This window comes from Acomys russatus, chromosome 8 (genome assembly GCF_903995435.1).
Source record: "Acomys russatus chromosome 8, mAcoRus1.1, whole genome shotgun sequence".
NCBI classification, from domain to species: Eukaryota; Metazoa; Chordata; class Mammalia; order Rodentia; family Muridae; genus Acomys; species Acomys russatus.
In genome coordinates, this window is record NC_067144.1 from 74,801,324 (window position 1) to 74,872,320 (window position 70,997).

The window sequence follows — 70,997 nt, forward strand, 5'->3', positions numbered from 1 at the left end:
CTGGTCCCTTCGGACCTTTCCTGACAGTGACCAGCAGGCAAAGCAAGAGGCACCATCATCGGCAGTGGCTGCGAGCTCTCAGGGTCAGTGGGCCTGTAGTCAGTGGGCTGTGTTCCTGAGGTGAGGCTGGGTCCCCGGAGCTCATCTGGGCATTCTCTCTATGCTCCTGAGATTGGTGACAATGGCAGTGGCACAATCACAGCAACTGTGACCCGATGAAAGCAAGAGAAGCGAAAGCCCAGACCTTCAGAGAGGGAGGCCTGTGCTTAGACCACCATGACACCAAGGGGCACAAGGGACAACTGCGACGAGTGGTCAGCACCTGGACCACTGTGAGCACTGTAGGGGGCACAAGGACATCGGGAAAGGAGTGTTGAGGGGGGAGGCAGCCTGTCCAGCCACAGGTGGCCTGCTCGCTGATGGTTCATTTTGTTTACTGTCTTGATTGGTTAAGAAATGCCCAGGGGCGTGGTGGCGCACGCCTTTAATCCCAGCACTCGGGAGGCAGAGGCAGGCGGATCGCTGTGAGTTCGAGGCCAGCCTGGTCTACAAAGCGAGTCCATGATGGCCAAGGCTACACAGAGAAACCCTGTCTCGAAAAACCAAAAAAAAAAAAAAAAAAAGAAATGCCCAGGGGAACAATAAAGCACCCCTCTGGGTGTGTCTGTGATGGCTCTTCCATTTCCTGAGAAGACCAGAACCTCAGGGCTCTGACCTAATGTGTGCATTTGTCCCTCAGCACATTGATAACAAAATGTCATCATTAGGAAGAAAGCAGCCAGGGGATGTGTCCTGGAGATGTATGTCATTTGTTGCTATGGCCTCTTCCTGTGTTCTCTTCTGTTGTGTGGACTTTTTCCTTTTCTCCTGGAGAGAAACAAGACACAAACATCTGCTGACCCCAGGTAAGGAACCTACAGCGGACTAAAGTGATGGCTGCGTCAAAATCTAACTTGTCTGTTGTGGGACCACTTGGGATGACCGCTCAGAAGCTGTGGGGGCCACTCGAGATGACCGCTCAGACGCAGTTCACAGGCTACTGAATCTTTATTTCATCTGGCTGGGACTACACTCAGGTGTTTGGGACCCACATGTAGCCCAGAGCATTTACCCTTAGACCTTTGGAGAGCGCTGAGGCTGAGTGTGTGAGCACCCCTCCTGCCTTTCAAGGGGAGAAGGTTCTGGAGCATCTTACGTACTTCCTAGGAGGCCTGAACATTAAGCTCCATCATCCATGGCAGTTTCCTTGGCAACACAGTCTCTTCTCTATTTTCTGCCTCATTATTAGTGGTTGCAGCTGTGGATCTGAGCTTGTTTAGAAATAAGGACTTTGCAGAGTTGAGCTAGTGAGGGTGAGGCCATGGTACAGGAGGGAAGGCTGCCTGTTAATCCTGCCTACCTGTGCCAGAGGAGGGAAGGCTGCCTGTTAATCCCATCTACCTGGCGCCCTGATATAAAGAGGACAGGAAGATCTATGAGAAGCCGTAGGATTGCAGAGGCAGGGTCTGCAGTGAGGTCGCTACAAGCCAAGGTACAGGAATATGGTGGGTTCAATGGAAAACCATGTACACACTCAGGTATGTGAACACATGGTCCCTGTTTGCTGTTTTGGGAAGTTGTGGAGCTCTTAGGAGGGGGAGCCCCCACTGAGGGACGTATGTCGCTGGGAATGGGCGTAGGGAGTTTACATCCGCACTCCCTTTCTGGTTTGACCAGTTGCGGTTGCTCTCTCAGCTTCTGGCTCTGGCCATCTGCTGCCATGCCTCCCACCAAGGACTCTGCCCTCTGGAACCACAAGCCAAAACAAACCCTCTCTTCCACGAGTTGCTTTTATTCGCAGTGTTTATTCAAGCAACAACAAAAAAGCAACCAATACACCAAGTGTAGTGACTGCTTGTTAACATGGTGGGGTCTGGAGTGGAGGAGTAGTTCCAGGCATGGGTCTGAGGACATTTACAGGGAGGACTAGTTGAGGTGCGAAGGCGACCCTCAGACCAGGCGTACTTTCCAGCCAGCAGCCGTAACCAAGAGACATAACCCAGCGGTTTGAACAGAGAAAATGCGTCCCGAGGAGGCTGCAAGTCAGAGATCCAGGTGTGAGCAGCCTGGACCCGAACCTGCGGAGGAAGGGTTGCTCCCCACGTCGTCGGGCTTTTGGTAACCACAGACCTGCTTTATAATGTAGCGTCTTTACTGTGGTCTCTGCTGGCCAGAGCCTGGCTTTTTCTGGGGTCTCCCTACATGGTCTTGCCCCCTGTATCTCTGAGGCTTGCTCTGATAACCTTGCCTGAACTCAGTCAGTGAGGAATGATTGCCCCAAATAAGGAGACACCCGCAGGTGCCGGAGGTGAAGCCACAGGCACGTGTGATTTGAGGAGTTGTGGTTGAACTCACAATAGTTTCCTTGATGGGTGCTCCTACCTGAAGCCAAAGTAAATTCAGTTCTCCTCCCCGGAAACAAGAAGAGGCCCCCCGAAGCTAACAAAAACATCAGGGAGTTTTGTTTCCTCAGCAACTGGCAGCTCTGGTGCAAGTGCCTGTGGCCATAAAAGGACGCCATGCCTATGTCTCGGTGTGCGTGCATGTGCACCCTTGCTGTGGCAGTCATCGGGTCATGCCGGAGGCAAGATTTTTCTGTAAAAATAGAAGGGAATAAGCTAGGCTGGGACGTCCCAAAGGCAATCTGTGCTTCTCTCCTTTGTTTTCAAAACATACTTTGCCTCTGAGAGTCTAAGATTATTCTCAAGGCCAACTCTCTTTTTACTTTTCGCCAATTGTTCGTGTAAGGACTGTGTGGCTCTCGGTACAATTACCTAATATGGGGACTCCTGGCACAGGGCCTGGGGACCAGTAGAAGTCCTTACATGCAATATGTTATTTTAGAAGACCTGGGACAAAACAGCACTGTTGCTTGTGTGTTCTGTGGGGACACAAACACAAATACTTCCTCCCAAGGCACCAGTGATGAAACAGGTATGACTGCACCGAGGTCCAGACTGTGGAGCAAATGAGGTTACTGTGCTTGTGGAGTGGGCACAGGGCTGTCTACACACGGGGTGGCCCCCAAGCATCTCACAGCCTGAAAGGCTCACCCAGCTGCACAGCTGGGGCCCCATCATTCAACCTTCCCCAGTCTGTATGTTCTAGCAGCTGCTGAGACTGCAAGGTCATATGTGATTAGGGCAGAGCAGGTGTGTGTATAAGTGCGCGTGTGTGTTTTATATATGTGTGATTCTGTGTGTGTGAGTGTGTATATGTGTGTGTATTGTATATGTATGAGTCTGTGTGTGTGAGTATTTATATGTGTGGATGTGTGTGGTGTGTGTATGTGTGAGTGTGTGTATGAGTGTGTGTCTGTGGAATGTGAGTATGTGAGTGTGAGTATGTGTGATGTGTGTGAGTATGTATTTGTGTATGTGTGAGTCTGTGTGGTGTGTGTGTGAGTCTGTGTGGTGTGTGTGTGAGTATGTGTGGTGTGTCTGTGTGTGAGTCTGTGGTGTGTGTGTGTGAATCTGTGTTGTGTGTGTGAGTCTGTGGTGTGTGTGTGTGTGAATCTGTGTTGTGTGTGTGAGTCTGTGGTGTGTGTGTGTGTGTGAATCTGGGTTGTGTGTGTGAGTCTATGGTGTGTGTGTGTGTGTGTGTGAATCTGGGTTGTGTGTGTGAGTCTGTGGTGTGTGTGTGTGTGTGTGTGTGTGTGAATCTGGGTTGTGTGTGTGAGTCTGTGGTGTATGTGTGTGAATCTGTGTTGTGTGTGTGAGTCTGTGGTGTGTGTGTGTGTGTGTGAATCTGGGTTGTGTGTGTGAGTCTATGGTGTGTGTGTGTGTGTGTGTGAGTATGTGTGTGGTGCAGGAGGGAGTGGCTGAGAGCTCAGGTCAGTTTCTGATGCGGCTCTCCACCCTTCTCTGCTGGGAATGTCAACGGGTCCCGTCAGCAGCCACAGCCACTCCTGCTGAAGATGTTACAATCTGTTGTGTTTGGAGGACACGGCTCTGCAACATTCACAGATGCTTGTCAACTGCTCAGGCTGTCCTCATAGGCTACTTGTCACCAGGGGGACAGTTGAGCTTTGTGGACTCAGGTACAGGTCTGGGAAGCCACCGGCCCAACGCTGTGGTTCTGGTGTGATCTCATCCAGGGCCTGTGTTTCGGGGTGTGGAGATGTGAGGGAATTTCTCAGGTCAGTTAGGCCACATGCTATCGGGTGGGTGGTCTATCTGTTTTGAGATATTTCACTCACATGGGATTTTGGGCATACCCTGCGTTCATAGGGCCACACGGAGGCCAGTCAGACCCTTGAGCCTTTCTGTGGCTTGGGTCAGAAGCAACCCACAACCCAAAGACCCAAGAATTACAGGCTTGGCTATCAGCCTGTGCAGATACGGGGTGGGGTGGGAAGTGGGGCCTCTGGGAGGGATAGTCAGGCCCTAGCCCCTCCTCCTCCTCCTTCCTTTGTTTCTCGGCTTCTCTTTGGTCAACAGGCCAACCCTATCTACCACACACTCCCAGCCATGACACTCAGCCTGACCACAGGCCGGAAGCCATGGGAGCCAAGCGACCATGAGCGGAAACCTCTGGGCCAAGCCCGCTCCTCCTTTCAGTTGGTTTCCTCAGGTGCTTATTCTTGCTGATAAGAAGCTAACACAAAGCTCCAGAACTGTGAGGGAACTCCGCTCTTTCTAAACTTAGCCCGCCTCAACACTTTCACTGTGGCAGCAACAACAAGAGGAGGAGAGGGTGAATAGACCTGGGATGTTGTCAACACAGGCTGCATCTCCTCACAGGTGGAAAGACTGAACCATCTCCCACAGCCCACAGGTTCTTCAGCTCTCCCCTGTTGGCAAGGGGCGGGTTCTACGTCTTCTCTCCCTCAGGGTCGACTGTGAGCCTTGACAGAGCATCCTGGCTCTGAAGGTGGTAGGCGAGGTCATAGTTGTCGCCCACGAGGCACATCCCCTGGGGTCCCCTTCCCTTTGAAGGAGATTGCTTGTGAGTATGGTGTCATCGCAGGACAGATGACAGAGTTCCATGGGTGTGAATGTAGTAAGTCCCCTGTTGAGCCATATCCTCCCCAGCAGCTTTTCCTTTGAGTGAGATTGAATGTGGTGGCATCACAGGACAGAAGAGGGATTGATGTGACAGGTGTCCTTGGAAGTTTCTTTGCAGCTGGCAGCAGAACAGGACGCTAGACGTGGGCATAGGACCAGGGCGTTCTGTGTTGTCCAGCTTGGAAGATGGAGAATAGAGACAAGCTCAGCCTGGATAAGATCTTGCGGGACCCTGAGCAGAGAATCAAGCCACAGCAGCCTGGACTTCTTCCCCCAGGACCGCAAGGCATGCCCTGCCACAGCCCACCACATCTGTGGTAGTTTATCACCTGGCAACAGAAAACGGATAGAGGGACATCACTGTGAAAGTCCAACTGTTTTTATTTCACGGAGTTCAAAAGTAGTGGCCTTGAAAGCCCCGCTGCCTTCCATTGAGGAAGCTGCTGCAACCCCATGGAAGTGCCCACATGGACAGGAGCCAGGACCCTCAGCTCACCCTAACCAGGCTTCTTGGCTGCAGCCAGGCCAGCTGTGGTGCTTTGAATGAGACTGGTTCCCATGGGCACATGTATTTGAATATTCCAGGGCTTTTTTCTAATGGACTGAAAGCCAGAGACTCTGCCAAGGCACCAGCTTCCTGGAGTGAGCCGCTATGGGCCGGTGGGGCGGGGGGGGGGGGGGGGGGGGGGCGGGTCTCAGCCTCCTCTGGATGCAGTTGGCTGTTGCTGGACTACTCGACTCCTACTGTGTATGCCAGTTCAATAAAATCCCAGACATATGTGTTCTGTTGGTCCACTCTAGAGACCTCTGCTTAGTGCACCTTCCTAGGCTACAGAACCACAGCGTACTCTTTTCTGAAGCCACTAAGATCCGTGGTGGTGGAGCAGACTGAGTTTTCTGCCGGTTGCCACCCATAATGCTGACTACGCGTCTGGTGACATGGTTGACGCTAAAGATGGAACATCTGTTAAAGACCAAGTTTCCCGAGAGAAGATGATGCAGCTTTTGCAATCCCAAAGCCACGATGCCCTGGTCCACTGCCCTCTTAGGAGTGGACAGAAAGCATTTGGCCAACTCTTGGCTATTGGAGGATTTATGAGCCTGGTACCTAGGTATGCCACACTCAGAAACAATAAACGCCAGTAGTTCTGTCAAGGTTGCATTGGGATGAGCCATCTCAGACACGTGCTGAGGAGAGCTAGCTGAGGACTAGCTGAGAACTAACTCTATCCGTGGTTTTAAAGCGAGCTGTGTTTTGACATATGGTTCTCATTAAAAGAGCCAGATGCAAAATAAAAGAGAAACAAAGGCCCTTTGTGGTTACTTTCATTCGTCTCAGGATTATTTCCAGTTTTGGGAACCTGGGTCCAGCATAATGCTGAACCAGATGGGTGTTTCTGTAGCTGCTGTGATATATTAGTAATGATTCTGTGACCATAACATAACACATTATTATGCGCCATTAAAACAGTGTTCCTGAGTGGCTTTTAATGATATGGAACCATGGTTTTAATAGAGCCTTAAATTAAAAAGGCTGTAAAAATTGTATATTCAACCACCATATCCTTCAGCACAGCATATGGAAATGTATAGCTGTGGAATTAAAATATTTCTGATAGTTAAGATGTAGGCACAATTCAAGGCCTTAGAATAAACGATTTTTAAATAACTTCTGGTACAGCTATAAAACATAATGTTGTGTAGATGCGTAAAGAACCCTACAGAGGCCTATACAGAACGTCTGGCTACATGGGCATGCTAGTGGCCTGGGACTGCTGGCAGCAAACAGAAGTGTCAGCCGTAAGGCAGCAGTGACATGTTGGACAGTATCTGCTGGAGACCAGGCCTTTTGCTAACACCACAGACTTCTGTAGTGATTCATGAAACAAAACAAAACAAAACAAACCCCCACAACTTTAGAGCCGTGGCTCGGTTGGTAGAGTGCTTACTAGCGTGCATGAAGCTTGTGTTCAAACTGCACAGAGGCTGCGTGGGGAGATGGAGCAGCGAGGTCAGAAGTTCAAGGTCAAAGTTAGTTTGAGGCTAGCCTGGGCTACGGTATGAGACCCTGTCTAAGATAACCAAACTAGTAACGATAATGGCAGTGAACTACCTTTCAGAGCAGCTTTAGGTTCGCAGTCACAGTGAGCAGGGGGCTCTGGGAATGAGCACACATCTGGGTCCCCTCCATGCACCTCTGTTCTGACCAGTGGGCCTGCACCGGCTCTCAGCCTCACCAGGTTCACTGCAGGCCTCACTGCAGACACTCTGGCTTTGGGCAGACACCTGTATTGTGACACGCACCCTCCCATGGAACAGGAAGCCCCAGTCCTTACACAGACAGACAGACAGACACACACACACACACACACACACACACACACACACACACACACACACACACACACACACACACACGCGCCGATGCTTTGCCGATTCAGCTCCCTCCCTGGGCTCCTGCCAACCACTGAGCTTTCTATTAACCTTATAGCATTGGCCGCATTTTCCCCCAGAATTGACCCTGCAGAAATCACTACTCACTCCGTGCACCTTCCTCTCTGATCCACTTCTTACAGTGCTCATCGCTTACAGGAATGAAAAGTGCAAGCAAGCTGGGTGTAGTGAGTGGTAGAACTCCCTGTGACTTCAGCACGGAGGGAGCAGGAAGAAAGGCCAGCAGCTGGAACTACTCTTACTCCGCACACATCAGCCTTGCTGCCTCTAGAGGTCAGGGTATGCTTTATTGATAGGGATCTCTTGGTTGAGCCTCCCTGGGTACAGACCTGTAATTCCAGTTACTCAGCTGGCAGAGGCAGGCAGAATCCAAGTCCAAGTCCTGGCCTGGACTACAGGATGAGTTTAAACTAGTCTTAGAATTCATCTTAAAATAAAAGTAAACAGGGGTGGCCGTGAGCTTCTGGGAATTGAATCTGGGTCCCTGGGTCCTCTGGAGGAGCAGCCAGTGCTGACTGCTGAGTACACATTAAAGAATTAGGGTCTGGCTACCAGGCCACTATACCTTAACATTTTAAAACACATGCATGCTGGGCTATTCCTAGTGCTTGTCATGATATGATGGCCTCAGCCACAATCTGTTTTAAAAATTTCCTCCTTTTTCAGCCAGTCACGTGGCTCAGTGGGTAAAGGGGATTCTGCTAAACCTGAGGACTTAAATTCAAGCCGTAAGACCCACATGGTAAAAACAGAGACACGGCCTTTGCAAGTTGTCTTCTGACCTACACACACACACACACACACACACACACACACACACACACACACACACACACTCAACAATAAATGTAAAAAAAATAACTTAAAAAAACTTCTACAGTAAAGGTGTATTATCTCTTTAATAAGAAAAATGATTAAAGTTTCTCATTAAAAATTCATAATGCTGAGATTATAGAGGATTTTCATTTTCTTCTTTGTGTGATGTTAAACCTAATATAAAATTGCTATTTCTGGAGACTGGAGAGGCATCTCAGTGGTTAGGGATACTTGTTGTTTTTGAAGAGTAACTGGTTGGGTTCTCAGCATCTCAATGCAGTTTGCAACCACCCATCATTCCGGGCCAGGGGATCTGGTGCCTTTTTTGGGCCTCGTTGGTTACTGCAGGCATGTAGCACACATACAAACATGTAGGGAAACCTTCATATACATAGAATAAGAAAATAAATATTTAAAAATTGATATTTCTGGAGGCGTGATAGATTTGAATATTGGCTCACTTACTTCATACCAGTGTTCATACCTATAAAATTCTCAAAAAACTAAAAACAAAAACAAAGATAAAACGATGGCTGTCTAGATATTCTAGAATGAAACATGTGTTGAGGATTTTATGTCATGTTATCAGTTAATGAGGGAAACAACACAATGTTAGAGCAGAAGCCTTTGCGAGCTCAGAAAGAAAGCTTGTCACTCACACCGCCAGACACAGTGTCCACAGCTGAGCGTGCTTGTCACTCACACCGTCAGACACAGTGTCCACAGCTGAGCGTGCTTGTCACTCACACCGTCAGACACAGTGTCCACAGCTGAGCGTGCTTGTCACTCACACCGTCAGACACAGTGTCCACAGCTGAGCGTGCTTGTCACTCACACCGTCAGACACAGTGTCCACAGCTGAGCGTGCTTGTCACTCACACCGTCAGACACAGTGTCCACAGCTGAGCGTGCTTGTCACTCACACCGTCAGACACAGTGTCCACAGCTGAGCGTGCTTGTCACTCACACTGTCAGACACAGTGTCCACAGCTGAGCGTGCTTGTCACTCATACCGTCAGACACAGTGTCCACAGCTGAGCGTGCTTGTCACTCACACCGTCAGACACAGTGTCCACAGCTGAGCGTGCTTGTCACTCACACCGTCAGACACAGTTTCCCAAAGCTGAGGGTGTCAAGAGCTATTTCTAAGAAGTCAAACAGCTTTCCCACCTTTCTTGGTCCCAAGGTTTTCACAGCTTTCCCCCCTCTGTGCCTTTTTATAGATGAATATGGAAACCAAGTGTGGCCAGACTCTCTGGAACCTTCTGTGGTTCTGTGTATGACCACTGCAGCTCTGTCTCTTTGCATTGAGGGCCTGCTGGCCTCTTCAGGTTTGACAGAATCCCAGGCCTGCTGTTGTGACATGCTACCTGATGCACTTGTTCCCTCTGCCCGAGGACTGACTGGTTGTTCCTTCAGTCCGGCTCCCTTCCCCTGACCTTCCACCATGGCCACACACACCTGAGGCGGGCCCTTGTTTCCTGGGCTTCCCAGCCTCCTTTTCCACCCTTCACTCTCCTTCACAGCCTACCTGCCATCTAATTGCCGCATGAATATGTGTTATGCAGATTCGAACTTTGTGAACTTAAAATAGCAAGTACAAAAATATCACTAGAGTTCCTCTCTGTGCTCAAACTTGGAAATGGAGAAAATCTTCCAAACACACACAATGCCTCAGGACAGCAGACCTTTGAGACATGCAGGAGTGGGGGCCTCAGTCCTGGGGGCAGCAGGAGTGGCGCCTCAGTGCAGGCTCAGTTCTCTGGGGGCAGCAGGAGTGGGCCTCAATGTAGGCTCCCTTCTGCAGGTGCAGCTGAGGAGCCCATGGGCAGCGAGTGCTCCATCTGTCCTTAGTTCTCAGACAAACGCTCTGCAGGAAAATGAGAGGACAAACGTGTTGCTAGTTAAACGGAGTAAGGCATAGTTTATTCTGAGCCAAATGTGGGTGACCCTGGCCAGGGAAACCAGATTCAGTTTTCCCTGAATGACAGGGTCCATGGTGGAAATGGCTGCCTAAACTTTTAATCACAGAACAGAAGACAGTCAGGAATCAGATGCACGTGTGGGAACATTGGTAGGCACTTTCCTGCGACACCGAAGTTACAGGTTTCAGGCCCTATCTGACACCATTCTCAGGACTTAGTTTGGTGGAAGCAGTGGCCCGCTAAGTTAGTAATTCCAAAGGCTTTTACTGGATAAGCCAAAAGGGATGCCACAGACGCAGAGATGGGTGTCGAATGGCTGAGAGGGGACTAAACGTAGCCCAAGACAAGCTGCTCCTTCATCTACCATGATCTGACTTCCCACACGCAGGAATGGTTAACCTGCCAACCAACCTGCCCTCTTCAGGGAGATGCTTTCTCTATGCACTTCAGCGCTCACTCCTAAAGGCTGTCAAGGAACAGCTCACTTACTCCTAGGGCTGTCCTGTTGGCTTGGGCGGGAACCGTTTTCACCAGGCCTTGGGCTTCTGCTAGAGGCAAGTGGATGGCCAGGCCAAGGTATTTTGGCTCAGCTTTTCAGGCTGGCAGAGCCTGTTAGATTCCAGCTGGTGGCCAAGAACACCTGGACCAGGATATGGGCAGCCTTCACCCGGAAGGACTGGGAAAAGTCTCCTGAGAAGGAAGAGTGGAGGCCCCGCCTCTGTTTCTTAGTCTGGGCCTACACTTCCTGTGTTTGGACTGGCTAATGGTTAAAAGGAGTGTCCCTGTAGCTTGGGCGCTTGCCTGCACCTCTACGTTTATAGCCTAGCCACTGACAGGGTAGGGCCACTTCTCGAGGAACTTCCTGTTACAGGGTGAGGAGTGTCCAGTCACAAGTGTTCCTGTGTTTGTGTGGAGAGCAGGCCGCAGCCAGAAGCCCTGTGTGAACAGAATGCAGAGATTTACCTGCCTGAGGTAAGGCCGGTGCGTAGTTCCCCTGTCATGGGTGTTTGTCCGTTGGGTTTCTCCCCAGTCAGGGCTCTGTGGGTGCCGAGTCAGCCATTGGTGGGATGCCCACAGGAATGCGCAGGGTGTTTGCCTTCCAACTTCCACTGGGTTGAAAATTAAACAGGGAGGCTGTTTCCAGGGGTCAAAAATCCCAGTGATTTGTCAGTGAGCGTCCGTCTTGCACAGAGCTGTTCTAGGGCTACACTAGGGCTCTGCTGGGATTCAGGGGATGGTCTCAGGACCCACAGGATGGGGAAGCAGTCTTCTCAGTCCTTGGACAAATTCGTATATGCCATCTCCCCCTGATGAGTAGCTGCACAGGGGAGCAAGGTGTTCTGTTGCCACTGGGGGTTTCCAGGGAGTAGGCCACAAAGGAGGGAGGCTCAGTGAGGAAGAGGGAGGCTCGGTGAGGAGGGACACCACAGTGAGGAGGTGGGAGGCCCGGTGAGGAGGAGGAACACCACAGTGAGGAGGAGGGACACCACAGTGAGGAGGAGGGACACCACAGTGAGGAGGTGGGAGGTCCGATGAGGAGGAGGAAGGCCCAGTGAGGAGAGGGACACCACAGTGAGGAAGCAGTCCCGAATTCTGATGCACAGAGTTGTGGGCTCCGAAGTGTAGCAGAAATGCTGGACTGGGAGAAATCCCTTTGCTCAGCTTTACTCCCGTTTGGTCCCCTGCTCCGCCTGAAACAGCCTGTTTAGACACTTTGGAGGTTCCAAGTGCAGAAATATTTTCAGCAGCTCAGAAATAAGGAGAGAGTTGTGAGAGAGCAGATTTGTGGTCTTTCTTTCAGCTACTGGGGAGATCTGTCAGGCAGATTTTCTGATTATCTTTTTCCCCCCTTGTCAGGCCAGTGCCAGTGAGGAGTAGGGTAGGAGGTTAACAAAACCGAATATGACTTATACTTTTGAAGAGATAGAAGTTTTTCCACTAAAAGTAGGTCATTCAAAGTTTTTTGCAGCAGAATAAATGAGAAGTTGAGTCTCAACCCCTACAGAGGTATTAGCTAAAGATTTCTGGCCTAGGTCCCTATTTAATTAAAGTAACGTGTGTGATTTTGGCTGTCCTGTAAATATCCCTTTTTTGATGATGCCAGTGGCTGCATATACTCTCAAGTGCTGTGTCCATACACATTGCATTCTGTTGCAGTGACCTCATTGCTGGCTCCTGGATTGTGCTGTTGGTTTGGGACAGTATGGGCAGCTGAGATAGCTGGTCTAGGGGACGCTGGCAGGTGGCACGTTCCCAGGGGCAGCTCCTTCTGGGTTAAGGAGAGTGCCCTATTGTGCAGCTGACGCACCTCACTTATCAGTGATGGAAGCATTTCCTGACGACCTTTGCCTGTCCCTCACTGCAGTTTTGATAGTGGTGAGTGGCTTTCAGTAAAGTATGCAACTTTCAGGCTGGGAACAGTGGCACACACCTGTAATCTCAGTACTTGGAGAAGGAGGCAGGAGAGTCAGGAGCTGGAAGCCAGCCTTTGCTCCACAGTGTCTCTGAGCCCAGCCTGGGCTACACAGTCCTATCTTAATAGAACAAAACAAAACAAAATCACCACCACCACCACCACCACCACCACCACACCACCACCCCCCCTCATCACCACCACCCCACCCCACCCCCACCATCACACCACTACCACCACCACCACCAACAACAACAACTTGGCTTTCAGAACTGGGCAGCTCAATTCCCCCTCTTCTCCTACTGGCCGGGCCATTCCAGGTGACCGATGGAGCAATTTCCTTGCAAACTTGTGTTAATTGAGCTTGAAAATTAGCAAATGATTTATTTGCCCCTTTGTGAGACTGGCTCTGGGCTCAGGGCTCAGCCTCAGAAGGCTGTGAATTCTGCAGTGTCTTGACTGTCAGGAGACCGCCCGAGGAGGAGGTACAGTCTCCAGTTCTGTTGAGTGCCTCAGACTCACAGCAGGACAGGACCTTAGTGCAGGCATTTAAACTCTGAGGTAGGGTGCCGGTAGTTAATGTCCTGTGTGCATGGTGAGGTTTGCAAGGCATCAGAGAGACCAAGGGTGAAGTCCACCCTCATTCTTTTTTCTGAGCTGGGGTCCCTGGGGTTGAGCTTAGGTATAAAAGGTGAGTTACAGGTCTGAATGTAAACTCTTACTCAGCATTTGTGGGATATACAGCACCTGAGAGGTGCTAGGCATTTCCTCTGCCAGTGTGGACCCTGTACTGGCTGCGGTGTTTCTGGGCCATCTGAGAAGTCAGGAGAGCAGAGTACTGGGCAAGTGTGCCCAACACTGGAGCCCTGAGGGGACCTGGCGCTGCTCAGCTTAGAGGGAGCAGCATCAGCAGGCTGTGGTACCTGCACTGAGGCCACACTAGAAGTGAGAAGCTTCCTTTGTCCTTGCTCTGCACATGAGTGGGAACGATTATGGGAAACAGGCCCTGGCCTGAGGGCAGGAGTGATGGATTTGCAGACAGCTCATGATGGTTCAGTGTACAGAGAGTCAGTGGGCCCCACAACACTGTGGGAAAACAGAAGGGAGGATGGCGAGCATGAGGGATGTCAAAGAAGCTGAGGGTGGACCCAAGGTGGGGGTCGGAAGGAGAGTGGACCCAAGGGGACCCTCTTGTGCTGCAAAGCAGCTGACAGAGCTGGCTACGCCTGCCCTGACCCCCATGAGTATGACCTCACCCTTCCCAGTCACTCTGCACAGGGCTATCTCTGTAGCTCCTCAAACATGCCCAGGAGAGTCCCACCCCAGGCCCTTTGCACTTGCTATTACTCTGCTCTTCCCACTAATGTGTGTGTGGTTGCGCCCAGAGCCTGCCTATGAAATGACAGCCAACACCTCTGCCCCACACTTGCCTGGCTAGTTGTCTCCCCACGTCTCACCACCTTCTCATCACCTCTACAACCATCAATTCACCGGCGTCACCACTGCACCTCTTGGCCAGGAACACAGAGTCAGGCTGTTGTGCTGGAGTCTTGCAACTTATAAATGGACTCCAGGTCAGATGATGCCCTTCAGGATTCTCTGAGGTGAACTGTCTGTGTGAACACAGTGATGGGGCCATCTCCAGCTTCCCACCCTTTGGTTCTGTGATGAGCCCCAAATGCATCTTTGGAGAGAGCACTGTTGTGCCTAGGATGCAATGCCCAGAAGCTGTGCAGTAGATCGCCATGGCTCCAAACATCACCTCCTCCCTTTCTTATCTTTCAGGCAAGGAAGATCATGCTGAGATGGATGGCAGTTGGAGAGATGTCCTGGCTGTGCTGGCCATCCTGGCTGGGCTAACAGGTAGGTGTAGTAGGTGGGCAGGCTGTTTGCAAACTTCAAAATCAGGGCAGGAGGAAGGATAAGCAGAAGATGCAGCAGGACAGGGTACAGGTGTTCCTCCTCAGGCACAGGCACTCCATCCAGGTGATCTTCCTCAGGCAGTCCCTGCATCTCTGTTTCATGGTCCCCTTTGGTGCCTCTGACTTCCATTGGGCTTTCCCTAGGCTTACCCCATTAGGTGTCTGAGGTTGTCACCTGGGTTGTTTCAGTTACTGAGATATCTTTCACACATGCTGGCTCAGGTGTTTCCTCTGCCTGAAAGCCTTCTTGACTCTTGTGATATCTAGGGTGGGATCTCTGAGCCTCCTATGGCCTCGCCACCAGCAGTCCTTCAGGGCATCAGGTAGGGTGGACTCCAGAGCATGCAGGGCCCATGTAGGGTGGGTTGAGCTGGGTCTCACAATCCCTAGTCTGTGCGCTTGGCTTTGGATTAATTAGGTCCTGACTCCTTGGCCACTGCTTTCTCATCGAGTGAGAACAAGGCATCTCTCTGTGTCTTATTAAGGTAACTTGAAGGTGTGGTGTACGCAGCAGAAGAGCAGAGTGAACGCAGGGACTTTGTAGGCCAAGGTGTCCTGGACGACTTGTCACAGACACTCATCCTGGTGATCAGCATGGAGACAAGAACAGGCAGTGAACAGCTCCATCTGTCCCTCCCACCCCAGATGTCCACAGTTCTACTCACTGTAGGGGCCACGCCTATTTGGGCTTCAGGAGCTTGCGTGCTCTGTTCTGGATGGGTGGATACTGAGCTTTATCAGCCTGGCTGTGACAGTGTTAACCAAGCAAAACGGAGTGAAACTAAGTCGGGAACAGCAGAATGTCAGATGGGCAGGTTTGGGAAATTCCACCTTTGGGTGTATTTGCCTGTGAAGCCTAGAAGCTCCTGGCTGAGGAGCACACAGTGAGAAGCAGCTGGGGGCCCCTTTGGACATTTCCCAGTGGAGTGGAGAGGAAAGCCAGGCCTGGGAACAGTTTCGGGACTGAGCCTGGGGCTGACAGGCCACCGTTAATCCATGGTTTAGGGATGCTTTGTGGTTACAAGGGTCCTTTAAAGACTGGAGAGAATTAGATGAACTCTGGGCTTAGTTTTCTGAATATATATGTTCAGAAATACACAAACACACATAACCATATATATGGTTATACGTATTTCTGGTTGATTATATATATATGGATATTGAGCCTTAAGTATTGGTTTGAGTCAAGATAGATCTTGTTTGAGGTTTGAGGGCTGAATATTATGGGTTAGTTTTAGAATCCCCAGGGAGAATTTATAATGGATACTGGACCCCTTACATATTTCATCTAGGAAAGGCTTGTGGCTAGTTGAGTCTCTTTGCTTACAGACTTAGCTCTGAGGAAGTGTCCACATATCCACAGGGCTCCTCCAAGCCTCTCCCTCCCCGCCTCTCCCTCCCTGCCTCTCTCCCTCCCTCTCCCTTCTTTCATCCCTTCATTGCTCCTCCCTATCTTGCCCATAGTTACATAGATCTAAGTTAGCCCATTTGCTCAGGAAATGTCCACCGAACCCCTGATATGTGCCACATAGCTGAGGCCCAGGCCCCGGAGCTCAGAGCCTAGTAGGAGAGAAAGACATCGAGTGAGAACACAAACAAAAACAAAACAAGTCACCGCTGTGACAACGGTTTTAAAGAAGCTTCTCGGTGGAGCGCCACGGCAGGAGTTCAGCATAAGCAGGGTGATCTGGGATGCTGTCCCCTAGGACAGATGACTGAGTCAGGAGCCCAGGAGCAAGTGAGACTGGATTCCAGGCTGGTCATGTGCAAAGGCTTCTGGGCCAGAAAGACTTGATAAGTTTGGTACTTTAAGAATGTCCAACTGAGGGACATTTAGGTTGTTTCCAGGTTCTGGCTATTATGAATAAGGCAGCTATGAACATGGTTGAGCATATGTCCCTGTTGTGTGGTGGAGCATTTTCTGGGTATATTCCAAGGAGTGGGATAGCTGGGTCTTGAGGAAGCCCTATTCCCATTTTTCTGAGATAGCACCAGATAGATTTCCAAAGTGGTTGTACAAGTTTGCATTCCCACCAGCAATGAAGGAGTGTTCCTCTCTCCCCACATCCTCGCCAGCATGTGGTGTCACTTGAATTTTTGATCTTAGCCATTCTGATGAGTGTAAGATGGAATCTCAGTCGGTTTGATTTGCATTTCTCTGATGACTAACGGATGTTGGGCATTTAAGTGTTTCTCAGCCATTCGATATTCCTCTGTTGAGAATTCTGTTTAGTTCTGAGCCCCATTTCTCAGTTGGGTTATTTGGTTTGGTGGTGAGTTCTTTATATATTTTGGATAGTAGTCCTTTGTCAGATGTAGGGTTGGGAAGAATGAATAAAGAAACTATGGTACATTTACACTATGGAATACTACTCAGCTATTAAAAACAAGGAAATCTCGAATTTATGGACAAATGAGTGGAACTAGAAGTGATCGTACTGAGTGAGTTCACCCAGAAGCAGAAAGACTCACATGGTATATACTCACTTATAATTGGGCACTAGCCCAAAAGGCACGTCCCACGAAAGTCTTCACTTACCAGGAGATTAGGATAGATGTGAGGACATCGCACTGGGACTCTAGGTAAAAGAAATATAGGAGATGGGGAAATAGAAGGATCCAGAGGATCCTAGAAATCTACAAGAAGAACATAATGATGGGTGGATCAGGACCCAGGGGGTCTGCTCAAACTGTTGCACTAACCAAGGACAATACAAGTAGTAAACATCGAACCCCTACTCTGATCTACCCAATGGACAGGACATTCTCCACAGTTATGTGGAGAGCAGGGACTGACTCTGACATGAACTCTGGTGCCCCATATTTGACCACCTCTCCCTTGGTGGGGAGGCCTGGTGACACTCAAAGAAAGAATAAGCAGGCTGCCAAGATGAGACTTGATAGCCTATGACCATACAGTAGGGGAGGGGACCCCCCTAGGTCATAGACCTAGGGGAGTATAATAGGGTGAAAGCGGGAGGGAAGGAACAGGAGGATACAAGTGATGGAATAACAATTGAGTTGTAATCTGAATAAAACAAATTTAAAAAAAAAAAAAAAAAAAGAATGTCCAGTGGCTCAAGGTGGAGTTGGGACAACGGGAGATGGAGAAAGATGACGTGTGGCAGAGTTTGGTGTCAGAGCACAACCCTGTGAAGGGTTCTCTGGTCTATCTGAGGTAATGAGCTGCTTAGACAGGTCTGGACATCGAGGTGGGGGTGGGACACAAGCAGCCAGCGGCTTTGAGATGCTCCCCTGGGCTGCCTGTGCAGAGATGTCTTTGGGAGCAGCTGGTGGCCCAGCAGTGACATTAGCTCTTTCGGTCCCCATCCCAGGAGCTCAGCAGGCAGGTCAGATCTGCCCAAGCGCAGGAGCTCAGCAGGCAGGTCAGATCTGCTCGGAGCGTTCCCATCCCAGGAGCTCAGCAGGCAGGTCAGATCTCCCCAGAGCGCCCCTCAGGGCTCTTTCCTTGTTCCGTTCTTCCTCCTTTGGTCCCAGCACATGACACGGGTGACTCCCATTGTCTCTCTTTCTGAGGGCCCATCACCCAGGCAGTTCTCTCCGCCCACCTCTCTCCATCCCAAACTCCTTCCCGGTCCCTTGGCCACATGTCCAGCCTGCATTTCCACTCACTATGAAGTCTGGCTAAGAGGGGAAAGTGTGAGGTCTGCACCGTAGCAGTGAAGTGGAGATGACTGGCACAGACGGTGAACCTGCTTATGTCAAGGGGATCGCTTTTTGTGTGCGTGTCTGTGTGGGCGTGCATGTGTGCGCATACATGTGGAGGTCAGAGGTCATGCTGAAGTGTCACTCACCTTATCTTCTAGAGATAGGATACCTCACATTTACCTGGAACTTGCCGTTTTGCCTGGGCTGCCTAGCCGGTGAGCCCCAGGGAGGCCTTCTGCCTCCACCTGCTCTGTGCTGGAACTACACATGTGTGCCGCCACACCCAGCTTTCTGTGTGGGTTCAGGTGTGAAACTCAAGTCCTCACAGGTGCACAGCAAGCACCATTGTCAGTTCTATAATCAGCTCAGAGGATCACGAGAGCTGCAGAGGTTGGCTAACCTTGAGTGATGTCAGGATGGGGAGTGAAAAGGGGGGGGGGTCTTGCTCAAGGTTAGAGGTGGCAGTTACAGACACACTCCCTAGGGCAACAGAGAAGCCCAGCTCTGTCTGCTGAAGGGCGGGGATCCCACAGACCTTCCAGGAGAAGAGACTCCTCCAGGACTCTTTTTTAAAAAAAATGAATTTATTCAGATTACAACCCAATTGTTATCCCATCACTTGTATCCTCCCATTCTTCCCTCCCTCCCACTTTCACCTTATTCCCCTCCCCTAGGTCTAAGACCGAGGAGGACCTCCTCCCACACTATATGGTCATAGGCTATCAAGTCTCATCTTGGTAGCCTGCTTATTCTTTCTCTGAGTGCCACCAGGCCTCCCCACCAAGGGGAGGTGGTCAAATGTGGGGCACCAGAGTTCAAGTCAGAGTTAGTCCTCCAGGACTCTTTGGGACAGCAGACACGCAAGGTTTGCTGGGTGACACCTGCAGAGCATTCAGGTGGGGAGGCCCTGCCTTCCCTCACCATCTGTCCTCTTGTGCAGCTCTGCTCTGTGGGGAAAGAGGGGAGAGGAGAAGGAGGCGAGAGCCATGGTATGTGGCTGGGTAGAGGTCTTATCTGCAAGCGTTGTCTAATGTTTGCTTGGTGTGGGTCAAGGTCACAGAGGAAGCAAGAAAGTACTGTGGCTTTGTGTCCCTTGTCAGGGGTGCAGCTGGTGGATCCAGAGGGGGCAGGGAATTGTGCTTAAGGCTGGTAGTCACCGATTTCATTGGAAGGTCAGGTGGTAGGTACAGTGCTTACCCAGCATGCAAAAGGCCCCAGGCTTGTCTCCCAGCCCCACACGTTCAGCTGTTGAGGCGCTCAGAACCTAGAGGCAGGAGGATCAGAAGTTCAAGGTCATCTCTGGCTCTATTGCAAATATAAGGCCGGCTTGGGAGACGAGAGATCCTGTCTCAAAACCAAACCAAAACTCAATGTAAAAAACAAGCAAACAAAACAAAACAAACAAACAAACAAACAAAAAGCAACAGCAGCAAAACCAGGGAGCATCAAACTCAAAAGAATTTCCCATGGCCTAGGCTTTTCCTGGCTTTATTACTACCTGTCCCCACCAACTGTGAGGCCGGGTCAGGTGCTTCCATGGACCGGCCTGTTGGCAATTCTGTAGAGCGTTCTCTTGACTAACGGTTGATGTGGGAGGACCCAGATTACTGTGCGCAGGGCAGCCTCTGGGCAGGTGGGCCCTAGTTGTGGGCAGGCTGAGCGAGCCATGGAGAGCAAGTCAGTAAACGGTGCTTCTTCATGGCCTCTGCATCAGCTCCTGCCTCCAGGTTCCTGTCTTGGCTTCCTGTGGCCGCAGATATGTGACATACACAAGGTGGAACAAACCCTTCCCACTCCAGGTTGCTTCTGGTCAGTGTTTTATCACCGCAATGGGAAACAAACAAATACAGAGTCATTTCTAGGTTTTGTTTGTTTGTTTTGAGACCTTCTGTTTGTTTTTTAGCTGAAGGTCAAGGTAGGTCTAGATCAGTGAGACTTGGCCCAGTGGCCGTGGAGAAGATCCACTTTGTGATGGGTGTTGGGAATATGTTTTCTTTCCGTCATACCCTGGGAGTGGTGGTGGTGTGCATTCACCCGCTGAGTTAGTCCAGGCGCCCTCTCGCCTTCTGGTTCTGCCTCTCCTCAGCCGCTGGATCTCCCGGCCTTTTCTCTCTGCTGGGCCCAGTGTGTGTGTGTGTGTGTGTGTGTGTGTGTGTGTGTGTGTGTGTGTGTGTGTGTGTGTGTGTGTGTGTAATCCTGCTCCACAGTACATTGTGGGTGATAAAGAGGGGTCAATGTGTGACTATATGTCACTGTTTGGCTCTTGCCTGGGGATGCTCAGGGCTCAACTCAGTTCCCTTTAGGGACTGCCTCACATTTGCCCTTCAGGGTGAGAAGAGGAGAACTGATGGTATTTGGGGGCTCCCAGTATACATGAAGGGTGAGCATTTTGGCCTGTTAAGAGTCATATGACATCAAAAGATAGCAGGAATATCCTGACTGATGGCTTGGTGCTGAGGAGAAACCAGGGCATGTGTTGTTTCAGTGCGTCTTCTGAGTGACACGAGTCAGGCAAGAGTGTGACTCAGGGTGCAAGGCCTGAACCTGGCTCTCAGTTCTACTGATGAGGCTGTAAGTCCCGACTATGGTTCCCCATCTCTGTCAGCTGGTTATAGCAATCCCTGGCCTTACTTACGCTTGCTTGAGTCTCGGTTCCTATCTTCACGTGGCACAGTGCTTCTCCGTGCGGCCCTCTACCTCAGACTCCTCTGTCTTCTCTTATAGAGACACCTGGGACTGGACGTGAGGTCTATGCTACAGCCAGGATGATTTCATGTTAGGGCCCTTGACAAAGTGTATCTGCAAATACAACCTTTTAAATGCCACATCCTGTGGCTTTGGTGACCGTGAGCATCTATGGAATTGTAGTCAAGTCAGTGGTACCCACCTAGGGGAAAAGTGGCAGGGGGCTTGCGTTGGCCATGAATGTACTGGAAGTCCTGGTCCCTGGCTTAGGACCAATAAGGCAGAGAGGCCGAGCCTTCAGATGGACACATGATAGCTGGCAAACAGAAGGTTAAATGACTGTCCTTGATTTATGTCAGCTGGTTCACTCACTGCCTGAAAAATGGATTGCTTTCCAGCTTCTGGGTCCGGTTATCAGATCATAGAAGGTCCTCAGAACGTAACAGCCCTAAGGGGTTCAGATGCTCGCTTCAACTGCACCGTGACTCATGGCTGGAAGCTCATCATGTGGGCTCTCAAAGGTGTCGTGCAGCTGAGCGTCACTTCCCAGGAGCCCATCATCACCAACAACCGCTTCACCTCTGCCAGTTACAATTCCAGCGACAGCTTCGTTTCCGAGATGATCATCCATGATGTGCAGCCGGACGACTCGGGTCCCGTGCGGTGCAGCCTGCAGAACAGCGACATCTTTGGGACTGCCTTCCTCTCGGTGCAGGGTGAGTCATCTGGAGGGGGTCACGGGCCTCCTGAGCCCACGGCTGTGCCACAATCCTTGGGGGCCTGCCTTCGTAATTCTGAACTGACGACTGCTTTCGTGTGTTCTGTGCCCTGCTTCCTTCTCTCACACGTAGTCTAGGCTCCATTGCTCTGACTGTTCTGAGACAATGCTTGCTTTTCTTATGTCGCTCTCTCCTTCCCTCCTTTCCTGTTCGACGCCCCTTCCTTGTTTGATCCTTTCTCTTCCTCCCTTCTCCCCTTTGAGATGGATTTATCACGTCTCCAGCTGATCTAATTGCTTTTCTGGAGCCATTTCCTGGCGTCCTTCCTCAGGTCACTGCAGCCCCTCGGATCTGCACAGTGGGCGGCCAGGCCCCTCCGCTGGCTTATACTTCGTTGTCTACATTATCGATGTGGACGCTTTAGTGGTCTTTTCTCTCTGAACTTCTCTGATCTATTTTTCTTCTTGCCATAGTGACTGTAGCACAGCCAAAGGTGTGTGTTCTCCAAATACGCCAGGCATTTGAGAGAAAAGGGTAGACCACTAGACTATAGTACCGTAACTTATTTTCATTTGTGAAGGTAATTTGGTGTGCTGAAGATCATTACACAAGGATGCAGATAAAAGGCTTAGATAGTCCTACCTAAATCAAGACCCCTTGACATTTTTTTTTAATTTTTAAATTAATTTATTCTTGTTACATCTCAATGGTTATCCCATCCCTTGTATCCTCCCATTCTTCCCTCCCTCCCATTTTCCCCTTATTCCCCTCCCCTATGACTGTTCCTGAGGGGGATTACCTCCCCCTGTATATGCTCATAGGGTATCAAGTCTCTTCTTGGCAACCTGCTGTCCTTCCTCTGAGTGCCACCCGGTCTCCCCCTCCAGGGGACATGGTCAAATGTGAGGCACCAGAGTACGTGAGAAAGTCATATCCCACTCTCCACTCAACTGTGGAGAATGTTCTGACCATTGGCTAGATCTGGGTAGGGGTTTAAAGTTTACCGCCTGTATTGTCCTTGGCTGGTGCCTTATTTGGGCCCAGGGGTCCTGCCCCTTGACATTTTTTAAAGTGAGTTTGTACATTATTGATAGAGGCTATGACTAGTGGGTTACAATTTCCCATCCATTTTCTTTTTTGTGTGGTGTTGGGCACCAAATCCAGGGCCTTGTGGTCTCTACCCAGGGCCCTTGCGCTCAGATCTCTACAGTTTTGAAATGACAGCATTTCTCGTGAAAACGAGTTCTGTCTTTGAGATTATTCCTTATATATACTTTTTCCTTGCCCCAGAGAAATCACAGATTCTGTCGTCAAATCAAATGTAATAATATTTGGTGAAAAAGCATGTCCTATGTATTTGTACTTATAAATGATTTTTACTTTAGAAATTGAATGAAATTGGTGGCTCTTTACTTTGGGGTATCCTTAATTTTGTATGGTTTAATTAATGGTATAGTGATATTTTCTCAGTTGAGATTTTCATGGGGTTACTTAAAACTCTGCGCCTAGTTGGCATGCCCAGGTTCTCTGATAATAATTCAATTATAATGGAAAGAACTCAGGAAGTGGAATCAAAGACTTGAGCGCTTGTTTCGCCTTTATCAGTTGTCAACCATCGAGGTGCTGCACTGGCTCCCTTCCTTCGTCCTTCATCCCTAGCGCAGGGATGAGGCTCCCTTCTCGGCTCACACATTTGCTGTGAGGACCGGGCAACAAAACCACGGAGACTCCAAAGCTTTGTCCCGTTCATCTTGTTTTACATCCAGAGCAGTCTGGTGGTCAGAAGAGCAGGCTTAGGCCCCTGGTGCCTGGTTCCATGCTGTCCTTGTTGCTTAGAATTGTACAGTCTTGAACGAAGCACACACCGGCTTTGGGTTCTGGGTCCCTCATCGCAGGGCTGTTATAGCATGGGGCGGCTGGGCCGATCGAAAGCTGTCACCACGGAGCCTGGCTCATAGAAGTTACCACATGAGCATTAAAATTTTTTATTCTTGGAAAAAGCATACTAGTCTGGGTGCTTAGTATGAACAGAAGAGGCCCGGCTCAGTTGGTAAAGTGCTTGCAATGCAAGCGTAAGATCCTGAAAGTGATTCCCCAGAACGCAAATGGGAAATCTGGGTGTGGCAGTGCGTACCTGCAACCCCAGCTGGTGGAGACAGGCAGGTCCTTAGGGGTTGCAGGACAGCCAGGCCAATCAAATTGGTGAGCTCTGTGCCCAGTGGGAGACTCTGTCTCAAAAAATAAGATGAAGAAAGATTAAGGAAGACACCTAATGTTGACCTGTGACCTCTATCCAGATACACACACACGATGCTTCAGGATAGCAGACCTTAAGAGACATATTTTAAAGAGTCATAGATAGTGTTTTCCTGGTGTGAAGGCATCTCTGAGAGAGTAGAAAGAGGTCCCATGGGGTTGCAGGAGTGGGGGGCTCAGTCCATGCCCAGTCCTCTGGGGCTGATGGGGTGTGGATCTCTGTCCATGCCCAGCCCTCTGGGGCTGATGGGGTGTGGTAGCGTACATCAAGGGAGCACAGATTGGAAGGCAGGGCTCCATACTGCTGTGCTTGTGGTATGTACAGCTGAACAGTGCACACATTTCCGAGGCGTTTCCCAAAGCACCAAGCCTGTACATCTGCCTGAATGCCTCTGGCATGCACTTTTATGCATCGACACTTATTGCAGCTTTGGGGTTTAATATGGAGAGAAGAACAGGTGTCTGAGGGCAAGAAAGCTTCCTCCAAGGCCCTGCACGAGGACAAGGAGTGGGACAGAGCTGCGGTGCTGTCACCGAACCCTGAGCAGCAGGCTCTTCCCAGGACACAATCCTGAGGAAAGAGGAAAATGGCCACGAGTTTCCCAAGGCCCATTTACTTTCCCTGCCACATTTCAGTAGAGCGGATACAGCTCCTGTGTGAGTCGTCTGACGTCAGTCCAGACGTTCTAGAGACTTTGTGTAACGCGTGTGCTTGTCAGGAGAGTGGTTAACCCAGTGAAAGGCAGTGGCGGAGGGGAGGCTGGGGGAAGCTGAAGCCCCGTCACAGACTCAGAAAACCCCCAGGCAGCTGCACTGGTCCAACTATTGCCCAACCTGCCTAAGGCTCACACATCTGACGCACCCTTTAGCCTTCCAAGAGCCAGAGAGGCCCAAGTTCAAGTTCTTCTGTCATTAACTGAGGCAGTTCCATCCCTCCTAGGACCTGTCATCATACGAAGTTTTTGATATTTGTTTATTGTGTCCACATGGGTCTCTTCTTCCACCATGTGAGTGCCGGGTCTCAAGTGCAGGTCATTAGGGGACTACCTGCTGACGAATCCGAATCCGGAGGGCCCCTGCTGCCTGCTGTTTTAAACCTCCTCTCCTTCAAACACAACAGAGGAGCTGAGAAAATAGTGAGCAGGTGAAACTCCAAGCCTCTCCGATTCAAGCCAACCCCTTCTCTACCCAGTGAGCTGTTTGCAGGCTGCAGGTCAGAGCAGACGCTTTACTTACTCCACGGTAGCATCCAGGAAGTATAGCAGTTCCGAGTGGAGACACATGGTGGACAGAGCGATCCACTCTGGTACTCCCCACTCCAGGGCGTGACTTCTCATAATGACCTAAGATGGTGCTAGCATGCTAGTGACTCTTTCCCAGAGTCATCCTCCCGGGTAAACGGGGGAGCTGCGTGCTGCACCTTGGAGAGGTCTTCTAACTCACAGGCCAGCGTCGTCCACACGACTGATTCTACTGGTTTAAAAAAAGATCACAGGAGGGCTAAAGTCTACTCAAGTGCCTTGGTCTAGAGAGGAGGGGGGCACTCACTGAGGCAGTGTCAGGTTTCAAGGTAATCTTCTGAGCTCATCTTCAAGAAATCATTTCTGTTTGCTTTTTCGGCATGGTATCAAAGAGTATCCATGGTTATTTAAAAAGCCGATTCAAGGGCCGGGTGTGGTGGCGCAAGCCTTTAGTCCCAGCACTCCGGAGGCAGAGGCAGGTGGATCACCGTGAATTTGAGGCCAGCCTGGTCTACAAAGTGAGTCTAGGACAGCCAAAGCTAACAACACAGAGAGACTCTATCTCAAAAAATCAAAACAAACAAACAAACAAACAACCCCAAAACAAACAAATAAAAAGCCTATTCAAGGCTCCAGCTGTGCTTCCGTGGGAAGTCAGATTTTTTTTTCCCCTGCTCTCTTCAAACAAAGCAATCCAGAAACAAGGGAATGAAGCTACTGGCTTGAGGATCTAGCTGAACATAATACAGATTCGCATAGATAAACATTGCCACTTAGTTTATTTATTTATTTTATTAGTTAAAAAAATACGGCTTAGTGGAAATGTGTTCATTTACATCAACGTGTAATGAGTTACGACTGTCAGTTCTAAGTGAATATTTCGAATCGTTCATGCAGTTACCGTCCACACAGAGGAAGTTCTTTGGAGTCTCCGGTGGCTTTGCAAAAAAGGAATTGAGACCAAAGTGTTTGGAGATTATGTATTCTAGTCAGAGTAACCCCTGAAGAGATGGGAAATGCGGAGGTGGGGACTCCAAGACCCCTGATCTCAGTGGTTTTATTGCAAGCGATGGAGCCATCAATGAGCTCAGAGTTCTTGAGTCTTCGTCCAGTGTTCTTTCCACTATACCCAGCAGCGGGGGCTGTGCCTGGTAGCGTGTTTGAGTTTGAACATTAGAACGCATATGCATGTCACTAAGGCTGTGTCTGTGCCGGGGCCAACCTTCAGGTCAGCATAAGGAAACATCATTTTCAGATGGATTCCTTGCAGCATGAATGCCGCCAGGGGCAAGTGGGTTCTTTAGGAAGATATTGATGTGAGCCAACAATTCTGAAATTTAATTGGGTTAATTCAGTTTATAATATATTTGATTTTTAATGACATTTATAACTAGAGACTGATTTTAAAGGAATTTCCAAGGCAATTGTTTTTAAAGTTTACTGTTGGGTGGTATGGCACACGCTTGTCTTCCCTGCCCTTGGGAAGTGGAGGCAAGAGCATCTGGAGTTCAAAGCCAACCCCGAGTAATATTTGAGATTAGCCTGGGCTACACGAGAGTTTGTCTTAAAACAAAACAAAAGATTTTATGACCCCCAAATTATAAAATGAAGATGACTGACCCAAACTTCAGGGGAGAGATTTGCCTTTTGTGAGGCTCTGGGAGAAGAATGTAGATCATTTCCTTCCTTGCTTCTATCCCCAGGAGAGTCATGTAGCTCGCCCCGTGATCCTTGGCTTTTGTTTCTCCGTTGTTCTTGGGAGTCACCTCGCGCGCTTGTAAGAGCCCAACAGGTGCATACAGATACGGCAGGAGAGAGCCTGAACTGTGCTTTCCCGGGCCAGACACAGCCTTCCTGGGGCTTGGGAAGAAAGTCTCATGAGGTGTAATTTGAAGCTAAAATTGAGAAAATCAGAAGGCTGCCAATCTCTAGCGTGTCTCTTTCTTCTCTTTAGTCATGGGGACCCTGGACATTCCTAGCAACAACCTTATAGTCACTAAGGGTGAGCCCTGTAATGTGACTTGCTATGCCCTGGGCTGGACCCCATTCCCAGTTATTTCCTGGGAGCTCGAGGTCCCAGTAAGCCACTCCAGCTCCTACTCCTTTCTGGACCCGGGCAACTTTATGAGGGTATTGAGTGTCTTGGATCTTACACCATTGGACAACGGGACCTTGACCTGTGTGGCCGAGCTGAGGGACCTGCAGGCCGGCAAGTCCTTAGCTGTCAACCTGACTGTGGTTCAGCCTTCGCCTGGTAAGTGAGCCTTGCCAGCCAGAGTGCTTTGGAGTGAGTGACATTCTGAGTTCCTGGTCGTGTTCACGTGGGTGATGCCCTTACGTCGTGAAGGCAGATTCGGAGCTGTGGATTCGGTGATTGTATGACCTCGCCTGTTCTCACGTTGCTTCCTCAGAGGTTTTCTTTTTCCAGTTGCCGAGAAGCCATTGAGAAGCCTTGCCCACTGCTAAGATAAGAAGGCTGCAGGTTTAGAGACAAAGTTTCAACTTAATGTTTTTTTCAAAAATAAAGCTGAGAGCTCATGTTGATGATTAGCACCAGGGGCTGAGGCCACAGGATTGCCGAGAGTTTGAGGAATCTCCTGTGACCTGGCAGAGACTCTGACTGTGTGCACTGAAGGGCCCCGTGGAGCCTGTGAGCAAGGTTGACGGGTGCAGGGGTCATGTGGTGGGACATAAAGATCACTTGGCTTTTTTTGTGGAGGAAGGGACAGTGGTGGGGGTGAACCCAGCAGCTCACATGAGCAGCTAAGGGGTCTACTCCTGACTGTGAGTTCAGTCAGCCAGCCCTGGAGGCTCACAGGAAACCTCGCCCCTTACAGAAGAGGACGGGAGTCTCCCGGAGGCGGTGACAGAGTCTCTTTGCGTCTCTCTTCTTGCCTCCGTACTCCTTGGCTTGTAGAAGTCGCCCTGCTCCCAGCCTTCGTTGTCGCTGTGTGTGTGTCTGTTCACCTCTCTGTCTTTCTCATGTAAATTCAATTTTATTCTGTCTATTGTAATCCACCCCGTCCTTATTTTTGATGCTCAGCTTGGTCCAGCGTTTCCTGCCCCCTCAGGTGTTCTTCTGACATTTTCCTGTCAGTTTTTGGGGTGTTGCTCAGTCAGATGCTCCATTTCACCCTCCATCACCCTGTCCAACCTGCTCCTCCTATAAGCTACTCAGAGACAATGAGCCTGGTCCAGGCTTTGGCAGGGAAGGTTGAAAGACAAAATTCTGTTGGCACCAAGTAGACCTAAACTGACATTTTGCCGGGCATGGTGGTGGACACCTTTAATCCCAGTACTTGGGAGGCAGAGACAGGTGGATCTCTGAGTTCGAGGCCAGCCTGGTCTACAAAGCAAGTCTAGGACAGCCAAGGCTACACAGAGAAACCCTGTCTTGAAAAACAAAACAAAACAAACCAAAACGACAACAAAATCCCCACGTTTCCCCAAGATAATGAGGTAGCACAGAGCTCTGGCTGGCTGGTCCCTTCTAGAGATGATCTTACTGATTAGCTCTCTGCCTTCCTCTTCTGAAGAGGAAAGTGGAAGGCAAGGGCACTTGGCCCTCCCCATCAGCACAATTCTTCCTTAGCTGGGATAGCACCTTAATTGCCAGAGGGCTGGGGAAGGAAGGCTCTGTGGGTGGGCAGCAATGAGCCTTGCTTTATCGGACTCATTTGCAAAAGGGTAATTTGTTTCTAAATTATTCATCAAGATCAGAGCAGCTGGTATCTGGCTTCATGTTGTGTTTTGTTTTATGCAACTTTCATTAACTGCAGACCTCATTCAACCTTGGCTGCTGAGCTAGAAGAGCTGGGGCTCAAGTTCACCGGGAGCTACCTGTGAGAGTTGTCGGACTTCCTCAGGGGTGGGAGGGCCTCAATTCTGCACCCACAAGGCTGGGGGATTATTCCAATCCCTTGAGTGAGTTTAGGAAGTCTAGCAGACTCAGGCCACGAAGTATGTGCTGCCGTAGAGATCAAAAACTCCTCCAAAGAAAGGCACATGGGAGGCCAACGCTTGCCTTCAGAGCTGGTTTCTCAGTTACAGAAAACCCAGCTACTGAAATCACAAAGCTCTTGGGATGGCAGACAGCCACAGCCCGAGAAAGCAAAGCCTCTCTGTTATGTGTCAGAGAGAGACGCTAATATCTACCCATCCAGATAAGGCACTGGTGATGCACCCAGCTCACTCACGTCTACTTGGGTACATCAGGGAGCTTACTGGGGTTAGTTACAGGAACACAGAAAGTGCAAGCACTTCACCAAAAAGCCCTGTCTTTACATCAGGAGCCAGACCTCATCTCTGACCCAAGTTAGCGTCCTTATTATGAAAATTTGTGACATTTGCAAACTTGAGGAAGGGAGAGAGAGAGAGAGGGAGGGGTAGAGGGAGGGAGGGAAAGAGAGAAAGAGAGAGAGAGACAGAGAGAGAGAGAGAGAGAGATATGTAGGATGTCCATGGTGACTGTGAACACATGAGTCCTACCTCCACAACTTTCACACACATTTCTTGAGTTTAAACAAGCTGGTGGAGCAAGACTTGTGACTGGTGAGTGAGCCAGAGGCCAAAGGCAACCCAGAAAGTAAACAGGGGCCACAGGGTGACTGGTTCCTCCGGTAGGAAGTGCAGTACAGCTGGCACTCAGGAGGCCTCTACACAGAGGCCCGCTTTGAAGTTGAGCTGTGAGAGTCAAGATCATAACTCTGGCTTTCATAATCTCATTATTGTGTTCTTGGGAAGGGATGCACGACCTTGTCCCATACTGGGCAGAGTGGCCTGAATAATATTCCCGAAGTGTGGGTCACCAGCCACTGGCCTGTGAAACATCTAGGGTGCTTGCGCAGCCCTCTGGAGTCTGCCTCACTGGAGTAGGCTTTGGATCTGATTGCTCAGTGGGCATTACAAGTGATGCTTGGGGTTGTACTCTCTGACAGTGAGGACTGCCTGAGACAGCACCCCAGTTTGGGGCTGGGGAGGTATGAGATGGGAAAGTACAACCCTTTTTCCTCTCTCATCACCATCTTTTACACATTTGAAAAAAATTTTGATTATACTTTTGTCATTTTATCCTTTCCTTTCCTGCCTCCAAATCCTCCCATATACTTCCTCTTGTACCCTTTCAAATTCATGGCCCCCTTTTTCTTAATTGTCATTACACCATTACATATATGTATATACATTATACATACATATGTGTGTGTTCCTAAATATATAAATACAGACTGCTCAGTTTGAATAGTGTTACTTGTATGTACATATTCTTAGGGCTATTTGGTCTTGGGTTTCCAATCTGTGTGCTCTTCCTTAGAGAAGATTGTTTCTCCTGCTCTCAGCATTCCCAGGTGGCCTATAGTTCTTTGTGTAGGGGAAAGTTTTCTTTCTCTGTCCCGTCTTATCTCAGCAAAACATTGGATGAAGTGGAAACTTTGGAGTTTCTGTAGGATGTATCCTGAAATTCTTCTCTGGATATCTTAATAATGGAGAAAGGAGAGATCTAGCTGACTCTTCACTGCAGGATCCAGATAAGAACTCAGCTGTTTTAATCAGTCCATCCATCCATCTATCCATCTATCCATCCATCCATCTATCCATCCATCCATCTATCCATCCATCCATCTATCCATCCATCCATTCTTTCATCCATGCATCCATCCATCATCCACCCACCCATCCATCCATCCTCTCATCCTTCTACCGCCCATCTTTCTGTATTTCCATCTAACCAACTACCCACCCACACAGCTCCCTTTCTTTCAATTATCTATTTACCCATCCATCCACCAACCTACCACTTTGTTATTCATCCATCGTTGTCTACCCATCATGACTGATACATTCCAGGTATATGGGGTACAATACATGACACTTGATCTCAGAGGAGTTAGGTCCAGTTTAGATGGTAGAAGATACATAAAAATAAACAGAAGCAACAGCAGTTTGAAATGACAGTGAATGTAAGCTGTTAAAAAAAAAGCCATCTTCAAAATTGTCCAACATTTTCTAATTCTCTAGAAGGAAATAAAGAAATATAAGCAACTCATGAAGAACCAAAACCAAGTATTAAAAACATTATATAGTTCTTTAAAGCACCTAATCCCTTGATTTGTTTTTAGACAAGTCTATGCTTTCATTTAAAAATATTGTGTGCATGTGTTTGTGTGTTTGTGTATGTGCTCATATGAGTGCAATGCTTACAGAGGCCAGAAGAGGGCCTCGGATACCACTGGAGCTGGAGTTACAGGCATTTGTGGGCTTCCTGATGTGGGACAGAACTCGGGTCCTTTGTAAGAACAGCAAGCACTGTTAGTTGCTGAGTTGCCTTTCTAGGGTTGCCTGTGGCTCTTTATGTAGATGTGTTCTTGCTTGCCTGTAGCTCCTTACGCAGTTGAGTTCTTGCTTACTTTTGACTCGATACTGAGCGGAAGTGATCCTCTCTAAACATTCTACTCCTATTCTGGCCATTTGACATTGACATAGAAACAGCAAGCCACAGCTACAGGCTCAGTGTTCAAGCAAAGCTTTACAGGAAAATACACCCAAGAGAGATTTTCACTGTTGGCCTCTTATGCCATTGGTGTCAAAGCAAGTCCCATGTTCCTTCAGAGGAAACCTGGTATTTTAAACCTTCTAGTGACAAGCCTCTCTCCACTGAGCTACCAGCGAGATAGGCTGACAGACCTTGTTGAAATTAATGCACAGTTTCATACATCAGTGTGGTTGTCTGTGACTTGGCTTCTGTGTGGTTCCTGCTTAGGCACAAAGGAGTGAAATGCTATTTAAGGCTCTTTTGGGATAGTCCACACAGGTAGCATGTCACCCAGAAGGACTTTCAAGGGTGGTGGAAATGTCTCTCTGGGTTCATATGGCACTTGAAATGTAGACTATATAACTATGGAGCTGCATATTAATCACACACAATTTTAGTGAAAATTTGAATTTACATGACCACGCAAAGCTAACATGTCAGTTTTAAGGCATGACTGTAAAAAACAGATCCTTTTTTTTTCAATTTCCTTTTCTATTTCATTTCATTACCTGCTTACCTCAACATACCTTTGTATGTCTTTCTTTCTTCCTTTGTTTTTTGTTTTGTTTTTTCTGTGTAGCCTTGGCTGTCCTGGACTCCCTTTGTAGACCAGGCTGTTCTCAAACTCACAAAAGATCTGCCTGCCTCTGCCTCCCGAGTGTTGGGATTAAAAGAGCGCGCCACCATGCCCGGCCTTTCTTTCTTTCTATTCTTCTTCTTCTTTTCTTCTTCTTAGTTTTTTTGAGACAGGGTTTTTCTGTGTAGCCTTGGCTGTCCTGGACTCACTTTGTAGACCAGGTTGGCCTTGAACTCACAGCGATCTGCTTGTCTTTGCCTCCCTGAGTGCTGGAGTTACAGGTGTGTGCCACTGTGCCTGGCCCCATACTTTTGCTTTTCAACTCCATGCCTATTGGCTAAAATAAGAGACAAAGTAGACACTGAGAACACTGGCTCCGGAAGCGCCGAGGAGAGCTCACATGACGACAGGAGAAATGGATTTAATGGTGGCTCTGGTGGTGCGTGGGGACAACTGTGTGTCAGGGTCTTTTGTCTCCCTATGGTGCTCCTGTTACCTTTGGGCTATGCAGTCCTGGACCATGGGAATATGGTGGCCAGACCCCACCATTCTCTACAGTTCTGGCTAACCGAAGGCTGTCCAGTGTGATAGTCAGAGCTCTAACCCTTGGCAGTTGCCTTGCTGGTCCACCCTTATCCAGCTCTCAGGAATGTGGGAGGTGTCAACCAGCTGATAATTGGACCCGGGTTACAAAGCAGTTACATGTACTGATAACTTCTGGGTGGGAGATACTGTTGAGCACGGAGTCATTATCACACAGGAGGGAGGTTGGCTGGGAGTGCCGTGCTGCAGCAGGCTGGGAGCCCTGATACTGCTGAAGACACAAGGCCCACTACAACCAGTGAACCCACATGGTGCAGACGTCACTGAAGCCTTTCTCCTCCTGCTCCTGCAGATAGTGTTGGTGAGGAGGGCGCGTCGCTGCCGACCTGGGCCATCGCCCTGCTGGCCGTGGCCTTCTCCTTGCTCCTGATCCTGATCATTGCTCTGATTATAATATTCTGCTGCTGTGTCTCCAGGACAGAAAAGAAAGGTATTTTTGTTCCATGTAAGTTTCTGTGGGGTTTTGACTTTGTGGCACAAGCAGTTGAAGTGAGTGAGCTTATTGGCATCTTCAGAGTGTCATCACAGAGAGACGTCATACCACGCTGACAGATGGCGGTCAGCACACAGGGACAGGGCGAGAGCTCTTGGCTGGGATGTGAGTAGGTATGGCCACCATAGAGGACAGTATAGGGGTTCTTCAGAGACTAAAATTGGAATTACACATGATCCAGCTCTCCTGCTGCTGGGTAAACATCCATAGGAAATGAAACAGGTGTGTCAGAGACATACGCCTTCCCATGTTCTTTGCAGAGCTGTTCACGGTAGCTAAGATATGTAAATAGGCTGAGTGACCATCAACTGATAAGTGTGTAAAGGCAGTATTACACACACACACACACACACACACACACTCGTGTGTACATATACATACATATGTTCAATCACACACATGAATATATACACAATTACACATACATATAAGCATAATTCATACATATGAACATTCCTATACACACATGCACAAATGAACACACAAACATGCATATGAACATACACATGCATGCAAACATACACATGTACATGTGCACAAATAAACACAAACATGTATATGCACACACACATGTACAAATATGCACATGCACACAATGAATACATGAACACTCATACCTACATGCGTGCATGCATGTATACTTACATTATTCACATAAGGGGATATCATTTAACCTTTAGAAACACGAAAATCCCGTGACTGGGGTAAGACGATGAAGTGGAATAGGGAAGAGAAATCACAGGAAGCCAAGTGTGTGTGTCTCGCTTGTTTGTGGCGACCTCAACAACCGAATGCACAGAAACAGTGTCATCGTGGTTTGCAGAGGGGAGGCCGAGGGGCCGGGACCTGCTGGTTAAAGGGTTCAAGGCCTTGGCTAGAGCAAGCGTGTTCTGGAGACCTGTACTAGTCACAGTGTTGCAGGACTTGAGGAGAGATCCGCAGTGTTTTCCCTGTGTGGCATGACGGATGTATGGATCAGCTCCATCTGGTAATTTCCCGGTGCCTACTCATGTCAACGTGTCACACGGTACCCACAAATGTATATTCTTTTTAGCTCCCATTTTGCCTTATGAGCTGGGGTGGAGTCAATGTCAACGCTGAGCAAAACAAAACTACGCCATGGGAAGGAGGCAGGGAAGAGAGGGCCGGGGCTCAAGGGAAGTGGTTCTCAACCTGTGGGTCATGACCCCCTGGGAGACTGAATTTCAGACACTCTGCTCATCAGGCGTTTACATTGAGGTCCGCAACAGTAGCAAAGTTACTGTTAGGAAGTGGCGATGAAAATAACTTTATGGTTGGGGGAGGGGTCACCACAACATGAGGAGCTGTGCAAAGGGTCACAGCGTTAGGGGTGGTTGAGAATCACTGTTCCAGGACTCGTAGAACCGTGCCCAGAAGCCAGGCTGTTCCACGTCTGAGAAGCACTGAATGACCTTCATGCTAGCCTGGGTCACTTGACTCCTGTCCTTATTGGCAGGGACAGACAATTGTGGTGATATGTCATTAAAAATGCAACAACTTGATACCCTATGAGCATATACAGGGGGAAGAGGTCCCCCTCAGTCACAGTCATAGGGGAGGGGAGTGGGGGGAAAATGGGAGGGAGGGAGGAATGGGAGGATACAAGGGATAGGGATAACAATTGATATATAATATGAATAAATTAATAAAATATATTATAAAAGAAAAAAATGCGACAACACTGGTCAGAATACACTACAGGACAGTTTCCTATCCTGTTGTGTTTAAAATGCCCCAGTGTGGATGAGGGTGGCAGCAGAGGTAGAAAGGAAAAGAAGGCACATGCTAAATTGTCATGCTTTGTGAAGGAGTCAGCTGAGGTTCTCACAGTGTGTGGAAGCTGCAGCCGGTCTGGGCGTCGGGTCTAGGACGATGCGGTCTGTCATGGAGTTTGACAGTTTGAAACTTGAGTGCCTAAGGACAACATGACGTGTGACAGCCCAGACCTCCTAACTGCTGAATCTCTGTCTTTTATCTGAGTTGAACACTCTCTATAGTTAAATTATTATTATTATTTTGTAAAAGCAGAGATTTGGTGTTTGGGTTCCTGTCACTTGTCTTGCATTGTGAGCACTTTGTGTGTTTTCTACTGATATTTGTCTCAGTGAGACGTGCCAGCACAGGGTCTGTGTAGTTCCTGCGTGCATTGGGCTTGTGACGTGGGGTGAATTTTATTCCTTGCACAGTGGAAGTTGGGGAGCAGTGAAAGCCTATCGAACTCAAGGTGAGGGTCTGGTTTGGCCAAGGAGTTGCCTGGCGTGCCCGTTCCTCATACTCCACGTGCTGCATTTTAAATGAGGGTGCTTGGGGTGTCTTCCGTCTCATCGAGAAGGTGGATTGGACAGGGCCTTCGGCTGCTGATGTTTGACATAGCACTCGTGGAATTGGCGGCTAGGCTCTGACGTTTGGGATTTTCTCCTCCTCTTAGGATCCTGTATGCCCCATAGTAGCGCTGTAAGGAGGCTGGTTGCTAGACACTATTCCATATAGCCTAGGTGATTTTTTTCTATTCTATAAACATCATTCTATAGATAAGTTATGAAAATTAAGAATGTATATTAAGGCTTGGAATCTTGGGGTCCCCTGCTGACCCTGGTGACACCAGTGCCTGTGTGTGGATTCTGCTACCTGAATCCCTCAGGATGAGCTCCCAGGCCTTTCCCACACGCTGGCAGCTGGCTCTGCAGATGCTGACAAGCGATGTTGGCCTAGTTGTCTCTGCTCTGCAGGACCTGCCCATGGTGCCCTTTCCTCCCGTGTTCAAAGACACCTTCCGCAGGCGACAAGGACAGTGAAGGCTACCTGGCCCTTCCCTCACCTCCCCCTGGGGTCCTAATAGATGGTTTCTACTGGGATAATTTCTAGGCGGTGCTGGATGGAACAGACTGGCTGGGCAGCCACAATATTCAGTGTAGGATGTGTAAACTGCAAGTGCTCAATTTGCAGGATGCCCCACCACGACTTCTGGGAAGTATGGGCTGGAACAGCATGGTTTCTGCTCCCCACAGGCCAAAGCAGGAGAGAAAATCCCACAACAGGCTCGAAGCAGCAACTGAAGGAGGCAGCTGAATGTAGCCACCAGTGCCGCTTTCTTAGTGAAATCAGCGGCTACTTGATGGGGCGGCTCGGAAAGGGAAGAGCTACGCCGTGCTGCTAAGTCTCTATGTGGGTGCTCTGAGGGGATGGAGAGGCCAGTGGAGTTAAATTCTTTTAGTATTCTCTGAACCTGGAGTTACTGACAGGCGCTTGTAAGTCACCTGGCATGGATACTGGGACTCAAATGCTCTGGGGGAGAAGTCTGTGCCCTTCACCCCCTAGACATCTCTCCAGCCACAAAAATGATCATTATGGCAGGGTACAGGAGCTCATGTGTGTAATTCTGTACTCCAGAAGCTGAGGCTGGAGGATTCCCACAACTTTGAGGCTACTCTGGCCTACACAGTGAGTTACATGCTAATGTGCTTACATAGTAAGACCCTGGCTTAAAAATATTCCTGTGATATATCTTATATTTTGTCCTTTATGTAAGTTTGAAATGAAAAGCCTATGCCGGTGTGAGCTATTTCTTTCTCTCTAGACTGGGGCCGTGGCAAAATTATTCTACATATTAGCATAAATGCAAAAATCAGTGACCTTCTGAGTTTTCCCAATATGATAATTTCAATTTGTAGAATTGAACACCCCCTCCTCCGAGGGTGTTTTTTGCTGGCATCTGGGGAACCCTGCACATGCCTCTGGTTCAATGAGAACTGACTGAAGACGGCTGAGGGTCCTACTCTCTCTATGCAGAGGCCTTGGAATGGCAGTGTCAGGAGAAGAACCCACACCCATCCCCGCCTGGGTGGGAGCCTGTGGCTTGTCACACCACTGGGGGAGGCCAGAGTTCCTTGCAGTGCAGATAAGAGTTTCTGCCCTTGGGTTGAGAGTGGAGTCAGATGATGTTGTTAGGATGAAGGTGGGCGAGACTATTACTTAAGAAACCAATAAGGCAAATGGAGATTTTCCAGGCCACAGCCGGGCTTGTCCTGGTTGTGAGAGCGAGGTTGTGAGGAGACAGGAGCTCTGCACACAGACCTGGTGTGTGGTTTAAAGCTATGGATTCTGGATTCCCTTCAGTCTGAGAGTCCATTGAGTGAGGCCATTGGCTAGGGAAGGAATGGCAGCATTGCATGTGTGGTGTGACAATGGTATGCACTGACGCTATTTGTACATACAAACTTGATTTAAAGTGAACCTTAGCGTGAAGGAAGTCAGACGTACCTGCATAACTCTTCCTTCTTGCTAAGGTTCAGTGACACCCGTGTCTGCACCTTGGGCTGTTGCGGTTGTCAAATGAGATTGTGCCCTGCGTGGTCCTGCTGGGCTGGCACACAGTGAGCAGCAGTGTAGCCCTGGGTATCAGACTCAGTCAGTACTCACCAGCTACAAAAGGAGGCACCTACTATCTCTCAAGCAGCTACAGAGTATCTATTTTTCTGATACCAAACCTATTTTTCGTGGGCTTGGTCATTCACCAGTTCAGTGCAGGGTCAATCTGAATATGGACTGGGTCAAAGTAAAGTTTGTCAAAGTTAGGAATTCAATAAAAATTAGTGGGAGTTTATTTTTGGAGCTACTATTCTCCTTTTGCTAATGGGAATTTTCTCCCCCCCTCTTCTTTTGTTTTTCAGAATCTAGTTATCAAAATGAAATAAGGTAAGTTGGAAACTGCGTCATCTTTTTGACAAAACAAAACCAAATGACCATGGCAACACTCAAGCTTGGGACCGTAGGGCTTGGGGTTTCTGTTACTCAGTAAGTTCTAAATGCAGATATTCTGAGTGGTGTATGCCAGGCACAAACTCATAAAGCAACTTTGCCTGCAGAATGAGCGAGCTCAGTACAGGTGGGCGGCTGTTTACACTGGACTTCCTCAGACTTGCAAGCACCTGACATTTTCCAGTGTTCCCCACCAGAGGACACTGTGCACTGTGACTATTGTCTGCTGGCTTTGCATCAATACACATGCAGAGGTTGCACAGGGACTTGAGGGGTGCTGCAGCAAAGCACGCCCAGCCAGACAGAGGCCTGTAAGGCATGCGACATGGCTCTGGTAAATAAGTGAGGCCCTGTCAGTAGCTTGTCCTAGCTCTGAGAGGACAGGCGTGAAAAACTTCTCCCACCCCCCATCCCATCCGGAGTGGCTGCAAACACCTTTGAGGGAACTAAATCCAGATTTATAGGAAAACACGTTAGCCTGCGTGTTCACAGGAGTACATGACAGCCTGCGTGTTCACAGGAGTACATGACAGCCTGTGTGTCCACAGGAGTACATGACAGCCTGTGTGTCCACAGGAGTACATGACAGCCTGCGTGTTCACAGGAGTACACGGCAACCTGTGTGTCCACAGGAGTACACGGCAGCCTGTGTGTCCACAGGAGTACATGACAGCCTGTGTGTCCACAGGAGTACATGGCAGCCTGTGTGTCCACAGGAGGACATGACAGCCTGTGTGTCCACAGGAGGACACGGCAGACTGTGTGTCCACAGGGATACAGGCAGCTTCTGTGAATCTCTGCAGTACTTCTAGAATCACAGCCGCAGACGCAGCAGTTTAGCGGGTCTGCAGCCACACCCAGTAGTCAATGTCTTTTAGATAATATAAAGTTTCTATGCTCTTGAATTCAAAGCCCATTTTGTCTGTGCTTAGTGTCGTGGACAGGAGGGAGCGTCTCTCTGCACCCGCCCTCCGGCCCTGGGAAACACCAGGCTTTGAGAGAGGCAGCTATGTTTTCAGGCATTACCCAGCAGCAGTGTGCAGACTGCCCTTCTGGGTCTCATGAGAGGTTAGGGAAGAGCGAGGTAACCATGGGTAGCCATGACGACAGCTAAGACCCCCCTCTCTCTGTCACCCACAGCTGGGTGCTGTTCTGAGCTTTGCACAGGCTTCAGTCTTACTGGTTTCCCATCATGGCTTTACAGGAGGCTGAGGGTTCTGAGGTAGATAACCTCTGACCTTTCCCCCGTGGAAGAGTCAGGGATATTGACAGAGGGGTCAGTCCCCGAGCCACGCCCCTCATCTCTTTGCAGCTCCTGGCTTAGAATGGATGGCCCTGTCCTGGGGCATGCTGGGTGGCTTTCTGCCACTCCTCTTCCATTCGTCCGTGTTGCTGTCTCCAGCCACTTGCGATTTTTGTGTGAAAATAACCAGGCATATTTTTTTGACGATTTAGTACAGACTTAGTGTAGGAAAGAAGTTAAAGACAGGTAAGTCTGATGAACAACATTAATGTCATATGGATCCATTGTCTAGAGAAAATGACTGTTCCCTATGGTTTTTTTTTTTGTTGTTTGTTTCTTGTTTTTGTTGTTGTTGTTTTTTGTTTTGGTTTTTCGAGACAAGGTTTCTCTGTGTAGCCTTGCTGTCCTAGACTCACTTTGTAGACCAGGCTGGCCTCGAACTCACAGTGATCCGCCTGCCTCTGCCTCCCAAGTGCTGGGAATAAAGACGTGCGTCACCACACCTGGCCCCTATGTTTATGTTCGTATGCGTGTGTATAGGCATTTTGTACAATCTGGGATGATAGTGACCGTTCTCACAGTGTGTCCTTTTTGTCTGACACTTCTGCTAACAAATACCGGCCTAACAAATAGCACTTTGTCCTGGTGGGTTCTTTTTCTTCAGACGGCTTTATTTTACTTATTTTAGGAAAGGCTTATATGTATTTTTATTGTCTGTTTTTTTTTTTTTTTTCTGCTTTAGAAACTTAAATAAGTCTATCAACAAGCAGTCTAGGAGTTAAAACAATACTTACAGAGGCGCGGGAGGGAAGGCTCAGAGGTTAAGAGCACTTGCTGCTTGCACAGGACCTGAACTCATTACCCATGCCAGACAGCTCATGATCTCTAACTCCAGCCCTGGGGCACCAGGCAGCCTCTTTTCACCACCATGGGCACGTGCAGTCACACGCTCACACCCTCACACAGACACATACATGTGCACTTAAAACATCCCTAAACACTTTTATTAGTATAGATTTGCTTTACAGTGTAATAGGCTTCATAACCTTCTTATTCACAAATGTAAGTGGAGGAAAGTGTGCCCAGCATGCCCAGTGTTCGTGCACACAGGAAAGTGTGCCCAGCATGCCCAGTGTTCCCGAGCACAGGAAAGTGTGCCCAGCATGCCCAGTGTTGGTGAGCACACAGGAAAGTGTGCCCAGCATGCCCAGTATTCGTGCACACAGGAAAGTGTTCCCAAGCACAGGAAAGTGTGCCTAGCATGCCCAGTATTCGTGCACACAGGAAAGTGTTCCCGAGCACAGGAAAGTGTGCCCAGCATGCCCAGTGTTTGTGAACACAGGAAAGTGTGCCCAGCATGGCCAGTGTTCCCAAGCACCTGTTCTGTGGCTTCTGCCAAAACTCAGAACTAGCGAGTGTGTTGTCCCTCAAAGCTCTTCCCAGACTTCCCTTAGATTGTTGTCTTCTTGTCCCCGGAAGGTGACACCCTTCAGACATCTCTCCCCACACCTTAAGATTAGATCGACGTAATGTTGGAGAGACAGAATCCTCACAGGTGCCCGTTCACACGCACCTGCTCTCTAGAGCCTTTTACTGTGAGGACCGCCCACACGTTGTCATCTAAATGGGCACATTTCCCAGCGACAAATGCCATGTTCTGGCTGCATGTGGCACTTACTCTCCCTAGCTTTTTGTGGAGCTTGGGCAGTTCCAGTAGGAGGGGACACAGTTCCCTGAGTTTCTCATGTGTCCTTGTGGAGAGCGTGAGTGCCCATGCTGTTCAGGGTTCTGTGCCATCCCTGCAGCAGTGAGCACCAGGCCACACAGGGTAGGTGTGTGTCCAGCTTTGGACTATTGCCGCCATCGTCCAAGAGCAGTCCAGTGTCCACTGTGCCCACTGTGTCCTGGACTCTGAGAGCCTCTTATCTATCTAGCCCAACATTGTGGGCAGCCTGGGAATCCGTCACTCCTCACTCACACACTCACTCACTCACGCACGCACGCACACACGCATGCACGTTGGCCCTGGGGTTGCTGGTGGCTTGGCCATGATCCACCTTTCAGGCATAGCTTCCTATAAAGTATGCTGTTTCCTTAGAAGATGCTCTTAGGAGTCAAATATGAACGCTCTTCTTTCTCTGGCCACCCCCTGCCCAGTTTTGCTCCCCTGTGAAGCTGAACCCTAACCCTGCTTCGTTTTGGGGGACCAGCGCCCTTTTGCATAAAGGAATACACTTTCGGTTTTGCCATTGTTGTCAACATGAAGGCGGCACCAGAAAGTGTGATGGCCGGCAGAGCGGTTGGGGTCAGGGGTCAGGGGTCAGGGGTTGCTACCTCCTGCTTTACTTAGAGGCTTCTGGGAGTTGAGTCTGCAGGCCTGCCATGCCAAGCCCATCCCTCCCTCTCGCCCTCTCCCTGGTGAGCAGGAACAGCACACAGGCTGCCTTCCTCCGCTGAGAAGAAGCTGTAACCCACATGATCTAATTCCAGGAAATCTGCAGCCGTGAGAACAAACAAAGCAGAACCCAAGCTGAGCTTAAAAAGTGGAAAGGAAAACTACGGGTACAGTTCGGAAGAAGCTAGGGCTGCACGTGAGTACCTGGCGGTGGGGGTGGGGGTGGGGGGGCGGGGGTGGAGAATGTGGGGGAGGGGGGTGGAGGTGGGGGCAGGGGCGTCGGGGGCAAGGAGGTGGGGGTGAAGGGGTGGGGGGGTGGGGACGGCACAGAAAGGCCTTCGGAGGGAGGCATGTAGGCTGGCCACACCAGCCTCTCAAGCAGGAAAACCTGGGCACTGGGAGCGACCCGTGTTTGGATAATGTTTTAGGAAAAGTTTTAGATTTAGGAGTAGATTTAGCAGTAAAGATCCCCCTCTCTGCTTAAAGCTTAAATAGGATGAATGTTAAAAAAGAAAAAAATAACTTTCAAGGCTTTTCCTTCCCTGTACTTTTCCTTTAAAGTTATCAGATGGCCTTTTAACCTACTGTGGCCAATTTCTTCCAAAGGATTTAAGTACTACTGGCACATAGAGCTCTGTCCCCCATTGGTTAGACCAGATGATTGTTGGAAGGCTAAAAAAAAAACCCCTAGTTTTGAGAAGTCTTTGTGCAGTCTCATTTTATGTAGTCACAACGGGGTGGGGACTCTCTGTAGGCATGGTCGCAGTAGCAGGATTTGAAAGGGCGAGGTGAGAGGGAGGTGGCACAGGCCATTCCTTAGCACTTAGAAAGGGAGTCTCAGCCACGTGGGCTGGCAAATCCTCTCTGCCCGAGGCCCTGCCACGGCCTGTGTTTATCTTCCTTGGCCGGCTACCGAGGTCATGGGTCATCTTGTGTGTGCAGAAAGGAACTGGTTTTCAGGCCAGCTTCCCTTGTCGCTGTAGCACATGCATGAAGGACGGAGTTCTGGACTTAGGTAATGTGTGAAGAGGTGAGCAGCTGTGAACTCACGTTCTGTTGCCGCCTTTCCATCACCTGTGGAACACTGAGCTGGGCAGCCAAAGACAGGAGCAAAGACTCATTTTGGCTTAATGTTTTGGCGGCTTGGGCCTGTGGTGAATCTTGCACCCTGGAGTCCAGGCAGGGACAGGTCCAACATTCTCTTTAAGGCCATCTTCCCGATGACCTAACCTCTTCCCCCTAGGCTCCGCCCCTTAAAGGACCCATTACTTCCAGTCGTCCCGAAAGCCTGTAGCACATGGGCCTTGAGGGACATCCCAGACCTAAGCTGCAGAGATTATTTTATACCAGAACTACAGAGGAGCAAATGTGCTTATCTAGCAATCCTAATTAATTATTAGATTATGCAACCTGGTTTCTTTTTTTTTTTTTTTAAATCATGTATTATACCAAAAAAATTTTCTATTGCAGAGATTGCTTCTCTCGCTCCCAAACCTGGTGAAGTGAGCCTTCAGGAACAGCACAGCAGCAGAGGCCATGCTTATCAGGTGATGTAGAACAAATTGGGCATTTTCTCCCCGCTCCCCACCCCCACCTGCCATTTAAAAATGCAAACCCTGCGGTAGGCCCATGTTGAATATTCATGATGGAAGAAGGGCCAGTCTTCACCTCTGCTTCAAGCAGCCGGCCAGGGAGGGAGTATCTCTTGCTTTCCTATGGCGGTGGCTGTAAGTCCAGTTTGATGGTTTGGGAGGATGTATCGTAACTGGGGAGACGTTCGCCTGAGCCAACAGAGTCACGAGCAACATGCAACTTGCTGTTCCTTCTCTTTGGCAAAAGTCTCTAGGACCCACGCTGGATCCACTGTCCTGGCTGCTTGGACTCTGCACAGCCCACATCGACACTGGGCCCCTGGGCACTTTGTCTCACGGGAGGATGCTGGGGGCTGGGTTTGAAAAGCAGGAGACTAAAGGTGGTTTGCTGTGCATGTGAGGTCCACGGCCATGAGGTTCACAGTGGGAAAGACCCTGCTGGGACTTGGAAGAGTCCCCCGTCAGGAATATGTCTGGAGCCATGTGGAGGTTAGAGCTGTCATCGACGGAGCTTGCTGAGAGGGGTGGGAGAGTTGGGTGCAGTGAACATACGTGGAGCGTTTCCGCGGTCTCTGTTACATGTCCTCATGGAGGCTCAGTGTACAATTGAACATATATAAGTCTGTAGTGTCTGATGCGTGAGACAGTTACAACTGCCAGCCGGGAACTGTGAGGATGCAGGGAGCTACATTTTAACACAGAGTCAGCACTGGTTACTGTATGTCTGAGTTGGAGTTAAAATATGCAGAAAATATTGTATATCTGAAATATTAGGCAAATACACAACCAGCGACTTTCTCTGACCTGCACAAGTGACACCCTAGGAAGATACACTGCAGCGGATCCCACCCTGGGGCCCCCAGTTAGTTGGGGAAGCTGCCTCAGAGCTCCAAACTACTCACTGGACGGTTTGATCTGTGCAGTGCTTGCTGTCGGCTTGTGTTGACGGCACCCAGCGCGTGTGCCTTGGTGGCTGGGATCATTCCTTTTGTACACATGGACTGACTTAGATTTCCAGGGACCCCTGGGCTGTGTTTCCCCCCTGCCTCTGGGATTCAGCTGCCTGTGTGCATTCTGCCAGTGACACAGACCCCAGGCTCTACGTGGGTAGGAGACTCTGGCTGATGCTTAGTTAGGTAGCTTGGGATCTAAGTGATGTCAGGGGAACACACGGAGGCAGCTGAGGAGACACGTGGGGGAACTGTGGCACAAACGAAGGCGGTTCTCAGGGATGGATTACCAGTTCTTACTGCACAGCGCACCCACAGAACACAGGCCAAGGGAAAGGTCAGAGAGGTCAGTTTTCCTCAGGAAAGCAGATCCTTGGCTTGTGTATCTTCACATGGATCTGGAGCTTTATAAGTGGAGGGAAGGAAGCAGGCATTTTTTTTTAGAAGCACTGGCCTGGTGACCAAGAGTTGGCAATCAAAGGGAGCAAAGGGCAGGCTGTGTGTGTGTGTGTGTGTGTGTGTGTGTGTGTGTGTGTGTGTGTGTGTGTGTGTCTAGTCTTGGTGGCTCAGCCTGGATGGGATCACAGGTTGATAAGGACACAGGTGGTCCAGGGGCCTCCCCACTCCCACCGCAGCTGCAAGCGTGGTGTGCAGGTTACTCTTGTGACCAAATGCCTGGCAAAGTAAGGGGACATTGCAGTGCTCTGTGAAGGCCATGTCTCAGCCACGTCTGGGAGTCTTTGGAGGGTGATGGGCACTGCTCTCAGAGTGCTTGTCCCCTGAAGGGTGTTATAGTTCATGTATTCTCAGAAGAGTCCTCTGGTCCTCTCCAACCTTGCATTGATCTGCGCTTTGTAGACCTCCCACCCCCACCCCCCCAGGTCACAGTCTAAGGAGACTGTAGGCTAATCTGAGTTCTCTAGCTGTGAGGCAGCCTGCAGCCAGCTGCCAGGGGACAGTGGTTGCCGTGGGACAGTGGCTGCTGTGGGTCAGTGGCTGCCGTGGGACAGTGACTGCCATGGGACAGTGGCTGCTGTGGGTCAGTGGCTGCTGTGGGTCAGTGGCTGCCGTGGGACAGTGGCTGCCGTGGGACAGTGGCTGCTGTGGGTCAGTGGCTGCTGTGGGTCACCACAGAAGAGGACAAGCTCTATCATGGGGCAAGACACAGGCTTTCAGAACCACGTAACCCCCCTAATTGTCTGGAGCTCTTTTTTGCTTAACCTCATTTCAGCCTTTCCCCTTGTGGGGTCTTCTCAGAGTCTCAGAGCATTAAAGATATATTTGTTTCATGTGTGTGAGTGCTTTGCCCACATGTATACATGTGTATCTTGTGTGTGCAGTGCCATCAGAGAGACAAGAAGAGGGTGTCAGAACTTCTGGAAAGTGAAGTCATGGGTGATTGTGAGTTTCCATGAAGTTGCTAGGATGGGGACTTAGATTAGTGCACAGGTACAGCAGATGCCCCTAACCACTGAGCCATGTCTTCAGCTCCGAGGGGTTTTGTCTTAGGAAAGTATACTTCTGATTCATGCCACATCCTATAGAAACTTGGGGTGTGTGTCCAAATGCTGGATGCCTGAATTCCTAAAGAATATTTGTTGAATATGAGGTATGCGTGGCACCTATAGAAACCCATGCCTGGTACCCTGGTTTCTCAGTGCAGCACACTCCAGGAAGCACTTGGGGTGTGTGTGCAAGGTCTTAGGACCCTGCCAGACTGACTAGACAAGATGAGACCTAAGAAGCGGTGTTTTCACACGTTCCCCAGGTGACCCGCGTGGGGTAAACGGTCTTGTAGACACAGGTAGCCCGATTCTAAGAGGCTGCCTAAACTCTGCCCCCTGTACCCACAGTGTGAGCAAGCTTCTTATGCTTCTGGGGGTGCAGTGATCAGCACCAGGTGCAAGGCCTTGAGGAGCAAATGCCCTGCTGTCTACAGCAGAAGTTTCCCTCCCCTCCAGTCTCCAGTGTTTTAGATGTACCCTAAGACACTTCACAGTCAACGTGGCTGGAGGCATAAGATTTTAGGCTGCAGAGCCCTGCACAGGTGTTAACATGTCTAGGAAAATCAGAGGGAAGAGGGAGATGATTCAAACGGACCCATGCCAAGCGTGACCGCTCCTCACAGCTGGCGTCTGTCATGATGGGGTGTGTGGTCAGCATACCAGACATGGCCACCGATCACTAGGTAAGTGCTTGCTGCGGTGGCAGAGAGAGCTCAGGTGTACTGTGGCTGACACGCCCTAGGACAGAACGCTCAAGGTTTTCCTTTTTTTTTTTTTTTTTTTTTTTGGCTGAAAATCACAATCAGCTTATGGGACAAGTGAATCTTTCTATTTTAGTATAAGACCGTGGGCTTTATGAACGGTTTGTAGCTGGGTGAGTCTTAATACGAACGGCATCCTTCCTTCTCCTCTTCTGGGGCCTTCACTTGCCGTCAGTCAATTTTTCTGTTTTTCCCCCCCAATTCTGTCTCTTTACCATTCCATTTTTGAGGGCACATGAATGTTTCATAACTTGGCTTGTGCCTTCCCCACTAATCCATTCCTCCTGTTGAGATAAACAGAAATAAACCTGATAAATTTAGAAAGCGGCAGTGCATTTGTGCAACCCAGCAGTGCAAACAGAAGCAAATAACTGCAAACCGCCCCCCCCCCCATGCTCCCTTCGGAAGGGGCCCTCCAGAGAGACCCTGGCAGCCGCTCCACCTGCCAAACAGGCTTCCTTTCCTTATTGGGCTTCTGTAAATGGAAGCCACGCAGCGGCTCGAGACTATTCCCCACTCAGGATCCGCAGCCTCCCACCACCGCTGAATAATTCATCCCACCCACTGCATTATTTAAGATGGTCCCTGCACTCGCTGAGCCCCGCAGTCTGAGCCGCTCCCCCGAAGGCTGGCAGGGAGCCTGGGGTTGCATGTAACTTCTCACAGGGTCACTCAGGCTGGTTTGGACCCCTGCTTCCCCTGCTTCTGTGTCCCAGGCTTACAGGTATGCCAGGCTTGCGCTCAGAGCATCTTAGGGTTACGTCGCTGGCCTTGGAGAGCAGCCCAGGGTTGGTTTAGAAGGTTTCTGAATGAGGAACTTGCATCACACAGTGCCATGGGAGACACGGGCGGTGGGTGGTGAATTTCCACTCAGCTCTTGTGTTTTGCGTTTGCTCTTTTAGAAGGGACGTGTTATTTGAACATATATATCTTATGTTTAAAAAGGAAAACAAAGAAACAAACAAACAAACCAAAAAAAGCTACCAGGTAAAGTAAGAACCTTGATAGGGAAACTAGAAAACAAACTGAACATGGAATCTTCATGTCTGCAACTTGGTAAAACTGCGTCTTGGATTCTTGGAATGAGCTTGCTTTTTCAGCTTAGAAAACACCCAGAGCATGTTTGCTGAAGAAACGAGAGGGCGTGTCCCTCTATGGTTGCTCATCTCTGCTCCCCAGTGCATCTTCTCAGGTGAGTATCTCTTAGGCGAGCACACTGACCCTCTGCCTTTGTCACCAGGAACCCAGTAAACGCCGGCCCAGCCCAGCGAGTCACCCGCGGGTTTCCTTTGACATCACCAGTCCTCAGAAGGTCAGAAATGTAACTTTAGTGTAATAAAGACTTCTCGTGGATGCACTTTGTGCACACGTCCTTCCTCTCCGTCCTGAGTCTGGGCCTCGGCTTTGCCAAGAGACCACATCAGAGTCACTGGAGGAATCAGTTTCCCTATATTCCAAGAAGAATTTGATTTCAAAACATTTCATGGATTTGGTGAATTCCTTAAAGTGACTGAACAGAACCCAAGGTTCTACTACGGTGACATTCCTCACGGCTCGATTCTCCTGGTTGCCAATCCAGCACAGGGCAGATGTGGGTTCTGCCATGGCCTTCCAAATGTTTTCGCTGTCTGGGATCACAGAGATGTTATATTTCTGTGTGTTTTGTGGCTAGGGACACTGCTCGACATTGTTACAGAGCCAAGTGGATCTTGTAAGTGGACTACACTCTGCAGCTCAGTGGGATGAGGAAAAGCGTTGCCGAGGCGCCTGCCTAGGTGTCCGGCCGGTTTGCCCCCTTACCCTCGTCACCGTGTTCTTAGGTGTATTAGGTGTGGATTCTTTCTGCCTGATGAGGGACAAAGCTCACATTCTACCAGCATCATGAAAGAACTGGAAAAGGAATTTACATTCTTTGATAAACAAATGGAAAACAAAACACGCGTACTGTTTCTCTATTGTTGTACTTTTAAATTCATTCTTTGAGAATTTCATACCCGAATACAATGCATTTTGATTCATTCTGTGATCTCAACAGCTTCTCCAACTCCCCCCCCACCCCCCAAGACCTCCATGCCAACTTCATGCCCAGTTCTGCCACATGTGGATGGCCATGGGGCTGCCTACGGGAACATCGACAACCTACCAGGGGTTACAGTTCCACACTGTAGTCCATCACCGAAGGAAGCCAAGACAGGAATCAAACAGGGCAGGAACTTGGAGGCAGGAGCTGAGGCAGTGGCCATGGAGGGTGCTGCTTATGGGTGGCTTGCTTCTCATGGCTTGCTCAGCCTGCTTTCTTAAAATATTTTTTAAAAAATTATTTTTAATTTATATATTCACTTTACATCCCTATCGTAGCCCGCTCCCTCCTCTCCCCCTAGTCCCTCCCTCCTATCCTCTTCCCCCCCCCCCTCCCCTTCTCCTCAGAAGAGGCGAGCCCCCCCACCCCCCAGAACATCAAGTCGCATCAGGTCTGAGCTCATCTTCATCCGCTGAGCCCCAGTCAGCCTGCTTGCTTATAGAAGCTAGGACCACCAGCCCAGGGATGGGATGGAATGAGTTAGGCCCTCTCCCATCAATCTCTCATTAAGAAAATGCCCTACAGGCTTGCCTACAGCCTGATCTTATGGAGACACTTTCCTACTTGAGGTTTTGTCCTCTCTGATGATGACCATAGCTTGTGTTTAGCTGACATGAAGCCATCCGTCACACCCTCCATGAGGGGATGTTGGCTGGCTTGGTTCTGCACAGGCTTGTGCAGGCAGTCATGGCTGCTGTGAGCTCATGAGTGCAGTGGTCCTGTTGTACAAAAGGCATCCATTTTTACCAGTCTTCCTTGACGTCTATCCCTTATGGTCTGGAATGGTTCCTGAGCCTTGGCCGGGAGGGGATGACGTAGATGCTTATTATTTTGTATACATGGGTGTTTCGCCTGCATTAATGTGTGTGCGCCACATGTGTGCAGTGCCCATAGATGCCAGGAGAGGGCATTGCATCCTCTAGTACTGGAGTTAAAAAGGTGGCTGTTAGCTGCCATGTGGTTGCTGGAAACAGAACTTCGGTTCACTGGAAAAGCAGTCAGTGCTCTTAACCACTGAATTGTCTCTCCAGCCCTGGCAATGCCTTTGTTAGTGCTAAGATTGGGGTGGCAATTCAAAGAATTATGGCACTTAGAAATGAAGCAGATTTCAAAAAAGATGTCAGGAGACTGCAGTGGCCCATTTTCACGTGTCTTCTCACCCCGTGTGAAGTTAGCACAGATGCTAGGGTTCAGGATGACGTTTCCTCCCTTTCCCTCTGCACATCTAGGTGTGCCCAGGGAACTCACGGCTGCATCCGGTGCACTCTGGTCCAACCTGAGAGCGGGGCTGCTATTATCTTGACTTCCGAGTGGTTGGCACACATTTCTCTTCGGGTTAGCAATGACTCCCATGTTTACTATGCTACTTGCTGAGATAGAATCTGGCTTTTTACACATGTGAAGACCATTCCTGTGACATTTGAACAAATGTCTCTTCATCTTAGCAAACACACTACAGACCAAGGTACAGACACCACCACTGTCCAACTTGGTGAACCGATGAGTTTTACTGGGGCTACTTACAGATATATGGGTGAAAGATTGCTTACAGGAGCAGAAATCACTCAAGGTCAGCTGTATCACAAAAGCCCACCTCACCATGGGTGATGGGTCACAAAATCTAGAAACCTGGGGCATACTGCACAACCTGCAGACAGCTCAGCTTCTCCTGGCAGTCTTTACTGCTTATGTACTCACGGGACGGGAGCTAGTGAGCCTGGTCAATTTCAGGGACTCCTTGGAGCTATTTTGAGTTGTTCACTTCCTGTCTTAAAAGCTTCACTGCAGCATGGAATGTTTTACCCTTCTGTAAACATCCTGTCTCAAGAAGTGGAAGGTTTTTATCTTGGTGGAAACTGCTACCCAACCACAGATTCTAGATCATTCTGTGAGAATATTAAACAGCGGTCAAGATGGCGTTCCTTGTTTCTCGGTGCTACTGCTTGTTACAGAGCCACATAGCTACTTACACTTGAGCTATTTAAACTAAATATGACACAAAATCATTTCCCCTTAATTACACCAGCCCATTTCAAATGCTCAATAGTCACTCATGGCCAGTGACTACTGTATGGGCAGTCAGATGACGGGGGCAGGGGGAGGTAGGGGCAGCGCAAGCGCGAGTGCAGGGTGCGTGTGTGTGTGCATGAGCACCCATGGTACTTGGCAATGACCTTGACATGTCATGGGCTCTTTCACACAAACACAACCTGTGTTTTCCTCACCGTGAAAGCCCATAGTCGACCGGTTTCTATTTAGGGATCCTGCAAACCTCCAGGCAGTTCTCTGCTCAACATGGTGTTTTGCTGATGGGGTAAAAGCATCTTTCCCTCTGCAGTGCAGACAGCTGAGGCAGGCTCGCGGGGTGGAGAGTGCGGGCTGGGGAGGGAGGAGGCAGTCAGTGAGTGACCTGGACAAAGTTGTTTCTCCAAAATGTAGAAGAGAGGTCTCTGATGATGAGTGACTGTTGAGGTCACAAGTCTAGTTAAACATCCCTCAAAGCCTTGTGCCATGAAATCCTGGCCAGAGAAATGCCCCGTTCGACTTCCTGACTGGTTTTGAACTTGACTGATCTTGCTTGCTCTTTCTAGGGCCTTCTGTAGTTGACTTAGGGCAGGACTGACAGGGCGATGCCAATACGCCCAGGAAGCATTTCCTCTGCTCTGTGTAACTCCGACCTCGGAAAATCATTAGGGCGGTGAAAGTTATATCGCATGATCCCAGAAATCAGGCGGCGTCAAGAGTGAGTGGGGGCCGTGGCGGGCAGGAGTCGGTTTATCAATCCCTTGTCCCTGATGCTGCAGTGGTGAGGACACCTTGGAGATGGACAGTGCATCCCGTTTGAAGATGAAAATCCCCTCTTCTGTGGAACAGACTGGAGATGAAGAGCTTCCCTCAGAGACGAGCAAGCCCAGGCCCTTGCTAGAGAGCAGGCAGACTGACAAGGCCTGAGAGGACAGACAGGGTCTAGAGTTGGCTAGACCGTATAGAGGAGGCCCCATAGTTGCTGTGGCCTGAGGTGGAGGGACACAGCCAAACCATGGGAGTCTGCCCTGAGCCAGCCCTGGCTCTGGCCTGAGCCAGATGCCCTGTGAGTGCATTGATGGGGTGTGTAAGTTGGTCTCTGGGGAGGTCTGAGCTGGGTGCGGTGGCGTACAGTAGGTGTGAGTGGACAGGGAGTGTTCAGGAGAAGGAAATGCACTCTGCCTGGCGATCGCATGGCTCATTTCCTTAAAGGGACAGGCCACTTACCTGAAGTGCACATTACCAGGATGCCCTTGGCACGCACTTTCCTTGACTGAGTAGCTCGGGCCCTTTGGTGCTCAATTTCACATCCACAGAACAAGGAGACAGAATCAGGAGCCTCTGAGGTCCTCACTTACCTTCACAGAGATGTACGTACACAGAGGCAAGCCACCACCAGCCCCCGGCCTGTCCTTACCCTGTGTGGCCCAGTGGCTGGGACCGAAGCTGCCTTTCCAAGTATACATTACACCCTTCTTCCTGGCAGCACCACAAAGGGGGGTGTGTTTGTACCCCTCATCCTGACAGCGTTGTGGGGGGAATATTGCACCTTTCATCCTGGTAGCACTGCAGGGGGATGTTTGCACCTTTTGTCCTGGTAGCACTGTGGGGGGATGTTTGCACCCCTCATCCTGGCAGCACTGTGTGTGTGTGTGTGTGTGTGTGTGTGCGTGTGTGTGTGTGTGTGTGTTTTCTTCAGGTGGCAAATGTTTGATTCCTCCCAGCTCAGCCTGGAACCCTTGGGCACTGAGGCTTTGACAAAAGTGTCTGTGCCATCTGGGGGTGGCCTGGGTCCTAAGCAGCTGCCATGTCTTCTGTGTGCCGCTGGGAGCAATGGCACTTGTCTAAGTACAATGAGTTGCTGAGCACTGGGGCCCTAGGCACAGCCACGGGAACTGCTGTCCATGGACTGGCTGTGGCTTTCGGGCTGACAGACCGATGTGCTGCCTCCTGACGAGACTGGGTCGACACAGCAAAAGTTCCATAACGTGCCACTGAAGTCTGAGGGGGAAACGCAACCCAAGAGATGTTGAATATATTTCTCTCTAGAAACATAATGTGTTTTACAGGATAATTTCATTTGCAGTCAGGCGAAAGTTAAATTTCATGGACAAGAGGATGGAGAGGTGGCTCAGAGGCTAAGAGCACTGTCCTCACTCCCAGCAACCACATGGTGGCTCACAACCATCTATACTGAGACCTGGTGCCCTCTTCTGGAGTGCAGACAGGACGCTGTATACATTATAAATAAATAAATTAAAAAAAAATCATGGACAATAAAGTCTGAGGTAGTTCAACTAATATAAAAAAATCTAAGTAAAAAGCTAAGTTTAAAAACTGCAGGTGATGGAGTGTCCCCCTCCCGCTTCAGAAAGTACAAGGAGCAGCGTAGGAGCTGACGGTCACTATTGCGAGGGCAGCAAGGACAGAACGTTTGTTCCCTCCCTGCCTCCTCTCAGTTTCATGTTTGTGTGTGCGTGTGTGTGCGCGCGCGCACGCGTGCAGTTCTGTGTGCTGTGTGCACGTGTCTATGTGTGTGCCTGTACGTGAGTACGTATTTGGTAGTCGTGTGAATCGCATGTAAATGTGTTGTGTTTGTGTCTACATATGTGGTATGTATATGTACTTGTATGTTCATGAGCATGTTCACATAGATGGCATATATATGCTTTTGTGTGTTGGTGTATGTGCTATGTATTTGTGTGTACATGTGGGTTCCAGTTTGCCACCCTGGGTTCAAGTCCAAGTGTGTTCCTGGCCACCAGTGACAAGAGGCCCCTTTAGCACACGGGGACGGCAGCTGACCAGGGCCTTGGCTTTGCTTCCATTGCAGTTCCGGGCCAGTGACACTTTCCCTGTCCCTCTGACATGCTCCTCCCATTGTTACTCCCAAGTACACCCTCCATCCAGTGACTTCCAATTCCTCTGACAGATTAAAACACAATCTACGTTCACCTTTTGTGACTGAGTGTTTTGCCTGCAGGCATGTACATCTCCCAGCTCCCGGCTTAGCACCTCTGACATGTTAATGTCACCTTAGCATGTAACCTCCCTGGATCTGGTTACTAATAACATAAAGGCGATGCTGGGTAATTTTGTATCCAGTGTCCTATTCCCTGCAGGTACGCAGGCTCCATACCTGCCTGTTCTTGTCTGTTCTGGCGCTGTTTGCGTGGGACACGCACCTTCTGCGTGGCCAGTAAGTGCTCACAGCCACGAGATTTACTACAAGTCCTGGGAGGCATGTGAGCATGGATTTTACTTCTAGGCAGCGCCTTGGCTGTCCCAGGAACCTCTGTGCTTACTCAGGAGTGGCCACTTGCTGCGCTCTGGCTCCTTAGCCACCAAAGCCTCTCAAACCGGGAGACAGGCAGGGCTGAACGCTAGACCTACGTGTGGTCACTGTGGTGTGTGTGGCTAAAGGTCAGTACCATGTTGGAGTGTCCCTCTTTGGAGTCAGGAGGGCCACAGAAGCTTAGTGCACAGGAAAATGGGAGAGAAGTGATTGAGCCTGGGGGTATCTTGCTGTGTGGTCTAGGTGTCTGAGCATCTGAGAAATGGGCTCATAGGGAAAGGTGTGGCTGCTCTCCACATGCATCCAAGATTGCCAGATGCTCGCTCTTCCCTCCCTCCCTCCGTCCCTCCATCCCTCCCTCCTTCCCCTCCCTCTTACCCCCTTATGGAACTATGCCTTTGACTGAGAACACCCCATATCCTAGTCAAGAACTAGACCCAGACTAGTCACCTGTCTCTTTTGTACTTTTTGTTATTTATTTGTACTATTTGTTATTTATTCTTTAAATATTTATTTTTTATCATTTATTTGCCTGTATGTGTGCAGGTCTGTGTGTGCATCCATGCAGGTGCAAATGGATGCCTATGGAGGCCAAAATAGGACATAAGACCCTCTGGAGCTGGAGTTACCAGTGGTTGTGAGCCGCCTGGTGTAAGAGCTGGGAACCAAACTCAGGTCCTCTGCCAGAGCAGCGGAAGTGTTAATCTCCCAGCCTTCTCTCCAGCCCCTTTACTTCTTGTCTTCATACGTGGCCTTACTGAATTCTCAGACTGACCTTGAACTCACACTATAGCCCGGCCAGGGCTTGAGCTTGCAATCTTTGTGCCCTGTGCCCGCTGAGTACCAGCACTGCGAGCTTCTACCGCAGACACGCTTCGCATGTGCTAGTCAGTTGTTTGGAAGGAGGCTTGTGATTCCAACATCCAGAAACACCTGACAAATCTTCACATGCCCCAAAGACATCACAAAGACAGTCAGCCTATTTATAACCATAAATAGCTCACTGTGTATATATACGTAGAATGTTTGTCAAGTGTGTAAGACACGTTGGGGTTTCTGTGAGTGCAATTTCATTAAAAACCAAGGGAGGGTTGAGATTGTCCGAGCCTCATCAGCCATAGGAGCATCTGCGTTGCTAATGGCCAGGATGAGGGTCCCCGGGATCTGCCTGAGACAACCGCTGGGATGAAATGTAGGTCCAGCGGCATCACCGTCTTCTGTGCTCTGCCTTTGTCTAGATGACAGCTTTTTTCATAGATATTTATGCAGATTTTGATGTGTATTTTATTTTATTAATTTATTCAGATTACAACTCAATTGTTATCCCATCACTTATATCCTCCCTTTCCTCCCTCCCTCCTGCTTTCACCCTATTCCCCTCCCCTAGGTCTGTGACCTAGGGGGACCTCCTCCCTCACCATATGGTCACAGCTTATCAGGTCTCATCCTGGTAGCCTGCTTATCCTTCCTCTGAGTGCTACCAGGCCTCCCCACCAAGAGGAAGTGGTCAACTATGGGGCACCAGAGTTCATGTCAGAGTCAGTCCCTGCTCTTCACATAACGGTGGAAAATGTCCGGTCCATTGGGTAGATCAGAGAAGGGGTTCAGTGTTTACTACTTGTATTGTCCTTGGCTTGCAGAACCACTTTGGAAATCTATCTGACACTTTCTCAGAAAACTAGGAATAGGGCTTCCTCAAGACCCAGCTATTCCACTCCTTAGAATATTCCTGGAAGATGCTCCACCACACAACAAGGACATATGCTCAACCATGTTCATAGCAGCCTTGTTCATATTAGCCAGAACCTGGAAATAGCCTAAATGTCTCTCAGTAGAAGAATGGATAAAGAAACTGTGGTACATTTACACTATTGAATACTACTCAGCTATTAAAAACAAGGAAATCCCGAAATTTGTGGACAAACGGATTGAACAAGAAATGATCATACTGAGTGAGTTAACCCAGAAGCAGAAAGAACCATATGGTATATACTCACTTATAATTGGACACTAGCCCAAAAGGCATGTCTCACAAAAGTCTTCACTTACCAGGAGATTGGGATAGATGTGAGCACATCCCACTGGGACTCTAGGTAAAAGAAATATAGGAGATGGGGAAATAGAAGGATCCAGAGGGTCCTAGAAACCTACAAGTCCTTTCCTTTTTAAATCTACTTTCCTGTCATCTGTGGACCTAGCAGATTCATCTCTCCTCCATCATGTAAATACGTGCAAAGCTGTGCCATATCCCAACTCTACATCTATCTGATATCTCAAAATCATGGATTCATATCTGTAAAGCTGTCACTGATTCTGGTTACTTTCTCTCCCTTATTCCTGTCATCTGTCAGGAAACACAAAATAGAAACAAATAAAAGCAAATAAACTTCTAACCAAACCAAAAATACCTCCAAAAGTTACAGAAATTCACACCCAACTCCTATAAATATTTTCCAAAGTATTTAATATGTGTCTTATGGTACAAGACATTTGATTTAAGCGCCTGCTGGCAAAACGATCTGTGCTATTTTAGAAAGCAGAGGAAAGCATCAATAAAATGTTTCCGTCACGCAAGTCTGCAAATGCTGTGAGATTTATATAAAAATTAAAAATTAATAACTGAAGAGAGGACCGTGACATTGTGTGAGGCATCCTGAGGGCTTTGTGCTCAGGAAAGGCCACCCACAGTCAGGTGACTCTTGACTTGCACTGGGGTGCAGCCTCTCTGGCACTCCAGAAGTGTCGCAATGATAAAGGCCAAAATACTACAGCACCATTGTTCAGGGACCTTCCCTGGATGCCCCAAGGTTGACCAGTTAAGCCCTATCTGGCTGTCTGCATAGAATTTCCAATTTGTTGTTGGGTTTGTTGGTGTCTTAAGCTTGGCTGTAGTTTATGACTGCATCTCTGTGAACTTTTATTCAGGGTCCAGCATGACCTGTTGTTTCTCAGAGCTGCGGACGGTGTGTATGTTTCAAATCCCAGATGCAGGTGACCTACATGCAGCCTGGGGCTGGTAAAGACATGAGTGACATTTATTAGAGAGTCAGAATCATCACTTGAAGGTAGTTACCTCAACACCCAGTGTCCTGATTGTGCGACTCAGCTCTAGCGAAACTTGTGATAGTGATAGCTGTATGAATTTTCCCTCCTTCAGAGACGGCGGTGCTCAGGGTAGGAAGAGTGAGGCAGGAAAGGTGACCTGAGGCCATGTCAGTTATCAACATAGTGCTCAGGACCAGTAAGGGTTGCTGCTGCAGGTGGCAGGAGCCTAAGCCAAGTGGCACCATTGCAAGGAATGTACCAATGTACCAAAATTAAGCTTATTTTTCATCAATATACAAAATTCTATATCAATGAATTAAAACCAACCTTATTTCTGAGTAACAATTAAGGCCGTAAGTTGAAGAGTAGAGTCAATAATCTACTTTTTGTCCTATCATCCCTAGATATCTCTATATTCCCGTTTTTTTCTTTTCAACCCCTATCTCCTTACCTCTCAATGACAATATACATCTACAGCCCAAGAAAGCAACCAAAAAACCTACCCAACCTGCCTTAAGGGAAATGGGGCATCTTTCTCTTAGAGTTTCAAGCTGATTTGGGGCAAATAATACCTATGTAGGGGCCCAAATAAAATTGGAAAAAATGGTTAAACAAGCTAGGAATAGTATTTGTTGTTCAGTTTTTAAATGTTGAGAAATTCCAGGCTTAATACAAGTCCTGTGTGGCAGTCTGAAATGCTGGACCAATTGGGATCAGGAGCCTTCTTGAAGCTGTCCCTTCTCTGATGAGGAACAGCAACCGAAGCACTTGGGGCTGGAACATGAAGGATGCAGGATGTCAGCGTCTCAGCATGCTTGGGGAATGAATCCTGTCAGGTCTGATCCAGCGTCAGTGTCCGGTTCTTTTATTCTGAAAGCATATAATTTTTCACAAGCATTATACGGTTCTAAAACTATGAATGTATTGTGTGTGCAGGATGCACAGAACAATCAAGGCTGGTTCTCTGCTCTTTGTATGAGCAGAAGAAAGAAATCTGTAAATCTTTATTCATTTCTCAGCTAACCTCAGAGCTGTCCCCATGCGGTGGGATTAACAATATAAGTTAACTGCTTGTTCTGTAGTTGGAATTCACATAAACATAGACTCACTAAGTTACCAGTGAGTCTCTCTTTTATCTAGGTCTGTTTCATTCTGATCTCTTTCAAAGACGAAATGTCACATCACCAGTAACAATGAACATGGGATTATCATCATAGTCAAAACAAGACTGTATAGTTCTAAATGTCCTTTTTTAGGCTCTGTGGCGCCTGATGCATAGGCCAGGCCGCTACCTGTTTCCCGAGAGAATGCTTCCCATTTTAGAAACAAGCCGGTTGCCCTGAGCAAAGGAAAGCACATTAAACTTTAAATAAACATCAGATAAACTCTCATTTTATTCTAGGGTTTATGTATATTGTAGACACCTTGTACCTGGCTTTCCACACTTGTTGCGGATGTTTTTGTCTCAGCCCTTCTTGACGGGAGGCATGCAGCTTACATATCTGTCTCCCCTTTTAACCTTGGTCCTTACTTTGACCAACAAAATATACTTCTTAGGCCAATTACCCTTTGGCACCCTGTCTCCCATGAATGTTCCACTTTTAAGGAGATTGGCTGGCCTTTTTTAAAAGTAGCTACATTACTTTTCTTTACATAAATCTTAGATTGATGTGTACCCATCCTTTAGATCAGTGAGGACATATAATCCATTGTTAAGAAAAAGGAACGTATCAAAAAATTTGTCAATTTAAATCTTAGGCATTCTCTGTAAGTAACTTATCAGCAGGGGATCACGCCCTGTGGAGGCCAGGTTGCAACTCAGGAGTTCCCCCTGCCTTTGTCTCTATTGTGTTGGAATTAAGGGCTGAGGCCACTACCGCCCTGTTTAACTATTTCATCTCAATTTAGTCATAATCTTTAGAAATTTCAGCAAAAATCAAGCAAGGAAACAAGAACGGTCTAAGCCTTGGGCCAGTTGTGCCAATTTAGGCTTCAGTTAGTGAAATCCTGTCCACCATTCCTTGGAATGTAGGTATTGATATCTCTTTCTGGTGGACCTTTTCCAGAAAGCCCTGACAAACACCTTGTAGTTAAGGAGCTTAGAATTTTAGCTGTTACCAACTTTATGGGGAAAAGTTCAGTTCCTTCTCCCTTTCTAGTTGTTAGTAACTTAGTCTCATGTTTCTCCACTCTCTGCCTTTCTCCCTGAACCTTTTTAGAGAGGGTAAGGAGAAGTGTGACTATGACTAAGCACATTGTAAACAAATTCATAAACACCAAAACAAAGCCAAAAAGGATCCAGGAGCCTCTTGCCATGGTGCCTTGCAAAGGGACCATAGTAGTTTTTATTTTATTATTTTTCTAGGCATTTAACTCCATTCTCTAGGCCAGTTTAAAGACTGCCAGCCTCCTAGTTCTGCCTCTCTAACTGGCCGTGTGTCTATAGCCATGTTTGCTCTAGCTCATGGATGCTCTCTGGGAGCTATTACCCCCTCTCAGACTATGACAAAATATGATTTTAAAGAGTATGGATACCTGCCCAATGTCAAGTGCCACTTGTTGTTTTCTTAAATATTATCTGTCTGGGCCTAGTAATTGTTTATTATCTGTCCTATAATTATTACTTCAGTAAAATCTGTATTATTAGTATGCCTGGCTAGCTACCAATCAAGACACAGGCACTTGTTATATTTTAAGATAGCCTTAGTTAACCTGGGGCAGGGCAGACATTACTCCTCTAACTACTCCCACAGTGGGGCAGGTATGTGATACCTGCCTCAATCCAAGCCATCTGCTTCTAATAACTTCTACCAAGCTACCTCCCATCCATAATCCCAAATACTTGCTAATGTCCTTCATCTGGGCCAAGTCCCCATCCACGCCAGCCATGTGCTTCTCTTCCATCTAACCCATGGCAGCCTTCTCCTCCTCTCTCCTCTGATCTCTTCTTCCTCCCAGGATCCTCTCTGTCTCAAGCCCGGGAACCTTAGCCACACCTATCTCCTTTGCCCTGCCCAGGTGATGGCCTTTTATTGGTCAAAAGGAGGATCACAGAGACAGCAAGCAGTGACCAGCATCAAAATATATCAGAGCATCCTCCAACAGAGCTGCAGGGGGCAGGCTGTATGCAGGCCTTCAGAAACAGCCACACCCCACAGTGTGAGGAGTTACCGAGGGCAGGAGGGTGCAGGCGTACAGGCCAGCTACTTCCGCTATTCCAGCTCTCCACCATGCAGGTGGAAAAGGTGTTGCTCTGCTCTCGTCGACGCAGAGTGAAGGTCACCCAGCAGCCCTCTGAGTCCTGTTTTCTGCAGGGTGGCCTACACTCTGTTTCGTGGGTGGCCAGGGTCACGCCATGCTCTTTTTCCCCTCAGGGACAAGATGTCAGGGGAGGGGTGGCAGGAGTTCTCTCTGAAGAAGAGAATAGAAGATTGGAGCTGGATCTTGGGATGGACTATGGAGCAGGCTGGGGGATGGCCGGAGCCCTGCATAACCCGCAGCCCTCACTCTAGCCAGCATCTAAGCCCTGCTGTGGGTCAAGGCTGGATGCAGCAGAGCCCCACACTCTGGTGCGTCTTGTTACATTGCTGAGTTCCAAGCACTCGGCACAGGAGCTGAGGAGGTGAATTTGACGTGGTGAGGTGGAGGTGGTGGAGGTGGTGGTGGTGGTGGTAGGGGTCCAAAAGCACGAGACAGATGTCACCCGAATGGGCAAGGTGCACAGGTGTGTGAGGGCACACAGGTGTGTTGGGGCACAGCACGATGCAGAGATGCGTGAGTGTGTCAGGATGCACAGGTGTGATGCATCCTGTGAAGATGGGAGACTTCACAGATGTCAGGCTGCATGGGTGTGTTAGGGTGCATGTTGTGTGAGTGTATACTTGTGTGTTAGGGTGTCCTGGTGAATCAGGGTGTACAGATATGTAAGGCTGTGTGAGTTTGCCAAGGTGCATATTATTGGTGTGTTGGGGTACAATAGTGGGTCAGTTTGTACTGTTATGAAAAGTTTAACAGATGTGTCAAGGTACATTGTGTGTGAGTGTAGACTGCCGTGTTAGGGTGCCCTGGCGATTAAGGTATACAGGTGTGCAAGGCTGAGCAGGTGGTTCAGGGTACACGGGCTTGTCAAAGTTCACAGTGTGAAATATGTGAGTCTGTCCACCTACAAGTTGGTCCTGTACTGAGAGATCTAGGGCACCTTGGTGGTCAGCACAGCAGCGTAAGTGAGGGCGGAAACAGACTAATCCTGGGAGAAGACGAAGGGCAGAGCCAGTGGAAACCGGATCCAAGATTCCTAGGGAAGTAGAGGCTCCCCTCAAATGAGGCCTCATCTTGCAGAGAAGTGTGGTGTGGTTGTGTCCCTGAGGGTGTGTGGAAGAGACACTCACATATACTGATGGCAGGGGTTGAGACGGAAACACCCGGGGCACTCCTCACACAGTGGCAGCTGGTGGCCTGGGTCACACACACATCTGTGGCAGTGACATCGAACATGGCCACCACCCCACTCCACAAGCCTGTCGTTCACGCAGCCCTCGGAGGACTTCCGGCACAGGCAGGCTGAGCCACTAAAGCCGCCCTGGCAACTGCATTGGCTGCAGGAGCAGGAGCCCCTCTCTGGAGAACAGTTGAAGTCACCATGGCTACCTTCCTGAAGGCAGGTAGGGACCAGAGATCACCACCTGGGCCCTTGCCTGAGACTGCCTTGCAGGGAGGACTATATTACAATGCCTTCTGCTGTCTGCTTCTACCTATTCCTCCTCACACGTCCCCACAACACCAGGGCAAAGACATGGCGACCGGGGAGGCCCCCCACCCCTCCAGCAACACAGCCACTTCTCAGCCAGACTGGGCCTCCATCATGTGTGAATAGCTCTAGGGGTCAGGACTGTTAGCCCCGTTGCCCTACTAGAACAGTGCCTGATCCTTGCAGACATGGAAGGCCTGCCTAGGCTTGCTGCTTTGCTGTGGCTCAGTGAATCTAGCAATCACCTGTCCACCTGCCTGTCCCTGTGTGTGTCCCACTCAGTGTCTCCCAGTGCAAACTGACAAGAAAGTCCTCGCTGGGCCACCGAAGACTTGGCCATCGTATCTCTCACAGTTGATATTGTCACACTCGCAGTGGCGCCCAAAGATCACCTTGTTGGGGCATGTCACTGGCATGGCACAAATACCGCCCACAGTTGCAGTCTCCTAGTCCAGAGCACAGGATGGAGCTGTTGTCCTTCCGGCAGCTTCTCTCCAGTTCCTGGCTGCTCTGGCACTCACAGTTTTTTCCCCCCTTGGCATAGCCAGGGCTGCACCTGGGGCAGTGCTAAGGCTCTCCCCTTGGATGGGCACACTTTCAGCTCCTTTAGGCTCAGTACACATCCAACAGCAAGCATGGCTCACCACACCTGCCCTTTTCTCAATGGTCTCCTGAGCTTACACCCAGAATGGAATGTGTAGTAGGCCCTGAGATCCCCCCTGAGGCTGGAGTGGCCAAGCATAAAGCTTGACCTCAGCCCGTGAACAGTCTCTCTGAGGGTTTGCTGTGGCACTATGCAGTTAATCATGCAGACAGACCATGTGGGGTGAATGCTACACTACGTGCGGCTTCTGAATGTCCCTGGGTCTCAGGTGGCTGATGGACCAGACCTCAGCTCTGACCTGTCCTGTCCTTGGCCCTTGCCTGCTACTGGACCTCTGTCTTCCGGTGAGAGGAGTTTCCTGTCAGCCAGTTCTCGACCTTGGTCCCTTCACAGCCAGAGAGTGGAGAGCGACGTTAGCATTGCTGAGGAACACCTGGTTGGGGAGTGACAGACAGCAAGGGCTTTGGGGGTGTGAACCCCAGGATCCCCACTAGTTCCTCTCTCATCATGCAGCCTAGGAACTATCTAGAAGGATGATGTTCTGTGGGTTGTTCATGAACACCTTCCCTACGGGCTGGTGTGCCACAGCCTGTCCATTCCCACTCACCCCCACACACATGTCCTATGACTGGGAAAGGCTGGTTAGCCTGGGCTTCCTGGGTCCACCTCACATAAAGACACCTTTCTAGTGGGTTGGCCTGCCAAGGGCTGCCTGTGCCTGCCTCACGGGCAGATGCCACACTCCACGGCACCCTTACCTCCACAGAGGCTGTGCTCCTGACTCTGGTCCTGGCAGTGGCACACACACTGGAGCAGGACCTGCACAGTCACTGTGTCAGTGAAGCCCGGTGCCCGGATGGAGAAGAGCTGCTCCTGCAAGCACTCTGAAGCCATGACGTTGGCTGACCTAGAGGAGATTGGTGGGCCTCAGATGGGGGCCGTGGTGGCCAGGGTCACGGCTGTGCTCTTTTCCCCCTCAGGGGTAAGACTGATGTCAGGGGAGGGCTGGCAGGAGTTCTCTCTGCAGAAGAGGAAGGAGGATTGGAGCTGGATCTTGGGATGGACTATGGAGCAGGCTGGGGGATGGCCCGAGCCCTGCATAACCCGCAGCCCTCACTCCAAGCCATGCTGTGGGTCAGACTAGGGAGGCAGTGTTTTCATTATATACAGAGTAGGGGATTTTTAGAGTGAATCCGTGAGGTACAACAGTTTCCCTTGTGCCGTGCCCGGAAGTCCAGTGCGCTAAGATACCAGACCGTCACGGGGTGGGGCTGAGGTGTTGATGCCTTTTATTCAACTCAGAATAAAGTCAAGCACCCCAGGCAGTAACAGCACCTACATGTGGCCCCAGGAGGGCGGCACTGGCTGCAGAGTGCCCTGGTTTGCCAAGTCAAGCCACATCTAAAATAAATTTAAACCACACGGTACTTAAAAAAAAAGAAAAAGAGGAGAAATTTCAGTAAAAACAAATAACACACATCACACCAGAAAATTAGAATAGAACTGGTCAAATTCCCATGTGGACCATCCAGCACCAGGGGACGGCTTGCAAGAACTGGCAGAGGAGCAAGGCCTTTGGCGTGTAGTGTTGGTTCACAAGCACAAAGGAAAACGGAAATCAGGGGTGACAAATTTATATCTATCGTGTCAGGGAGATAACTCAGTTCATATTCCTGTTCAGCTGTGTGGCTTGAGCCTTGACGTTCACGTCAGAAGATAAAATGAAAACAAAAGTAAGAAAACCTGACCCAACCCAATCCTGTTTGTGTCTCGCTGCATGCCTAGCACTTGCCTCTAGGGGGTGCTGGTGTCTCATGGCTGGTTGGTGGATCTGGGCTATTCCAGGCTGGGTCTGGGTGGGGTTTGCTGGGGTCTGTGCATTTGGTGCCCCTTAACATTGCCACAGTGACAGGACCCTGTCTCTGCTAAGGGAGAAGGCGCTGGCTGCTGGCCTCCAATTGCTTTTGCTCTGTTTCTTCCTACACGTCCCTGGGACCGAGTTACTGAGATGGATGCCTGAAGGGTCCCCAGCTCTGGTCCTGGCACTGGCACTCACATTGGGAAACGTGATGTTGGGATGGGCACCCCAGGCTCACAGGGTCATCCGTCTGCACATCGTCACAGATCCCTCTGGATTTGCCCGTATGTACTTGATGCTCTGTTACTGCAGAAGGAATTGTCGGTGACTTTCGGGGTGTTGGGGATTGGTGGTGTGGTCCACGGAGACTCTGGAGGAGTGTTTCTGTGGACAGAGCAGCCACACTCAGAAGTGACAGGCCCAGCTGTCCCTGCCGCCCCCCCCCCCCACAGTACCGTGGCACCATTGCACTTCCCGCGCCCCCCCTGCTTGTGTTGATGACAAAAACACCTACTGGGAGCTCGGTGAGTTTTTCGGGATGGGACAGAAGGCTGATGCCATCAGGGCTTGCTCTGTGGCGGGCTGCTGGCAGGTGACCAGCACAGACATAGCTGTGAGCTCTGTGAGGACTGTCCGGTCAATGTTGAATTCCAGGGTTAGCAGGGGAGGGGACTGTTGAAGTGGTGTGAGACACAGAAGGAAGGAGGGCGGTACAGATGGCATCTGGAGAGTAGGCAGTGATGATGTCACCCAAGTCATCCCTGTAAAGGCCGAGCTAGACATGGCTGGGCAGTGGCCTTACACAGGAGCCTTCTTGGAGGGCCTGGAGCTCACAAGGCTAGAGAAGGAAGAGACACATCTCCTTAGTCAGTGACAGCAGAGTCACAGAGGCCCCCCCCTACACTTGTGCCACCACCCCCAGGATGTTTGGCCATAGAAGCCTAGGTTTGAATTTGGGGGTGCCTGTCACTTGTAGATTGCTGTATCTGCAGGAGAAAATGGAGTCTGAGCAACGAGCAGTGTTTGGGGCATGCTGATGTCTGCCAGAACCCTGGAGCCCTGAGGGAGGGAACCCGGATGCAATTGGACAGATCACACACCACGGAGGAAGATGAGGAATGAGAGGCTTCAGGACTGGCTTGGGGCAGGGTTGGGGCTGGCAGGCAAGAGGTTCTGTGCCAGTTGGTTTTTTTTTTCCCTCAACTTAACACAAATCAGAGCCACCTCAGAAGAGGTGACCTCAAGTGAGGAATTCTCTTCATCAGATTGGGTGTGTCTGTGAGCGCATTTTCTTAATTGCTAATTGATGCAGCAGGGCCCAGTCCACTGTGGGTGGTGCCATACCTAGGCAGGTGGGCCTGGGATGTATGAGAAAAGTTATCTGAGCAAGCCATACGGAGCAAGTCAGTAAGCAGCGTTCTTCCAAGGCCTAGGCTTCTGTTCCTGCCTCCAGGTTCCTGTTTGAGTTCCTGCCTTGGTGTCTTTGGTTAATAACAAGGTTTAAACTGAATAGTCCCTTTCTCCCCAAGTTACTTTAGCAGAGCAAAGGAAAGTGAGCCAGGACAGGCCCGCCTCTCCAAGGCTGTATACACAGGTTTTACTGAGGTGATTTTTGGGGTCTCCCCAGCCTATGAGGCAGTATGTGCTCTTCCCTGCCATCTGCCCTCCTACATCTCTATGGTGGCTGCCAGGGAAGAGCCCCATTCGAGCAGGGCTTGGAACGTGCGTTTCAGGGTGAGCCAGGTGAGGTCTGGGGTGGCACACACCATCCCATCACTCACCAGCAAGAGGAAATTCCCTGTACTATGTGTCTGTCCAGAAGACCGCTAGGCGCCTGCAGGGGCTGCAGGAAGCTAGCGCAGGGCCTCATAACTCAGGCTCTGCTAACTGTGATGTTCGGACCACCTCACACAGCTGCTCCAGGGGGCTCACACTGTAGGTGTTGTTAATGAGCTGTGCCACTGGAGCCGCCTGACAGTTCCCTGGTGGCCAACGTGGGAATTAATGTGGTGAGTTTCTGTTGGGATAGAAGATTGAGCTGGCACCTGCTCCATGCTCATGAGGGCCTGTGACACCCAGAGGGTCCCACGGTGATGCCCACCTGAGCCCCCACCTCACCGAATCACAGAACGAGCACCAGCAGCATGCTGGGAGTGCCAATACCTGGCTCTCAGTACCCTCAAGTCTGTGGTGCCATCCTGTCAGTCAATCTCAGTTTCAACCTGGTGATGTCACTGACATGGAAACATGCACCTGGCTCACTGTGGGGCACAGATGACTCTAGAGTGTGGTAAAACCACAGGAAGAGGTAACCCCTGGGCATTACTGTGTTTGAGTACCCTAATTTTAGTGTTGACCGTGACACACAGCCCTGTGACAATCAGCTCTGGCAGGACGGATCGGCTTCCCAGAGCGTCGCTGGAGATGGCCCAGCCTAACCCTGCACAACAGACAGGCCAGCACCCTCCCCACTATTGTCACAGTGTCATTTAAGGACTGTGTCACAATTTATGAAGAAGGGAATTGCTCCCCTCTCCATGAACATCCTACTGATAGTCAGGCCACGCCTCTACCCAGCACTGTCCTGTGACTCTCTAGAATGGTCTGTCCTCCCTGTGAAGCACAGAAGGCTTACCAGAGCCACCAGCCTTCTCTGAGCTCTGCAACTCACTGCCGCTTGCCTTGGCCACCGGACCAGCCCACCAGAAATTTAGGTTCCGCCCTGTCCATTTTATGGGAGTTTGTTCTCGCTGAAGCCCAGAAGCATGGACAAAGGAGGGTCTTGTGTGTGTGACAATGCTCCCAATGACCCCGACCAACCTCCAAGGAACAGAGACGTAGCAAGGCCTATGGACCTCCCAAGGCAAAGGAAGTGGTGAGACTCAAGTCTCCTATCTGTGGCTTCCTCCCTTGTCCCCATGCTGTCTGTGGGATTATGAGTCCTGCCACAGAGAGCAAAGAGTTAGGATCCTCCACAGCCCTGTGAGGAGGGGGACTATCCTAGCCCAGTTACAGATGAGGGCACAGGAGCTGTGGCATCCTGGTATGGATGCCCTGGCTGGCAACCTATGTGGAGCCAACACTGGCCCCCTTCTTTTTTGGTGTCTCTGTAGAGTATTCCTCCCCACCCCCACTTCTCTGGAGTCTGGAAACCTGGCAGCAAGAATTGTAGTTTGCCTGTTGTCCTGGCAACCAAGGCTTGCCCAAGACCCATGATGTGACCCAATCCTGAGCCCTCATTCAGCCACGCACATCCAACAAAAGTCACCTTCCCAGCCATTGTAGGATCCAGGCTCACACTCAACCCAGGCTGGCACCTGGCTGTTGTGTAAGGCTGCAGAGCCTCAGGGGGCAGACACATGGGAAGTCCACCTGAATATACACACATCTGGACGATGTCAGGGGACCCTGTTGTCACTCTCAGATGGGGAGAATTTGTTCCTGGAGGAGGAGAGGGAGCTGCTTTCTGAATGAACTGGATGAATTTGCTCAGGGGGCCCTACAGCAGGCCCTCTCAGGCGGTCATCACTGTAACACACAGAGGCGGAAGCTGAGGTCCCACTGCAGACCTTAGGCCTGAGGCTCTCACGTAGGAACCCCTGCTGGCCCCGAAGAACTGGTCACCAGACTTTACAAGTAGATTGTGGTCACCATCTTCCTCATCTCAGGCCAGTGGACACGTGTCTCACTCTGGCCTCAGGCTCTCAATCTGGGCCCATGGAGGCTGCTAGAGGCCCAGCGAGGCTGCAAGAATGCACCCTGCAGCTGAAATGCCTCTGTGGATCAAGACCCGGCGCTCTTACCTCATAGGTTTTCACCATCCCCGGAAGGCACCACGAAGATGGGCTGGGTGTTGTTTTCAGCCGGTTTGCTCACCAGCTGGAGCACTGAGGGCTAGTCCTGGGGAGAAAGGACATCCTGTCAAGCTGCCCAGCCAAAGCAAGTGCCCAGGGCTCCGAGGACTGCGGTGCCAGCTCAAGTCCAGGCTGCCCCTGTCCTGTGCCTGTATTTTCCCTGAACAAGGTGTTGCAGACACAGAATTCAGCAGAAATGGATGCTACTGAAAGACCGTTGGGTAACGCCAGGCTTTGTGCTGTGCATGGCCTCTTGGTGCAGACCCAGGGTCCTTCTTATCCTTGCTGGCAGCCTCTCCTCCTAGCTCATATCCAGCCTTATGACCCAGCAGGGACCCACAGCTGCCATGCTAGGCTGGCATCAGGTAGGGGACCTTCACTGTCTCCAAACTGACCATGAGTCCTGCTGCAGCTTGCACATGGGAGGTCTTCCTCCCAGCGAACTCCATCCCCTAGGGACTGTGTCTCTTGGTGTGGATCCAGGGTCCCCCCTCCCCCTGAGTTCTTCTCAATGGCAGCTCCTAGCCCATCTGTGTTCCATTGTAACTTCCCGCTGACTTGCAGAACAGGGGAGACTGTCTTCAGTGTGTCTCTGTGTCCTACCACTGTGCTCTGCCCTGAGGCTGTCATCTCCACTCACTTGTTCCTTAGGTTGCTTGGAGGTTTCCAAGGCTCGGAAGAGGTGGAGCTGTGTGACCCTGCCCTCCCTGTTGTGTAGGGCACAAGTTTGTGAGAGTTCCGGTTTTGTCTGTTATGTGTCACGCAGGGCTGACCCTCAGAGAGTGCCAGGAAGAAAGGGGGCTCACAGGTTCCCTCCAGCTCTTGTATGCGCCGTCTTCCAGGTGACAGTGACCATCACTGGTGTTCAGTCTGGCAGCCGGAGTCTTGTCTTTAGTAGGGTGGAGATCGTCGTCAGTGGCTAGCACCAGAAACCATGTCCCACCGCGCCCTGAGGAAGAAATGGCTTGGGGTTACCTGCTGTGCTTTCTCAGCTGGGCCCCCAGGAGCCATGTGTGGCGGCTTGCCGGCTGGGGCCACCGCGCCTCCTCCTCTGGGGTTTCACAGCAGCCAGATAACAGAAATCCTGAGGGCTCCAGATGTATGGTCCACAGGGCATCTGGAGTGTGGGTGGAGTTGGGCCTGTGTCCCCTCCTGGGCCTCTGTCCAGTCACTGACTCAGGACTGAGTCTGAGATGCGTCTGTTAAAGATGCCTGCAGTGTGGGGTGAGGGGACATAAAACACATATCTACTTCCAACAAGTTGAGCTTCTACAGCCCATCCCTCCAGCCCCAGGACTAGACTCCCCAAAACATCCCCAAAGAAGGAGAAGGAGACTGTGGTGCCCATCATGTCAGGTAAGTCCAGGGAAGGGACCACAGGGGATTGCATCTTCCTGGGTCACCCTGGAAAGAAATGTGTGCCCATGATCTGAGCACACTATATCTGGGGCCGCAGGGAGGCTACAAGCTGAGAGCTGAGCCAGGACAGACTCAGCTTGATGCAACAGTGACATTATAAACAGAGCCTGAGCCAGCTGAAGGCTGGTGTTTGTCTGAGAGAGGAGCCGGGAGTGGACACTGGGTAGGGATTGCTGTCTTGGCTGGTAGTGAGATTGGCTCCTGACTTAAGACATGGGGTGAGGTCCAGCTTACAGTGGAATCCAGGCAGGCTTTGGGAGAGCCAGTGGCATCAACAGTGAGTTCTGTGAGTGACTTCCAGGCCCCTTTGTCCCCTTCCCTTCCTTCTCTCCCTCCTGGCCTGCCTCCAGTGGCTCTCTAGGGGTCTGGTAAGGGTTTTTCTTCTTAGCCTGACAGCCAGCAAAGGGGCCATTGGCTTGAGTCTTTGAGGGAACCCTGGCTAGTGTGAGCAGCTTGCAGTAACCCCAAGAGGCCCCATACTTGAGGAGGCCTGCAGACCTCAGCAGGGCTTGGGAGGCTCGCCAGGCACAGGGCGACTTGCACCATAGCATCCAGCTGTCCCTGTGGGGTTTCCAGGTTTCCAGAAACCAGTCCCTACTCCCTCTGAAACTGGCTGGAGCTGGCGGTCAGCTTCAGGATGTGTTTGTAGGTGGTGTTGGCGATGTATCCGAAGCCTGAGGGGAGCAGGTGAGGGCGCAAGGCCAGGGTGGTGGGAGGCGAGCCTGGCAGACAACCGGTCTTGTGGTAAAGCAAGGGAGCAAGCGGGGATGGTGCATGTGAGTATTTATGCATGTGTGTTGTGGGCACGCCTGTGTGCACTTGTGTGCATCCACAATTGTGTGGGTTCAGTATACATATGTGTGCTCTTGTATGTATGTATGTAAGCATGTCTAGGTGTGGATATGCCTAGTTCATATGTGTCACCATATATTTATCTAAGAACGTGTGTGTACCAGTTATTTTATACATGTGTGAGCATGCCTGCGGGTGTCACTCACAGCATACAAGCGTGTGAATGTGCACACACGTGTCCAAGTATGAGGGAGTAAGTCCATCACCATGCAGGGAAGAGAGAGTGCTGTTCTGGGGAGCTGGGCCATGTGGAGCTATGTGCACATACCACACAGGCACTCGCCCAAGCCTAATGCTCTGTGAACCTGTTGGTGCTTGTGGAACGCGGACCCTCTGACCTGCAGCTCACTGTGGTAACTACCTTCTTGCTACAGTTGCTACTTAATCGACACACTTTGATGCTCATTGATTTTTAGAGATTAGCACTTCTGAGGTGTGAGCATGTGAAAAGATGAATGAAAGAGAAGAAAAGCAGAGGACTGACTCGTGGCATCGGGACTGCACAGAGACCCTGAGCGGATACAGACCCACCTCCACCCACACGCCACAGGCGCCGAGGACTCTGCACCGGAGCCCTCAGATCTCCGCCTCTGCTGTGTGGGAGCAGGAGTTGACCAGGATTTGGGGGAAAGCTGAGGCAGGAGCC

The 70,997-nt window shown here is 49.9% G+C and overlaps 1 protein-coding gene and 1 pseudogene across 2 annotated transcripts; one reads left to right on the forward strand and one right to left on the reverse strand.

The window, feature by feature from the left end:
* Positions 1 to 14,442: 14,442 nt before the first annotated feature.
* Positions 14,443 to 48,121, forward strand: Igsf5 (immunoglobulin superfamily member 5). 2 transcript variants are annotated; one of them, XM_051150309.1, is made up of 8 exons: positions 14,443 to 14,516; positions 21,328 to 21,645; positions 27,100 to 27,399; positions 33,147 to 33,284; positions 38,039 to 38,063; positions 41,860 to 41,960; positions 43,235 to 43,311; positions 47,813 to 48,121. In XM_051150309.1, exons 1-8 carry the CDS (start codon positions 14,459 to 14,461, stop codon positions 47,906 to 47,908), a joined length of 1,113 nt encoding a protein of 370 aa, XP_051006266.1. In that variant the 5' UTR covers positions 14,443 to 14,458; the 3' UTR covers positions 47,909 to 48,121. The 2 variants fall into 2 exon arrangements, with proteins under 2 accessions (XP_051006266.1, XP_051006267.1); XM_051150310.1 differs by lacking the exon at positions 27,100 to 27,399.
* Positions 48,122 to 61,401: 13,280 nt separating this feature from the next.
* Positions 61,402 to 70,997, reverse strand: part of LOC127193041 (integrin beta-2-like protein) — a 12,824-nt pseudogene continuing 3,228 nt past the window's right edge.

Excerpts from the sequence above, each read along its gene's own strand:
- Igsf5 (XM_051150309.1), top strand. The coding sequence starts at position 14,459 with ATGGATGGCAGTTGGAGAGATGTCCTGGCTGTGCTGGCCATCCTGGCT. Across the intron at positions 14,517-21,327 it reads CATCCTGGCTGGGCTAACAG|CTTCTGGGTCCGGTTATCAG; the intron begins GTAGGTGTAGTA and ends ATTGCTTTCCAG. Across the intron at positions 33,285-38,038 it reads CTCCAGGACAGAAAAGAAAG|AATCTAGTTATCAAAATGAA; the intron begins GTATTTTTGTTC and ends TTTGTTTTTCAG.